Source organism: Amphibalanus amphitrite, unplaced genomic scaffold (assembly GCF_019059575.1).
Source record: "Amphibalanus amphitrite isolate SeventyFive unplaced genomic scaffold, NRLGWU_Aamphi_draft 000750F_arrow, whole genome shotgun sequence".
In the NCBI taxonomy this organism is placed as follows: domain Eukaryota; kingdom Metazoa; phylum Arthropoda; class Thecostraca; order Balanomorpha; family Balanidae; genus Amphibalanus; species Amphibalanus amphitrite.
The window spans coordinates 220,386-291,644 of NW_024882244.1; the positions used below are offsets into that span (position 1 = coordinate 220,386).

The following is a 71,259-nucleotide window of genomic DNA, read 5'->3' on the forward strand; positions in this document are numbered from 1 at the left end:
AGAGAGAGAGAGAGAGAGAGAGAGAGAGAGAGAGAGAGAGAGAGAGAGAGAGAGAGAGAGAGAGAGAGAGAGAGAGAGAGAGAGAGAGAGAGAGAGAGAGAGAGAGAGAGAGAGAGAGAGAGAGAGAGAGAGAGAGAGAGAGAGAGAGAGAGAGAGAGAGAGAGAGAGAGAGAGAGAGAGAGAGAGAGAGAGAGAGAGAGAGAGAGAGAGAGAGAGAGAGAGAGAGAGAGAGAGAGAGAGAGAGAGAGAGAGAGAGAGAGAGAGAGAGAGAGAGAGAGAGAGAGCTGAGCGTGTCTAACGCGGCGGGAGGTCGTGTAATTTGGTTTTGTTGGGATGAGTCCAGGGAATTCGTCATAGCGTTTGTTCAATAGGCGGATGCTACTGCAGAAATCTGTCAGAGTCAAAGTACTGGTTACCGAGAATGTAAACTTCAGTTGACATCGGTTAGTGAATTGCATCTGTAATTGTGAGGAGCCGCTGGATAATCGGCATTGAACACCCAGCCCCTTCCCGACTGTCTAGTGAGGGTGTCCATTGGATCGTCACTGTGTGTGCGCCGAATATCTGTCCAGCACGCTCTGTATCCGTCCGTATTTCCACTTCGCGGGTGTACGCGCCGTGTCGTTCCGGTTATCTACTCCGTACCATTAGCTGACCGCCGCTTTGACCGCGCAAAAGACAGAATGCAAAGGCACTCTGTCTTTTGCGCTGTGTCCGTTTCTGATCCCCTTTCCCTCCGTCCGCTGGCAGACTTTCCGCCCCTGACCCCCCCCCCCCCCTCCGTTAGCAGAGTGTCCGCTGCCAGAGTTGATGCACGGCTCTCTGGAGGTGGAACTGGACGGCGCCGTGCCGCCCACCTCCGAGCCACTGCTGCGCTGCCGCCTCCTGGCTACCGTCGGAAGGGTAAAGCTGCGCACACGCGTCAAGGAGCCGCTGGAGCTGCGCTGTCGGCCGGCCCAGACTGCCTCCGTCAACCTGCCCATGAAGAACGCAGGTGCGTAGCTGGGGCGATTGCCGAAAGGGGGGGGTGGGCTGAAATAGAGGCATGGGTGTATGAGATAAAACAAGAACAGAGATGGGGAGGGGTTGCTGTATTTTCAGCTGGACGGATTGTCGTATCGTTAGATTGCTTAGTTCTGTGTGAGCTGGCGGGGACGGATGGAAAGGTGTATCTGCCCCCGTAAATCTGTGCCATGCCGCTTAGGGTGTGTCGACCGACCAAAACGAAGAGGTGTCTGTGGGGGTTTGCGCCTCTATCTCGCCGACCAATCAGCGAGCGTGACCTTTGGGCGACCTCGCAGTACCCCGGCCCCGGCTGGCCCTCGACGGCCGGCCAGTCTCGCGCTGACCGCGCTTACGAGAGGTGTGCTCTGTACCGTGTGCGTATGAGAATATAAGATTGACACCGAGATCGCCTCTACTGCGGAGCCGGGACCCGAACAGTGTCCTTATCCTTTTTCCACCTTACTCTATTTTGTGTCGTACCGCCAGATAGCTGTGACGACTCACTTCATCCCTCCCCTCACCCTCTGTAACTTCCCCTCACCTCTTCCCGTGTCCCCAGGTAACATCCCGCTCGAGCTGCGTCTGTCGGTGACCGGCCTGCGCGACTCGGTGTGGGTGCGGCCAGACCACGTCACCGTGCCACCGCGCGGCGAGCGGGACGTGATGCTGACGTTCCAGCCGCGCGACCGACACAGCGGCGGCCGCGGCCAGCTGCTGCTCACCGTGCAGCCCGACGGAACCGTCTACGAGGTGGACATTGTCGGTAAGACGGCGGGGAGAACCATTAACAAGGACGACGGTGAAAACAGGGCGCCTGGGGCGATTTGATCAAGGTTCGTGATATTCACACGTGACGTTTACCATGTAGAAGGCAGACGGAGGGGGAGAAGTTCCAAATGTCACGTGACTAATTATATGCCCTCCGGCGCCCTGTTTTCACCGGCGTCCATTAACAAGGTGGTTCTGACTGCATGGGTTGGGTATTTGTCTTGGGTGCGCTGATTGGGGTGTCGTTGGAAAGGCCGATTCCATGGGTATCAGAGGTGGGTGACTTTGACTTAGACTTATTTCGTCGACTCCATCTAGTAGCTGATGAAGGATCATTTCTGATCGTCTTTCAATTATGTTGGCTGTCTGGGTGAGATTTCATATCTTTTTTCCCCGACCTTCGATTTCTGAAAAGATCTGCGGACGTTTTATAGTACGCTTGATGTAAATATTGCAGTAATCTGGACTGAAGTGGAGGCATGTCCTAGCGAATGTTATTATTGAGCGGTTGATCATATTCTGCCTGACTAACGCCGGTTGCGAGTTGCGACCTCCATGATCACGTCGGAAAGCTACAGAACCTCAGTCTATAGTCGCTGAAAGCTAGAAAAAATAGCAACATTTCCTTCTACACATGTCGGTGCGAGTCTCTCGTTTGACTGACCATCCTGGTCTCTTCTTCCCTCTAGGCGTGATCGGCGACTCTCGAACCGTGGACCGCCTGAGACCGAGCTCGCCGGAGATGAAGTCGGCCCGCCGACACTCGAAGACCAGGAAGCGGCGCTCCCCGTCCTGTTCACGGTCCGCCAGCAGGTCAAAGAGCAGGTGAGGAGGTCACCGAGGGGTTACAAGACGGGTGCGAGGTCAGAAAAGGTCGCAGAGTAGGTGAATGAGATGGTGCTTGACTGTTTTACTCGTGTCTGAGCGAATCGTATTGATATTGGTGGTTAATCGCCCGCGAATGCGATATTGGCTAAACGGCATCTTGGCTGAAAAAGCGCTTGTGAGTTGTGTACTTATGCTGCCGCTGAGTCCTCATGCGGTCAGTGACTCCCGTATAACTGTGTGCGTGTGTCACAACGGGAACCCCATCTTATAGCCGGAGTGGGTGGCGTTTTGAGTGTGTAGCGTCAAAGTCAAAGTATAACAACATGAATCGCAAAACGTATCGCGAAGTTTAGCTGACGATGTTTTGCGCGCTCTTGTCCGAACAGATCAGCCAGTCCGCGGCCTCCGCTGGCCAGCGGCAGGGGCGGCGGCAGGGACGGCCACTGGACTGAGGTGCGGGACACCAGCGTGCAGACCAGTGTGCTGGCCCTGGCACCGGCCGGAGACGGGCCCGCCGCCGCCGCCCCCGCCCCCGCCCAGCCGGCGCTCCGACAGCCGGCCGAGCCGCCGCCGCAGCCGCCGTGAGTGCTGATGGAGTGTAATCGCCCTGTGGTGGGCGTCCCAATGCTAAGCCTCATGTGGTGATCGGTTGTGTTGTTCAACGGGAAAGCAATTCTTAACAATGAGCCCTACGTCTTGGAACGATGAAAGCGTGTTAGAATTTACGATGATCGTAGCAAATATTTATGTGTTTCTACTTTCTTATAACATATCTGGCCGGATGTTTCATTTTACCGTGTAAGAAAAACATTGTACGACTATGAGCTGTCTAGTCTATCCCAGGTCTATCCCTAAGTCCGTCTACTTGACCCCATCATATTCTCACCACTCCTTCACTGTGCTCCCCGGCAGGAAGTCGCACCGAGTGGCGGCGCCGGCGCTCCACAGTAACAAGCGGCTCCTGCTGTGGACCGGTGTGCGCCGGGGCCGGCCCGCCGCCCGCACCCTGGTCCTGAGGAACAGCTCAGAGACGGACGGCTTGTCGCTGCGACTAGCCATCGTCAACGGGCCGCAGTTCACGGTGAGAGGGCGCCGCGGCCTCAGTCGGTTGGATGGTATCGGGTGACAGACTCAGGGTGGGCTCGGGTGACGGGTTTTACAGTAATAAGTTCACGTACAAGGAGAAGCTGCCTGTTGATTTGTCGGCCGCCGAGGAGATAGAGTGCAATTTCAGTAGTTTTGAAACTGGAGCAATATCGTCATTAAAGCATTTGTAAAATGAGTCAATATGAACTCTTTTAGACAATGCGAGTGCTCTTGCTCTTGACAATGCTCTTGACCGCCTGTAGCCACAGTCTTTGTCCACGACCACAGCTTACCTAATTCTCCTGCATAGAACCATGCTCCCTTTCTCCCTGTCTAACCCTCCCCGCGGTATCCGCTCGCTCCAGTTCCGCATGTTTGACGAGGAGGACGGCGGTGGCGGCGGCGGCGGCGGTACCACTACCGAGCTGCACCTACCGGCACGCTCCGGGCGCGAGGTCACCCTGGTCTACCAGCCCAACAAGGTCGAGGTGACGGCCGCTGCGCTGGTCATCAAGCCCGTGGTGCGGCAGCGCGGCGCCGTCGGCAGCAAATTCACAGTGAGTGACGAGATAGAATGGTGATCTAACGGTAATATTTTGGAAGGGGTGGTCGGTAGTCGGTACCTACATTGGACTGTAGCTGTTTGTTTGTTTGTTTGTTTGTTTGTTTGTTTGTTTGTTAGCTGTAGTTGTCAGTTCTTCGAGCTCGCTGCTATGTAGCCGCACGTGCTACTCGAATTTTCATCGACCCGTGCCGTCATTTCCATCCCTAGGACATTAAAACCCTTCTCCACGCTGCAATGCCTGATCCGGACCGGGCAGAAACTTAATCCCATGCGGGCGGCTCCCATTGGAGCGCACCGCAGCTCCTAAGGGAGCATACCCGTAGCCGGGTGCAGAGAGTGCTTGGGGGGGGGGGGGGGCTGGTCGGCCTGTCCATTTGGACGGGCTCAGCCCCGGTGACTCTCTAGGGTGCCTGCCCAGACCAATGTCTCCCCCTAATTCCTGTCATCCTCCCGGCTCTACAATGGTCTAAATGGACCGGAAGGGCCTAACCCAACGAAACAAACAAACAAAATCGAATTTTTATTATTTATTTTTGTGAGGCCATCCTCGGACTTTTATTTTTCATCTTTAGCGTTTCCTGCGCTCCGTCATGACTTTCCTTCGTCGTTCTCCGCAATCAACACAGAAAGATGGAGCTCTTATTCAGCTCCTCCAGTTATACATACCCGCGACGAGTCCTCTGCCGACCTCTGGCCTCTACTGACTTTCCTCTTACCTTCCCCGCGCCCCAGATCCCGCTAGTGGCCTACAGCGGCGCCTCGGACGTCCAGCTGAGCGTCTCACTGGAGAAGGGCCTCCAGCTGGGTGAGCTGTCGCCGGGAGCGACCGTGCGCGCGCCGCTCACCCTGACCAACGTGGGCGACCGACGGGCCTTCGTCACCGTTCTGGCGTATAGAGGTGAGAGAGGAGCGACCGTGAGAGGCGTGAGCAAGTGAGCGAGGTGAGAGGCTAGAGAGTTGGGAAGTGAGTGCAGTGGGAGGGAAGCACTGATCATTGTGGGTGGTGAGGGGACAGGAAGGTTAGGACGATATATGCGAGGTAGGAGATAAAGATAGACGTGGTGCGGAAGCGAGTGAGATGAGAGAAAAGCTCTGAGCGTATGGACAGAATGAGAGTGCTGCCAGCGGATTTTATCCTTGGAACTGTTGTTTCCGAACACATCTGTGTCCCCGTCTACCTGTCTACCGCAGCTGACTTCTCTCGCTCCCGGTCTCTCACGCACCCCGGCCTCCCGGCAGACTCGGAGTGCCAGCACCCGGCAACCTCGTCCGAGTTCAGCGCCACTCCGGCTCGCGTCTCCCTGTCGCCCGGCGAGGTGCGTCAGGTGGCGCTGGTGTTGCGCGTGCTGGCCGACCAGCCGCCGCCGGCCACGCTGCGGGTGCTCAGCGGTGACGAGCTGCTTCGACAGGCCATCGGACAGTGAGTACCGACTGGGTAGAGGGGGATGGATTGGACGACTGCTCCGGCAGTGACTGCCGACAGAGTACCGACATGGTAGGGGGAGGGGGTGCTTGTGGATCGGGTGGCTTCTGTCCGTTTCTAGTACTGGCGGCAGACTAGGGGCGGCCTGGCGCGCTGGCTAAGCTGTGTGGCATCCTGACGTAAGGCATTGGTCTTGGAAGTGCGATGCGATGGCGGTATCAGCTCAGACCGTCTGTGTGATAAGTATCACATTACTGGCGTGTGGCCGGATGTGTTTCGTTCAGTGAAAGAATATAAAACGATTTTCATACCGCTTACCTAATTAAGCGTTTCGTTAATTCGTAATCGCATTTTGTCGATACCCGCAAACAAATAACAACTGACCCGTTGATTCGGTCTCCCGTTGACCTCTCCCCGTCCCTCAGACTGTCGAGCGACCAGCCGCTGTCGTCCCGCCTGCCGTCGCCCGATGGCAGACTTTACCATCCCCCCCCCCCCTCCTCGTCAGGCTGTCTAGCGACCAACCGCTGTCGTCCCGCCTGCCGTCGCCCGGTCTGATGGCTGTGGATTTCACCAGCCCATTCGAGGGAGAGCAGGAGCCGGCGCCGCTGGAGATGGAGGCGCTGAGGAAGCTGCCCAGTGTGGCAGACACGTTCTTCAGCTGTATGAGGCAGACCCGGCTGCCCATCAGAGGTGAGTCGGGCGGAGACAGTTCACCCAGTGCTCAAACAGTCTCACTCAGTCTACAGTCTACACTTTTGGTATCTATAATTAATGCCATTTCGACTTTGCCTGATCTGATGTGATTTTGTATAATCTATAGTCTTACCAGATCTATGATTTAATCTGGCCTAACCTGTTTCTACGGACAAGCTTTGACCCGACATTTTCTGTCATCACCTAGTCTCTTGACCTCTGACCGTGCCACTCACACCTTCCGACCTCTGAACTGACCTCCATACTGTCCCGACCTCTGCGCTGCCCTGACCTCTGCGCTGCCCTGACCTCTGCGCTGCCCTGACCTCTGCGCTGCCCTGACCTCTGCGCTGCCCTGACCTCTGCGCTGCCCTGACCTCTGTGCTATCCTGAGCTGACCTCTGCCCTCTGTTCCAGCCACGCTGAGCTCTCGCGCGGCTCCGATCGACTGCTCGGATGTGTTCACCGTCCTACACGCTGACGATACGATGGCCAGCATTTTGAACAACACCTCCTTCGCCAACGTCACACGGTGGGTGGACGGGAGGGGACTGCGCTTCTCCGCTGGGGCTGGAACGATAGATGCGCGATTCATGCACGCTATGATGTGTGCAGGTTTTTTTTTGGAAAGTGCTGCCGTAATTTTTTATTGCCGTTTTATGGAATGTGTATTGAAAGGAATAACTGGCGATGAAATGAAGTACGAGACCCGCTCAAGGGACAGTGTGTCAAACTAATGATTTGTGAACGTTTTGTGGTGTAACGGTGACGTTTTTCCTGTAATCAGATATGCCTAATGTTTTTAATTTGATCGCTGTAGCCGATTTGCTCGCCTCTGCACACTGGCATGTTCATCCGAGTGTTGTGAACATAGCCCTTTGTGATAAGAGTTGGCACCTGTAGCTCGTACTCTCACGTCCGGTTCTCTATTCAAACCGTGCTTCGAGCGGCGCCCTGTACCTCAGTGTCTGTCTGTGCCCTCAGGGAGACCCGCCGGCCGGTGCCTACCTCAGTGGCCACGGCTGTCACCCGGGCTGCCCCGGCCCAGCGTTCCTGTCACACGGAGCCGTCACATGCCGCGGCTCAGAACCACCTGAACACGGTGAGAACAGTGGAACGGATCATGGACTTTCAAATGAACACCGGGAGTTTGATTGGGTCTCTGTGTGTGGGATGCCGTGGGAGGAAGTAATACGTAATCTGTTCCGATTGTGTCGACATAATGCCGATAAGTCACTGCCGGGCTGTGTGGAGGCCATGGAATTCAGCAAATCATCTCCCATTTGTGTCAGTGCAGTGTCTGACGTCCTATTGTGCCCTCCCGGTGTCCGTGTATCTGCTGACCGACTGACTGACCGCTCTCCGCTCCCGCACAGAGCCAGCGACCTGTACGTCTGCCCGCTCCGGCGCTGCGCGGCCCTCCCGTCTCGGAGGTCTCGGTCGAGTCGGGTCCGGTGGGCGCCGAGCAGCTGGCGCCTCCGCCACCCATCCTGTCGCCCCCGTGCGGCGGAGTGGCCGGCCGGCCGGCGCCGCTGCAGCTCGCCTCCGACCAGGTGACGTTCCCGACCACTGCTGTGGGACAGCGCTCGGCGGCCTCGCTCGGGTTCACCAACTCGAGCGGTGTGGGACTGCGCTGGACGCTGGAGGCACTCGTCAAACCCTGGATTCAGGTTAGTGGCCAGGAACAACTGGCACCACTTTGCGCTCTGGGAGTCTGTTTTTGGCCTGGCAGGACGCCAACTTTGTATAACCAGCTGCTTTTGACTGATTCTGTCGACTTAAGTATTTCATTATTTATCCGTGGGACCTATAACATATGACATACAAGCAAACCGTTTGCAGCACTCTTATGTAAACGCCAAGCATAATCATCATCATTCAGTTATTTGTGTAGTGATTTGACCGACCGCGCCCAGCCGTTATGTGATCCGACCTGACCCGCTGACCTGACCTACGGAGCTCTCCGTGCGCCTGTGACCTGACTCTCTGACCTGAGTCGCAGAGCACGCCCTTTGCCTGTGACCTGATCTGCTGGCCTGACCCTGTAACCTGTCCCACAGAGCACTCCGCGCGCCTGTGACCTGACTCAGGTGGGCGGCGACGTGTTCCGCTTCCACCCGACACAGGGCGACGCGCGGCCCGGTCAAACCGTGTCACTGGCGGCCCGGTTCAGCCCGCCGGCGGCCGGCTACTTCACACAGACCTTCTACCTGGTGACCTCGGCCGACACTGCGCCGGTGTGAGTGCTGCGTGCCTACAACGAGGGAGTCGGGAGGACTATCATGGGGACTGGGGAGCGAGGAGGATTGTGGGGAGCCAGGGTACAGGGTACGGGTTTCACCACAGGGTACGGTCGACCTCGGCCAACACGGCGCCTCTGTGAGTACCGTGAGCCGGCCGAGGACTGGTAATGGCGAGCGGGCCCGGTTAGGGACAGGATACGGTCGACCTCGGCCGATACGGCGCCGCTGTGAGTGCTGGGTGCCGGTTCCGGTCAGAGCAAGGGCGGCCTGTTTGGAGCTAGGGTTACAGGTGGCATTCAGTCAGTCTCACGCGTGTTAGGTGCGTCGAGTTGTCAGTTGTCTCACCACGTTCAGTTGCCTTACACGCTTTTGGCTACTTTATTTGGCCAATCCTTTATTTTGTCGTAATATGTGGGTGTTTTTATTTCCAATGTCATATTTTAGTGTCTCTTATCATGCGTGCCCTTATTCCGGTCCTGCCTGGTTTGTTGTTTGTCATACTAGTCGCTGTCTCTATTCAGATAACACCTGGAGTGCACTCTAGTAGCTCTCTCTCCCGCGGCTGAACTAGTCACCCCTACCCATCTACCCCACCTCCAGAGACAGCAACCAGGCGGTGCAGCCGTCCTGCCTCCTGGTGCGTGTGGCCGGCCAGGCCATCTCGCCAGCGGCGGCGGCCGAGCCCGAGAAGTTCCCTCTGAGTGTCGAGCCCGACACGATCGAGTTTCCGCCCAACGAGCGAGCCGTCAAGCTGGCCATCAGCAACCGGACGCGGCTCGACTACGAGGTATGGACGCACCAGTGGCAATAAGCTCGATTATTACGAGCGAGCGGAGCGAGCGAGTTCATACTGAATTAAGGGAAAATCCTGAGTATGAGCGGCCGGCCGGCCGGCCGGCCGTGGGGACGCTCTTCAAAAGCTAATATCTTAGGAACGGGACATCCGATTGACAAGCGGTCTTCTTTACTGAATGTCACTTGGACGTAAAAGTTCTGTGGTGTGATGGCCACCATGCGTTCTTGCCAACCACCGCACGTGGCGCGTGGTAAAGTTGGACATTTTTTAAGAACCCCCAAAATTGCAACCTCAATAACGGCACAACGACTGGGCCGATTGGGCTCAAATTTGGTACACGGTTGGGGACCAGTTAGTAGGGTGCCGTGCAAAAGTCAGTTTGGACCCCACTTGCACGTGCGCACGTGCAGAATGCCGCTTCCAGATCTCAGGAACGGCTGGGCCGATTGCGTTCAAATTTGATACACCGCTAGCGACCGGGTGCTTTGTACAAGCCCGTTGGAAGTACCCTCTCGCCCTTCCGCACGTGCAGGGCTCACTATCTCGCTCGCTCGTTCTTCGCCCAAAAGGCGTTTTACTGGTTTGGATCTGGATGCATGATTCTTTGACCGTAAATCCAGCCTTGCATCTACCGGTAATTTCAAAAATAGAACGCAGACTAGGCCGGATTAAATCTGGCGGTTGAGGGCTGTGTTCTTGGGACATGCTAGAACATTATAGCAGGGAAGCTTGATTGATAATTGACTGCCATCGACGTATATATCTGCTGATGTGCTGAGCTCTGAAGTATGTTCACCTCTGGCCGCTTGGCCGCGTCTGACCGCTGAGTTGTACCAAGCTATGACATGCCGCCCGCTGACACCCTCCTCTCCTCCCTCAGCTGGACCTACACGTGTCGGGACCGTTCTCCGTCAACCACGAGCGGATGTTGTCGCGCGCGCGGCGCTACATCCACCTGCCGGTGTTCTTCCAGCCGCCGGGAACTGGCGTGTTCACCGGCCGGCTGACCCTCAGTCTGACACAGCCGTCTGGTACGGCACCGCGCTGCTTCCATGTCACGCTGCTGGGAGAGGTTCCCTGAGAACGGCCGCCGCCGGCCGCAGAGGAGGGGTTCTGTGATAGAGCGGCGTGTGCTGGTGTGCTGGACGCAGCGGGTCGTGGTGGGGAGGTGACGTGATCGTGGCAGTGTGACGTTAGCGGCCATGGCCGTATGATGTCGCGTCAGCGGGCATAGCCGCATGATGTCGCATCAATTGGGATAGTCGCCAGCCATGTCTTCCCCTCACCACTGGTGATAAGGAGCATTTAAGTCCAGTGTTGTCGGACTCGCTATGCCGTCCATATGATTCTTCTCGCGGGTTGGAGCCAGCTTCAACGTCGCTGTCCAAGACTGTCATTAGCTGGTGGCACCGTGGGCCAGCCGCAGGATAGTCGATAAACGGAGGACATAAGTCACCGAGACTGTGACTCCCTCCGAGGTGTCCACCCCGGGCTGTGTCGCCCTCTGGTTGTTGAGATTGCGGAGGTCCGGACCGTGCGGGCTCCGGCGGCTACTGCAGATCTGTGAAGTCAGGGATGGACGTAACACTAGGGACCAAGCGATGAGACTTTCACAAGCTGTGAACCGATTACTTATAATAGCACTGCCGCGCCGATATCGGGTTTTTGTGAACTGATTAGTTGACACTCTCACACCTATGTAATTATGCCGGCTCGGAATAAGTCTATCTCTCTGTGTAGCTTGTAATAATCACGATGTCTTGACATATCTTAGCTATAACGCGGCATGGAGGGAAAATCGGGACAGTTTGAGCACGTCATTGTGAAGTTCCTGAGATTAGAGCTTTGTGATGAGTTGGTACCGATGTGTGCCCGAGACTGTCGGTTGTTCCCTTCCCTTGTGCCTTCGCTTTTTGTTTGTTTCGCGTTTTTAATGTGGCATTTAAAATAAATATATTTGTGGAAACGCTTGTTCACAAAATCTGTTCTTCAATGACTTCATTGAAATGAATGAATTTAACAAGTCACAAACATATTTGAGTCCAACGATCATTGTTACCACGGTTATAACTCTTTACATAGATAGGTTCGAAATACGAGATTTTAGTTCGAATGGCCGCGTCTTACGATTTGTTCGATATGCGCGATGTTTCACGCCAAACGTAAGCTATCGCGGGGTGTTGAACACATGGTATGTATGTATGCGTGTGTCTTTTTTAATAGCTGTTCTTGGCGACCTAGTATGTTGGAAAGCCTTTCTTACGACCTAACCCTAACAAACAAAAGAAGAGACGGTATTTCGGGTGGAATGTTGCCGATGCATTTCACCACGGCCTATACCGAACAGGTGTCGCCTCTCTCAGTTTCATGCTTTCACTCTAATTAATGTTGATTTTTACATTTCTCCTATCGCTCTGCATTCTGCACAGCGCTCTCCAGTCCCGTCAGCATTCGAGCGAACCCGAGAGTGACAGCCAGCTACCACCGTAGCGGCACGGCGCGCGGCGGCCGACCAACAGCTGACTGGCTGCCGCGGCCGCCGGGCCGGAGGCGGCCGCCGGCGAGCTGTTATTGTACACCGCCTTGTTATTGTCGTTTTTGTTCCGCCGACCTGTTTGGTAGTTGTAAATAGAGTAAACAGCATCATTACATCTTGGCTTCGCCCGGCGTTATGGTCGTCTACTGAGGCGCACAGAGTTATGCGTAAACACTGGTCTGCAACGAGCGTGGCGAGCGCCGGCGGCCGTGCGCGCACGGAGGGGTCGCCGACTTGCGCGGTGCGCCGCCGCGCGCGGCCGGGGCGGGCCGGCGCCGCCCGGAGAAACGTCCGTCCCCGCCCGGGCGGCGGCGGCGGCGGGGGCGGCCGGTCAATGCCCGGTCGCCGGAGGCGGCACCTGTTTTCGTCCGCCGCCCCGCCCGCCGCTCGCTCCCCTGTTTGTCAGCCCGAGTCGTCTCGGCGGCTGCGTAACGGCGCTGCTCGCCGGTATGTGCGTCTGCTGAAAGTGCGTGGATTGTGCGTGGTTTTTCTAGGTGCGCCGCTTGGGAACAGGGGAGGGGAGAAAGAGGGAGGGATGGAAATTCGAACTGGGGATAATGAGAAGGACTGATTACAAGAGCCGAGGAATGAGGAAGGAAGAGATGAGAGATGAAGGAAGTAGACGATCGAATATAGAAGTAACGAGAGTCAAAGGGGAAATCGGTAAAGGAGCTAGAGGGAAAGGAACAGTACAACTGGGAGATGGAGGGGAAAGGCGATCGAGAGAGAGGGCGGAGGGAGAGAGGGAAGCGCCGACTGCCGAGTTGTTTGCGTCGCGCCGGCCGTTGCAGCCGCTGCAGCGCAGCCGACTGCATTCCATCGATCCGCTCGCGGCGGACCGGGCAGATTTCACAGTCGTAGTGAGCTGCGACGGCGAGCTGGAAACAACCGGCATCGGGGCTTACAAGAACATAATTGGGCTTACCTACCAACTACGGAAGCATTGTTTATTGTGACTTACAGGGTGTCCGGAAAGTTCTGGCGCTTTTCAACATTTTCTAAAACAAATGTCATTGGTTCATAGATACTCATTAATGGATCAAAACAGTGACCAGGGACAGCAAGCCACATGCTTCCGCTACGTGCTCATTGAATGTAACCACCGTCGGCGCCGACGACGGCCTCGACGTAGGGGAGGAAGCGCCTGCGGGTTTTGACGATGTGGGGCGTTGCCATTTCCTCCCATGCTGTCATGATGCGAGTCTTCAACGACTCCAGGCTGGGGTGAGAAATGGCCTAGATCCTGTTCTACAAAACGCGTAGCACGCCTTAGTCGAGCGGGTCAGGTTAGGAGAATAAGGCGGCCTAATCTCATTTCGCCACGGTGATCTGGCCCGGCAAGCTCCTCTGTCAAGTCGTCTTGACCCTCGGGTTGATGTGGCTGTCCAGGAACCCCTCGTGGACCAGCCTGTTATTCATTTATTCGACATTGACGAAGATGATGGGACATTTTCGTCAATCAGACCCCCGCAGTTTCTTCGATTGCCGCGCTGAAATGCTGCTCTGTTCTCTGCAGTTTTGACATACCGCGGTCGTACCGGTCTGAGGATATTTTCTAAGGAATTCCCGAGTCGGAATAAGCCTCTACCTGCTAAACCATTCATCGAAAAACACCGCATCGCCCTGCAACTCGCGCCTCGTTCAAGGCGCACCCGGCCGCCGCGCGCAGGCATTCAGCGACAAGGCGCATCTTCGCCCATCTACCCATCACTGAAAACGATTTCAAAGTCATATTTATACGACCCCTAGCTTAGCGGTCAACGAGGGGTCATGTCTGTGGTGATTGGCTGAATGTCCAATAATCACAGCGCGCGTTAGACGGCGTCCAAAAGAAGCGCCAGGACTTTCCGGACACCCTGTATTGTTCGCTCCCATGGCTAACAGCAGAAGCACGCAGATGAGATAGCACGCAAGAGCCTCTGCCGATGTTTTGTTTTGAGCACTTCAGTTAGGTTTGACGTAATGACATGATGTGGAGATGGAATTAAATTGATGAAATACTAGGACTTACTCCACAAGGAGATCGAATGGGTCGGAGCGCTTTCAATATGTATTATACATATCGTCGTCAGCGAATCAATAACGGGTCGAATCGAGTCGGGTATCGAAGAGGTTCGGGAGCTGCGCGGCAGAGCGATCACATACTATTCGAATTATGCATTAAAGAGAATAAAAAACACGTGAGAACAATCATGATACACTAGCTGCTAAAATGAATTAAAATGGGGTGCTAAAATGCATAAATGGCACGTATAAAAGTACAATAAGGGGGGGGGGGGAAACAGGATACCTATGGTGATAAAGACTGAGTAGAAAAGGGAACAAAGACTATACAAAACTGAGTGCAAAAACTGTAAAAGGACGAGTACAAATATAAATACATACAAAGGCCGAACTAGACGTAAACACTACTGACAAAAACGGCGGATTATCGGCAGCCAGCGGTCATGCAGCAGGGCACCCGAGTTCCTGTTCACGTTTGCGTCATTCGGCGACACCAGGACGGCTTCACGCCGACCAACAGTCCGAATATAGGCCGATTCCAGGAGAAGTCGCATCTGGTGATGACTGGCTCGATTCAAGATCTTGATGGCATCGAAAGCAGGTGAGCAGTCTCTATGGGTACTGAAGGCCGATGTATTGGCTCTCGAGCGGACTGCTCCAGTCCAGCTCTCCCGGTGTTCTCGGAGTCTCGTGCCCAGCTCACGATCTGTCTCGCCGATATAGACCATTGGGTCACCGTCCACTTGGCAGGAGCACTCGATCCGATAGATGACGTTGCTCTGTTGTAGCTTAGGCAGATGGTGCTTAGCCTTGCTGCAGAGCAGCGAGCCGATGGTGACTGAAGGCTTGGAGACGAGCTGGATCCCGATCTTGCTGGCCTCCCGTTTGAGTTGGTAGAACAGGGGGCCGGCAAACGGAACAGAGACTCGGACAGGCGCCGGGTGTGAGTTCGCGCTAGGTGGCGCTGGTAGGGCCCTTGCCTTCAGTCTGAGATCGGTCCGAGTCTTCTGAATGGCCGAGTCGATGAATGATCGTGGGTAGCCATGATGATGAAACTTCTGGCGGATGAAGTCGGACCGATCTCAGACTGAAGGCAAGGGCCCTACCAGCGCCACCTAGCGCGAACTCACACCCGGCGCCTGTCCGAGTCTCTGTTCCGTTTGCCGGCCCCCTGTTCTACCAACTCAAACGGGAGGCCAGCAAGATCGGGATCCAGCTCGTCTCCAAGCCTTCAGTCACCATCGGCTCGCTGCTCTGCAGCAAGGCTAAGCACCATCTGCCTAAGCTACAACAGAGCAACGTCATCTATCGGATCGAGTGCTCCTGCCAAGTGGACGGTGACCCAATGGTCTATATCGGCGAGACAGATCGTGAGCTGGGCACGAGACTCCGAGAACACCGGGAGAGCTGGACTGGAGCAGTCCGCTCGAGAGCCAATACATCGGCCTTCAGTACCCATAGAGACTGCTCACCTGCTTTCGATGCCATCAAGATCTTGAATCGAGCCAGTCATCACCAGATGCGACTTCTCCTGGAATCGGCCTATATTCGGACTGTTGGTCGGCGTGAAGCCGTCCTGGTGTCGCCGAATGACGCAAACGTGAACAGGAACTCGGGTGCCCTGCTGCATGACCGCTGGCTGCCGATAATCCGCCGTTTTTGTCAGTAGTGTTTACGTCTAGTTCGGCCTTTGTATGTATTTATATTTGTACTCGTCCTTTTACAGTTTTTGCACTCAGTTTTGTATAGTCTTTGTTCCCTTTTCTACTCAGTCTTTATCACCATAGGTATCCTGTTTCCCCCCCCCCCCTTATTGTACTTTTATACGTGCCATTTATGCATTTTAGCACCCCATTTTAATTCATTTTAGCAGCTAGTGTATCATGATTGTTCTCACGTGTTTTTTATTCTCTTTAATGCATAATTCGAATAGTATGTGATCGCTCTGCCGCGCAGCTCCCGAACCTCTTCGATACCCGACTCGATTCGACCCGTTATTGATTCGCTGACGACGATATGTATAATACATATTGAAAGCGCTCCGACCCATTCGATCTCCTTGTGGAGTAAGTCCTAGTATTTCATCAATTCAGTTAGGTTTATTACACTTTATCTCAAGGCAATGATAAAAAAGTATAAGCATTAACAAATTCAAGCATCATATTCATCAATGTAGTAAAAGGTGCGCTTAAAATATTGCATTCCAAATTGAACGTTTTAGACGCGACATTTGACTGATAAGACGTGAGGACTGAGGGTAATGTGGTAGGTAATGCATCGTCAATAAATTTTCTGTTTCCGCGTACCTACAACGCCGCCAATGGGCAGCAAAGGCAAACTGAAGTCCAATTGATCAAGTGCATCAGTGGTCACTGGTCATGCCGTCATCGTAGGCGTGGGTATTATCAGGAATCAAAAGCCAGGACGTACAGCACAACGCTAAAGTAATGTGTGGAGTTTTACCAATCTCAACGGATGACTTTGACCGACGATTTTTAAATGCGAACTGATTGAACAGAAGACGTCAATAGATAAAGTTGTAGCTGCAAGGGTGAAGACTGAAGATACATGTAAGCTACATTTAAAGTCTCGTTGCAGTCTGGCTAATCGTTCCTAGGCTTCAGAAGCAGAACATACCCATGACTGAAACCACACATTACTTCTGCTGTGGACTGTACGGTGCGACCCACGAACTCCATTCAAGTTAGTGGTCGTCCAACTCCCGTGTAGTGTGCGTGTTATGTCGAGATGTACGGAAATGTGCGTGCAAAACGGCGTCCAAATAAAAAAACAAAATAAATTTAAAAAAGTAAAAGCCCGTTCAAATACATTATGCAGATGTTTGACCCTGGTCATAATCTTCAGCGGACTCATTTCACGAACTTAATTTCGATTCCAGGTTAGATCCGTGAGGTTCCAGAGGCTGTTCCAATAGCGCAATGCTCATAAAAGTGGCATCACTGATCACATTCATACTGCTAGCCGATATTATGGGATGCGAAGGGTACGACAGTGGCTAGTGGGTTCACGGCGCCCCGCATTTCTCGGCTAGGTCGTCACTATTGCGGCCAGGTACCAAAGTACCCGTACCTGTACGTTAGCAGAGCTTCCTAACCACACAGACCGTCAGGTTCAGCACAAACGCCCGGCCACGGTCCTATGTACAATTGTATATTACAGCGGGGGGCGACATTGGGCCACCAGCGGGCGGCACCACGGCCACTCACACGCCACACCGGCCCCGGTGTGCCCGGCGCAGCGGACGTTCGGCACCCGTCCGCGTCCACCAGCACGCTTAAAGCCATTCGTTTCCAGGATGAGCCCTCGAAATGGCGGCTTTCGAACCCGCGGAGCGGTCACGTGATAGCATCCGTCAACAATTCACATCCCAAAACAAATCATACATCAGCGTCGTTGTTGTCATATGGGTAAAAGTACTCTCGACTTCGTCTATAATACGTTTGCAACATTGATAATGAGCGTATATATGGCATCGTAAGCACACACCACCAGTCGATCGTTCTTCGGGAGGAAACGCACTTCTCTATTGAGATCAATGTGGGCCGGGGCAGGCCCGCGGGCTCCTGGCAGCGCCGGCCGCTGGCTCCGGCCGCCGCGACGGCGCCCCGCCAGCCGGTCGGTTGGACGGACAGACGGACAGCCCAAGGTTCCGGTGACCTCTGTGTCCGCCCCTGCCCGGCCCGGTCCGCCCTGACCTGACCTGACCCCGCCCATCCCCAGCCCAGTTCAGCCCAGCCCGGCCGCGCCACCGCTGATTACAGCTAATAGAAATATTCACGGGATTTGTCAACAATCTATCACAGTATTGTTCGTAGTGCGTGGCACTCATCGCGAGCCGCCGAACAGCGACGGCCCGGCGGCGGCGGCGGCAGCGGCAGCGGGGGCGGGGGCGGGGGCGACCCTAGGGCGCGCCGCCCGGCTCCGTCAGCGAACACGTCTGCCGATACGGCTTGGGCGGCAGCTGCGGCCCGGCGCCGGCGGCCGGCAGCGGCGGCGCCATGGCGAAGTTGAAGTTGAAGTGGTTGCGGTGCGGGTGCGGGTCGCGCGCGCTCCGACTGCCCGACGACGGACTGGCCGAGCGGACGGCGCCTGTGCAGACACGGGGTGGAAGACGGGGGTCAGATACGGGACCGACGGCCGCGGAGACGGCTGACACGGGACAAGTCACCATCACCGCGGCCGAAGCTGAGCCATCGGCGGCGACAGGCCCACATAATGGTTGGAAACTAACTATACAGCAAGTTGCCTGGCCATCATGGGGTCAAACATGATGCATGCACGGAATCAGTGGGGTAAAGCCACGGCTACGCCGATTTCACAAGGCGAGCTTATTAATTATTCGATAAAATGCCATAAACGTTTAAATACTTTGCATATCATATCACCCATGTTTCATATTTCCTCATTATTTTGATGCTCCCATGTATTCTTACCCATTTCCTCCTTTTATTTATATCACATATTGTCGCGGGCCTCTCTTATATCCCGCCTTCTTAATCCCTGCTACGCTCTCTCCCTCTCTGCTCCCCTTTCCCTCACCTCTGTCCATTCCCATCCGTGAGAACGGATCGGTCGCCGGGTCACCGGTGACGGGCAGCCGGCGCGGCAGGGTGGCTGGCGGCGGCGGCGGCAGCGGCGGGGAATCCACCGACGAGTTACGCCGCGGCGGTGGCACGTCGGGTGGAAAGTGCGCGTGTAGCAGGCTGGCCGAGTGCATCCGCGGCAGGGTCTGGTCGCGCCGCGGCGGCCGCGGCGGCGGAGAGCTGTTGCGCGGCGGCAGCTCGGGCGCGTCGGGCGCCTGCTGGACGCGAGCAGACACGTCCGCCAGGGAGAGCTCGCGTTTTCGGCGAGGTGGCAGCGGCGGCGGTAGAGGCGGCGGTAGAGATGTCAGTGTCCCGTAACCTGCCGACGCGCGGAATAGGTCGTCAGAGCTTTAAATATTAGGGAGGGGGAACCAAGTAACTGAGACTGGACACGATGCCAGCTGCATATAACCGTGGAAGGCATGGGCAGAATACTTACAAACTTATCCAAACGAACAATGCACCACCCTCGAACTAAAACTGAGGTAGATAGGTATCATATTGGATAATGGATAACCTTCATCGCGATGAAATTTCCAGGACTATCCCAACACACCGTACTGCAAACTGCAAACGTCTTATTCGAACTCCAACTTCAGCCCTCCGCACCAAACCATGCGTCCCCATCCATTCCAGGCCCCCTGCCTTCGCCCTCTCAACCATCCAATGTCCCGTCTCGGCGAACAGCCTAACCCTACCTAGGACACTCGCCCTTCCCAAACCGTTCTCTCCCATCGCCTCCCCTCCCAACCCTTCCCCACCCATCCCCTCTTCCCACCTGAGCTGCAGTTGCTGCTGGCGGTGCCCAGCACCACCGGCGCGAACACGCTGTTGTCACTGTTGGCCGTGTGCGGCGGAGAGCACGGAGTCGACGGTGTGGGCGGCGTGAGCACGCGCGGCGTCTCCGGGTTGTTGTTGTTGGCCTCCTCGGCGATACGGGACGGCGTGTGGCGCATCGAAGGCAGCGGGTGCGGCACGTTCGATCGGCGCGCCTTGATGCCCGGCGAGCGGAGAGAGATGCCGTCCCATTGCCGCGGCTGGAGGAGACAGAGAGGGGGTCAGAGGGGAGAGGGAGGGAGAGGAAGGGTCAGCGAAATGCCGTCCCACTGCACTGGCACGGCGGGAGCAGGTGGAGGGGAAAGGGGGGGTAGAACTGAAGAGAACGGTCAGACGGGTGAGACGAGATAGAGGGAAAAGGATAAAAATAAAATGGAATATTAGGCGAGCTATGTCCCAAATTAAAATGGCACAACTGGAGGGAAGAGGAATAGGGTGAGACGAGATTGATAAGCCATGTTGGGACCACCAAAAAGGCTGTGATGCCTCCATATTTAGAAGACGTGTCCTTATCGGACACGACATGTGTTGCTGGGAGATCAGTGCAGTGTGCACCATATGTCATAATGTGATGACGTGATGTCAATGTTTGAAGCAGTCCGTGGAAAATACACGACGCTGAGTAATCCTCAGGGAATACACAGGGCCATGTTGACGCTGACACTGCCGAGGAGCTTTCACGATAAACAGGTCACTAAGAAGAGACCGGACTGATCACGTCGCGGGTTCTCAGCAATAATTACAGCCTTAATGTCAAATTTATCGAAACTGAGATTTTTTATCAGTCGATTCAGCTCGACGAGCCGCGCAGGAGCCAAGAACATCCGCATGGTTAGCTGCCTCCTGTACTGAGATACCGTGTGCAAGAATTCGTTCAAGCCATATTGATGTGTCACAGTCGCTTCAGAAGCTGTTCGCTTCTTCTGTAAAATTCTAAAAACCGTACATAGGATGATCTTTCTGGGAACCGTCGACCTGTCCGCTTACGCGATATTACTGGGAATTAGCGGTTCAGTAGGCACCAGCTAACATCAACATATGAACCGGATGAACTCATAGCAAGTTGAACATGAATACACACTTATACAGCACAAAGCTGACAGCGCGTTTCCCATGTTAAGCTATTCGTCAACGGCCCAGATTGTTCTGAAGTCAACCTACCATGGGAGATGCTAGATAGTTCGGTTTTCATGAGGGCTTCCTCGCTACAGAAACAAAGCTGAGCAAAGGTTGCGCCTAATGAAGCAATGTAACTGCTTGCAAAGCAGAATCAAAACACATAAAAGATACCCAACGGCAGGAACACGAAATCAACATTTAATATTCACCAACAAAAGAAATGCTACTCCGTAAACTATGTTCGGTCTAGTATGTAAAAGCTGACAAAATCTAGCTGTATCACAGCTGGATGTAGCTGCTCTCATCTAACCGCGACAATTTCCTTCCCCTCAGATACCCGGGCGATTTCTCTGCCGCTAATCCACTCACGAATTTGGGCGGCACGCGGCAGCCGCGCGGCTCGATGGTCAGTGACCGGGTGTACAGGTAGTTGTTGATCTCCTCCGTCTCCTTGCCCTCCTCGAACGGCCGCAACGACTCCAGGAAGCTCTGCCGACGACGACACCGAGACGGTCAGATGGAGACAGAGGCAGAGACACAGGAGGAGGATTGCGGAATACAGAAATGTAGGAGGCGCTGACGATATGGTCGTGGCCAAAGCATTTCACAAAGCCGTACATAAATCAATCATGGCACCAGCAACCTGCCCAGTAGCTACCTTCACTGTCACAAAATGCAAGCTTCAGAACCAAGTACCAACTATACCGACGAGGAGACGAACGAAAAAACATTGAAGAGTGAAGACGTTCACGGAAGATACTGTCAACTACGCCACTCCACACACCCAGCACACCACATTATCACATACACACCCGTACCCGGTCCTCCCCACGTCCAGTCCCCTCCGTCTACTGACCCTGATTTTGGGTACGGGTTTGAGGCAGTATGGCTGGTTCTGGTACTGCTGAATCTCGCCCGTGATCTCCGCCACCTTCCGCCGTTTGCTGAAGTTGATCAGACGATCCGACTTGGGGAGGAAGTCCGGGTTACCCTCGTCGATGTGCAGGATGTTGGTCAGGTACATGCCTGGGGTGAGTGAAAACATACACGTCACCTTCGGGCTTCGACAGTGGTGCATTTTCAATGTGTAGTCGACAAGGTCGTAGAAAGTAAAACACATTCAATCCATGAGTCCCAATAACCAAAGTTGCGATGAATTACCCATTCTACCTTCATCGGCCCAGTTCCTTAAAACGACCGTTCATAGTCTCTGCTGTCACGACGATCCAGCAAGGCCGATGATGCACCGTGAATGTCATCATCCTAACTAACACGCTAAACGCAACTGTCAAAGCTATAAACTATAGAAAGTGCCCACCACTCACCGAAGAACGGCACACAGGGCGGGTTGATGGAGCGCAGCTTCTCCTGGTACTTCTTGTAGTGGTCGTGGCAGAGCTCGCGGGCCTCTTCCAGCGCCCGGTCCAGCTTCGGAACGATCTCCTGCGGAAGCGCAGGGTGGTTACGAAGATGACACGTAGTCAATTGGTAACCATGAATATCCCCGCGGGCTGAATGCAGCCGATGTGTCATGGTTGCCGATATGGACAAAGGTTGTAGGAGTGAATTATCACGCAGACGGCTGATACGCCCGACAATCGATCGGTTGATGACTCACCAATTAACGTAAAAAGCTTGGCTCGGAAAACATTCCATTCTAAGACATCGTGCTCCCAACAGGTTCCGTCGACATCTCCTTTTCACCTCCCTCTCTCCCTTCTTTTCCTTCCCCATTACTGGATTCCTCTTGCTTCCACCTCCTGCAGTCATCTCACTCTCCCTTCCTTTCCCTCCCTCTCTCACCTCGAATGTGAGCGTGAGCCGGTGTACGGCGGCGCTGTCGAGCGCCGCCACCACCTCCAGCACGCCGCTGAAGTTGTTGAGCTCCTGCAGCACCACCATGATCTCTATGATGCGCGACACCACGGCGCGACGCTCGTCGATGTTGTCCGTGTCGACCACGCACTTCTCCAGCCACCGAGTCACCTGACGGAGAGGTGGGAACGTTAGAGAAGTCGGCTAGGGTGGGCACCCGCCTCGAGGGGCAGTTAAGGGTGTTTGGGAGATATAGAACGAAGGAAGCGCATGAACCTCGTTCCTAGACTAGAGCGTTATTATGTCAGCTTGCGCCAATATTTCTGTCACCATTCTTCCAACATTTGTGGGGTACGCGCCCGGAATACAGAACAAGAAGTAAAATGACAAATACAATGAAACGTATAAGCATTTTAAATAGGTGAGCCGGTCCATCTTCATTACCTATCGAGCACGCTTCTTCGAACGACCCCTCACTACCCCTTCCTTCATCCGCCCCCAATCCCATCCCGAAACTAACCCAGTTCCCCCATGTCTTTGCCCAAACATCCACGTCCTTACATTGGTATTGTGGTGTATCATTCGGAGCAGGTTGGGCGACGCCTGCTGCTTGTTCTCCTTGGTCCACACTGAGCCGACCAGCTCGGCAGGTTTGACGGCCCGGTACAGGTCGAACTCGAGTAGAGTGAGCTGGCGCGCCACCTCGATCGGGTGCAGCAGCAGCAGCAGCATCACGCCAGAGTCGTCCTGTGGGGGAAAGGGAGGAAGTTTTATCATGCTCAAATTCTGGTAAAAAGATAACCTATCAAAGCTACATCGAAGGAAAACTGACAGTGGACAGTAGTTGTGTTAGCCCTCGCACGTAGCAAACAATCACTTCGCCTTAAATTTCAAGCCCCGAGTGAGAAAGCAATATAAGCAGTGGCTTTGCCATTTCTATGCAGTACCGCTCTTAATCATCCCAAAACACCATCTAGGCAGCAAACCCAAGAAACCACACATGGTGACAACGCCCATAGGCTCCAACAGCATATTTTCACCACCCTCATCATCCAAACCCCCTCATCCCATCCATACCCACCCCCACCGTTCGGAATGCCAAAATATAAGTCTATGTCTATGTCTACCACCCCGGAGTCCCATGCCCGATCCGTACCGGCGGGTGGGTGTTTCCACACCATCACCCCATCCATACCCACCCACCCCCACCCCGGAGTCCCATGCCCCGTCCATACCGGCGGGTGTTTCCAGTCGTCCTCATCCCATCCATACCCTCCCACCACTCCTCTTCCCATGCCCGGTCCGTACCGGCGGGTGTTTCCAGTCGTCCTCACTCTTGTAGACGTGCCACTCAGTAGGCGGCGGCGACCGGTCCACTCCAAACACAACCTCCGGCTTCAGCTCGTCACGCTTCTTCTGCGGGACGACGGGGGGGGGGGGGGGACGGTGGTGGTACTCAGTGACGGTGCACGTACAGAGAGGGAAATGCTCCGGTGTGGTCAGTGGTGTGGGGCGAATAGGTAACGGTCAGGGTAAGCAATTAGTAAGATGGTCAGTGGGCATGATGAGAAGAGAAGATGCTTATTTATTATTACTCCCCATCAAAGTCAAATACTTTTTTACATAGAGAAATGACGAGAGTGTGACATTAATACAAAAGAAAACTTTAAAAGGAACATACGACGAATCGGCCCATTTTGAACCCGTTCAACGTCCGACCTGCTTAACATCATGGTGCAGTTTGGAAAAAATCAGCCTTATCTATGCGAGTTCACGAACTTCTAGAGCAAGCATATCTCCACAAAAACGTCTTGCCAGCCACGGCGGCACCAATCGGCGACTAAAACTCCCCTCACAACCCATCGGTTCCCACCTCTCTGGTCCCGTCTCTCACCTTCCTCTGGATGATCTTGGTGATGCTCTCTGCCCACTTGCGCATCACCTTGCCCCGGATCTCCGTGAGGAAGCTCTCCAGCCGCAGCAGCAGCTTCTGATCGCGCTCAAAGTCGTAAAAGTGGTGGTCCACCCAGTGTCTCAACACGTTTAACACCCTGAACGGAGTCGGCCAACGGTTAGAGACTGATGATCGATACAAGGGCGGAAGGCAGTTTAGGGCTCGCGATCGAAAATACATCTTGAGGGTTGGTTGTACTTTGATGTGTTAAGTGTTCACACAACTTCAGCACAAGCATAATTAACCTTATAAACGTTATGTGAATGAGCTTCAGCAATCCTACAAACCAACCGATGGCCTCATATCGAATAGAAGCCATAGCGATATTTACCACAAGAGACCTGACAAATTTGTATGTCACTGCACAGCCACCTGAACGTCGCCTGTACGAGTCCAGATTGTCGCCGTCGCTCACCTGAACTTGACGGGCTGGCTGTACTCCTTTCGGAAGCGTTTGTTGTCGTCGCGCAGTGTGGCCTTGACGGCCTTGGTGTCGAGTCCGGTCGGTGTGGGCGACTGGTCGGCCAGCGCCGCCGGCTCCGGGATGTTGTAGCGCTTCAGCAGCAGCGTCAGCAGCTCCTGTGGCAGGACGAGCACAGGGTTAGCAGCTCGAGCAGCGGGACAGTTAACGGTCGACAAAGTTATCGCATGCATATATTGGTAGACAACGCTTGGTAGCACGACACAACGTATTCAAAGCGTTCAAAGCCTTTTCAAAGGGACAAAGATACCTTGAAATGTGGTCCAAATAAATACATAGACAAACGTATAGCAAACAATGTAAATGCCGAACTGAAAACAAAGCTAAACTACCAGTTAATAAACCCTAATTCCCCTTCACCCCCCACCAGATGATCGTTTGACCCACCTGTGCGGTGCAGAAGCTGCGGAATGTGGTAAGGAAGGTGCGCACGAACATCGGGTCGGCGTACATGTGGTACGTCAGACGCTCCGTCAGCTTCGTCAGCGTGGCGCCCTGCAAAGGATACGGAGAGGCGGGTCAGCATGGGGACCGTGATACAGCGACCACTCACTACACGTCTCAGGGCCCATACACGCCTAGCAGGGGTACCGAAACGGGCCAGCATGTGGCCCGTGCTGCAGCAGCCAACTCACCGCACTTGAGACCCCACATACGCCACAGCACTTATCACTTTGTCGACAAATAGGGTCATGTATAACCATCGTGCATCAGACGTGCAAGCCACTAACCATTCAAGCCGGCGCCGCCGTTCAAACATTGGATATTACAATTTGGAATCACATCGTTTGAATTCTTATGTGTAAGCGCGCCCATCAGGCTGTTGGTGATCTTCTTGAGGGGGAAAAATCCAGCCATATGCACGACCAATGACCATCAAAACCACCGGCGGTGCCCACATACGCCGTCTCCTCCCTCTTTATTCTCCAATTCCACCGTTTCCCTTCTATACCAGTACAACGAATTACCAGCGCGTTTATGTCTCGTCAACCACCCCCGTCCCGTCCATCTGTCAGAGCATCCCCGGTCCCATCTCATCCCCTCCCTCCCTAACTCTCCCTTTCCCTCAGCCCCAACCCACCTTGATGAGCGGCACTCCGCCCGACTCTGGTTGCTCGAGGACGATGTTCTCGGGGCTGTCGGGCTCGGCGAACGGGTACAGCTCCGGATCGGGCAGGCGCAGCGGGTTCTTCTTCTCCTCGTCCAGCAGGATCATGTCCAGCGAGCGGTCCAGCATGCTGTACGGCACACACGGGGAGGTTGGGAGGTTAGGTAGACGGAGAACTGTCGTGGAAGCGCATATCTTAAATTTATACGTCCCGCATCTTGGCTACATAAGTAGTAAGACAACAATATGCCCTGAGTGCAAGTTAGGCCCCAGTGTCATTGCACATTTATGGTAACACTACCGTAATATAAAATTGCATCAATATATGACGTGAGAAACAAACAGCAGCATTGACAGTACATTATTGCTCAATTATAGCACACGTATATTTCAGCAGGGTAGCATTTAGCGACCGGGCGTACCTTTTTGTGTTGAGCATGATGAGACTGGCCATCCACTCGTTCTTGTCTTGCGCCGTTTTGGCGAAGAGAATCACACTGCTCTGTTCCCGCGGCGCGATCTCAAACGTAAACCGCAGATCTGCCGGAAAACACGCGAGCACGGGTTACACCACGCGGAAGGAGTCAGGCGACAGTAACGCAGGACCAGGATACTGAATATGCGGGATGAATATGATGATGAGTATGAATATGGAGAGTACGCGCTGGCGAGCTGACCTGTGTCCGCCTCACAAGCAGCAACGATGCCAAAAGTTGGGCGACTGCTCGCAAAAGTTAACCTTAGGCTTGTATAATGCGTAAGCAGGTAACATCATCCACCTTTATGCATCGGGAAGTGGCACGTTTATGAAAATTGACAGGGGAGCCTGCCGTGTGCGAGGATTCAGGCAACTCCCCACGTAAAAGGTAATGGTGAGTCTTCTCCCTGAACACGTCCGATTCAGTGACAATCAAGCACAAACGTCACTGGCATTTGACGATTGGACAACAGTGTTTTAACATATCTGAAGTTACTGTCTTTGAGAATAACATTAGAAATAATTATCACCAACGCTTGGGGCTGACGTCACGCATGACCCTATCCCCCATACCATGATATCATGATGCCATATCATGATACCTACCCCTCGTCTGCTTAGACGTACGTCCCCTAGCCCCTGCCCGTCTCTCCGTCCCCCAACACTTACCATCGCTATCCTCGCGGTCCTTGATTTCCACCTTCCTGATCTGGAACTTCTCCTTGAGCCGGAACTCTGCCACGGGGCCGGTGACTGACGAGCGTCGACTGTTGGGCTTGCAGAGCACGATCAGACCGTCGAACAGAAAGACATGCCGCTCCGTCAGCTTACGGCCGCTGCCTACCTTACCCAGAACACCCTCTGTGGGCAGAGAAGGGCCGCAGGGTCAGGTCATAGGCAGTTCGAGCGGGAAGACACAGTGAGTACGTCAGAATCAGGTCATACGCTGGGGTATCTGCCTGGTAGTGTGGTTGGCGGAGAGGCCAGTTAGCGCAGCTCTGCGTTTTGTGTGTGTGCGTGTGTGTGTGTGTAAGTAATAAAAATTAAAAATAAGTGAGCCAAAATTGAAAAGACCACAACAACATCAGATGGTGCGTAGTGCTTTACGTATATGTCAGACTCAACAGCGAAACATAAGACACCTGAAGCGAGAGTCCTCTTCTAACGGCTCCCACCATACCATTCACCACCCAGTCCCACCATTACCGCCCCACAATCACCACCACAGCTCGATGAACCCATTCATTCGCCCGTTCCGCACCTTTGACGAACTCGCTGCAGCCGCACTGGCTGATGTCCTTGCCCTCCCAGCCGTCAATGGAGCGCTGCACCTCGTTCATCTTCTGCAGGCTCGCCTGGCGCAGGGAGCGGTTGTTGCGCGCCGGGGGGTCGCCGGCCTTGCGGCGCGGCAGCACCGTGACCCCGCTGTTGGAGACGATCCGCTCCAGCTGGGTCTGTAGCGGTTTCAGCATGCCCTGCGCCTGCTCCAGCACCTCGCGGTCGTCCTCCGTCTGCGCCAGGTGGCACAGCATCTGCAGGGGGGGGGGGAGGGATGCGGGTTAAGAAGGTCCCAGATATGGGACCCGTAAGCACAGCATTCTGGGCCATGGGGGGGGGGGGGGCAACAAAGCATGTAAGACGGGCATGACAATGGACCAAGTGGGGGAGCAACATCTAAGGAAGGGGTTCGCTGATCAAAATGTGTGCTAGAAGTGAGACGAAGCTGGTCAATAGGGTGCAAGTAAGCTAGGGCGTTCGTTTGCTGCGATTCGGCGAGCCAGATGGTTTCCTTCAGGAGAGGGTTATTGTAGGAGGTATGCGCAATCACTTGGTGTTTGTGGTTTCCACCAAGAGCACAAATACTGAAGCTGAGCAGATTTCGTCGCCAGATACACTTCAAAATCCGATCAACCTTCAGCTGCTACCTACTAGTTCCATCTCTCTCCAGTCTCCCATCAGCTCACACACCCCACACTCCGTTCTTACCTTGATATTATCGAAGTACTTGAGCACGTGCGCGACGGGCAGCAGCAGCAGCTTGGGTAGCACGTACTTGACGGCCTCGCGGAACCCGTGTCCGGCCGTGCCGAGCCGGTTGTAGATCTCCGTCTGCTCCAGTAGCGAGGACAGGTGCTCTCGACACTGCGGCTCCAGCACGTCTGTCGTGTACTTCTCGTACACGTCAAACTCCGAGTCCTGAGGCAGGCAGGGAACGGGGAGGGTAGTGGTTATAACACACCAGCGCACACTCCTCTCGTACACGTCAAACTCCGATTCTTGTACCGGTACAGGACAGGCAAAGAACCGGGATGGCGAGGTTATGAAAAACGGTTGTGCATTCTTTTATCGTTATACACGTCACATTCCGAGTCGTGCAACGGCAGGGGACGAGCAGCTGAGGTTGAAAATACATTTGTGCGCTTCCTCCTTATACACGTCGGAGTCTTACCGAGGCGCGGATAGCCGAGTGGGTAGGATATGGAGACATGTGAACGTCCCCGTTGTGGTAATGAGCTGAACGATATTGCAGCTCATGTAAATCGAAATGGGCCTAGAGAAAATGTCACAGAGCGGGGGCTAACAAGATCCCATGTCATACTGCGGCTAGACCCTCAAAAAATAAAAACTTATGAACTCTAAATAGCCTACCGACCACCTTTCTCCACTCACCTCCGCCAGCTCCTCGAAGCAGCTGCCGACGCTCAGGTGCCAGCCGTCATCGGTCATCTCCAGCGTGTCCTCCAGCTGACCCAGCACGGTGGCAGTGCACTCGTACACATCAGACAGGTTGCTGAAGATGAGCTCCATGTCGCGCGGGGTGGTCTGGTTGGTCCGCTCGATCTGCACCTTGAACACCTTCAGGATTAGGTTCAGGTCGCGCATGTACTGCTTCTCCTCGAGGATGATCTCTTTGACGGCCTCGTCGTAGTTGATAGCCGTGACCGGCTCGTCCTCGATGGCGGAGAAGGCGGATACGTCGTCGTCTTGCTCGAACATGTCCATGAGCACCTGACGGACGGCGGCGGGGAGCGGGGTGTCAGGCGTGGGAGGGTGTGGCAGATGGGGCGTGACTGACGGGCATAACAGATGGGGTGTGACAGACTGCATGGGTCAGACACAACCATGACAGACAGACACCTGACGGAAGGGTAGGGGATAGATACAAAGGCGAGGCATGACGCATGGTACACGGTCAGACACCATGTCAGGTTAGGTGGGGCAGTGACAGGCACCACGGCACGACAGCGGGGGCATGACTAACGCGAGTATGACAAATTGAAGGCGTGGCAGACGTAGGAAGGCAGACGTGAGGGCGTGGCCGACACGGGTATGACAGACGTGGGGAAGGCAGACATGGGGGCGCGACAGACGGCTATGTCAAACTGGGCTACGGCGAGTTTCTCCGAAGTGCTGCCGGTAGGTGGATCAGTGGGTCGGGGTGACACAGCAAAAAAGACGGAGACGACCCGGGGCAAGTCAGAAGAATGGAAAAATCTGGAGAGCGCATACCCAGCTACGTCCTATGAAAAATCATGTCGCAAGATGTATCGACGGACGCTTAGCTGGCCATGTTATTTTACAATATTTTGTAGGAACATTTCCTACCGAAAGAGGTGCGCTGAGATCCATAGGTACTTAACGGGAATTGGTGAGATTGCGTTACATTCGCTACCTATCGATTACTGATGAGCTGGTCTTGAACTAGACAAGACGGTACATAATCATGCATTCTGGATCGTAATATTTTTGAAAAGTAGCTATAGAAGCACTGCTTTCCAAGGAAATACAAATATCTAAAAAAAAAAAAATAACAGATCAGACATTTTTTGCCACACTTGCAGTCGCACTGTACCATGTCTCTAAGTTACCATCCAGCACGAATCCATAAAACTGTCTGTCCAGACGCCACTTCCCGCCTATTTCGGACACTGTGGCAACAAAGGCCGCCCCAATACCAGCCGAGTGCCGCCCCCGCCAAAGATGGCTCTCCGATATCCCATGTTAACCGCGGTCAGCACAAAGGACTCCAGCAGTGACTCAGGAAGACGGGACGGGTGGTTCCTCATGCCGTGCAATGCATCGCCCCGATACGGCCTAATAGACCGATATGGGGTGACTGTGAGCGATAGGTCATGCAAGAGGGGACTGGGGCGGAGCTGACGAGAAGCACAAGGCTCTCCGACAGCGCTACTGTTTTGCCACGCGACTTCTGAGGCTTCAGACCACACTAACAATATTCAACAGTCTGACCAGCGTCAGGTACTCTATATCCTCTTGGCTGATCACTGCCCTCAGACGGGGAATGTCCTTCAGACAAACAGATGTTCCAAGTACGGGTACACAAGACATAAGATGGTACATTGAGTGGGTTCCTAAATGCGGAGGAATCTACGTAGTACAGAGGGAATATGCACGAGGCAGCAGTAAATTGTGCGGCGTGCACCACAGTGCAGTGTGGGAGGAAGGCGGAGCAGCAAGCAGCAGTGGCGCCAGCTGGGGCAGCGGTGCCGTCAGGGGCAGTGTAGCAGCCATGCGGCACTCAGCACGTTACCTTGGTCAGCACTATCCAGTTCTGCGAGCGCGTGCGGCGGTGACGGACAGACAGACAGACACACAGACGCGCACTGTCAGCCGCGGCGACTATCCACGCCAGTCGCTACCGCAGCCACGCACGCCTACACATGTACATATGTGCACACACATTGCGGACGACGCCCTGTCGTTACACCTGGCAAAAGCACCCTCAGAGTTGTTCTAGAAAACAACGTACTCTTATTAAGAAAATACAATTCATCCATTTTTATCGCTGAAGAATACGACGTAGGGTAGGAATACAAAGATTTGGATAGAAACGACACATTCTTGCATTCGTAAGCACCCTATAACAACCCAAATTTTGCCCGATTGCTTTGTCTTCGATACAGCAAAAAGGTCGTCTCTTTTGACAAAAACTGGGTGATTTTACCAGCTATCTCACACAACCCTGGGCCTCGTTTCATAAAGCGAGTCCGTAACTTACGCCGGTTTTTGGTCTTGTATTGCAATTGCATGTGAAGCGATGACGATAGTTTGAACATGCACTTGCAATACAAGACCAAAAACCGGCATAAGTTAAGTACTCACTTCATGAAAAGAGGCCCTGGTCACACCAGACACAATCAAATAACACGGTAGCCCCTGCCACCCAACCCCACACCCAGCCAGCCACAGCTTCTCGCCTCTACCAGTGCGACAGTGCACAGCGGTCCTGACGGCGGCGGAGCAGCCAAGCAGCGTCCCATCCATCCCCAGCGCTGAGCCCTACCAGGGTCAGCTGCTCGTCCCTGGCACGTTTCTGGGCTCTGCCCGACCGGGGCGAGCATCCGCACTACATCCGCACAGTGCATACAGTGACAGCCCGGCAGAAGCAACGCTGGTCGTGTGACAGCGGAGGATCTGAGGAGAGTGTCCAAGGTGGGAAGGGACGGGAAACGGAATGAAAGCGTTGTTTTGGTTTGAGGGCTTGCACTCATGGTTGCCAGATTCACCGATTCACGCTCGCCATCGGCGTACACAAGTGGCAAAAGAAATCAGGAGGGAGTGAAAGGATGAGCTTATCGAAAAAAAAAAACGGATGAATAGGAACCCGAATAGGAGAGGGAGAGGAACATCATAACGACAACGACCGACCGGGAGCAGGAGCGGAAGCAGAAGAGGTGGACCCGCACAAGTCAGGAGAGGAACTTGTGTTGGGGAAGAACCCTCGGGGGAGGAACTCTTGGGGGAGGAACTCCTCCCTCCGCGGCGGTCAGCACGCCGACCCACCTGATCGGCCGATATCGCCGTCTTGATGTCCTGCGTGGTGATGGCGTGGTGCTCCACATGGTGGATGTTCTTCTTGTATTTGCCCGCCAGCTGAAACGGACGCGCACAGGCGCAAGGTTAGATCAAACGGCCCACGAGCATAGGCAGACATACCGACTGGTCAGCGTGCTATGGGATGCACCAGTGCATTGTGCTCAGCTAGTAGGAAGACTGCTCACGAGACTGCATTCCCGAATTCTGATCACGTACGCTCCTAAAGGGTAGCATACTAAGATGCTTTTAACATTTATTGTGAAGCTGATCACAATAAAAATAGCAATATTTCACCCCTTGTGAATACAGAACACATATTGAAAAGGCTGGAGAAAAATAATCAAAAATGAAAAGGAAAATGTTTAATTGATTTGCATCAAAGTTAAAATGCTTTAAAACGTCTCTTAGAAATGAAAACAATCACATTTTAAGAAGATCTCTCATGTACTGATAATGAAGAAGACTACTATATGTATCTTTGACAGTAACTAAACCCCATAACAATCACCTTATCCTATTTCTCACCAGGATTAGTACTTCAAGTAAGGGAATAAGGAGTATGACGTCCAAATTATCACAGGACGGTGTGATCGCTATCTCGAGAATCTCTGGGGATAGGATTAGAAGGAACTCAGCCTGGATTTCATAAGGAGTGTAAAAAATCACACAAAATAAGGAGGTGGACGATTGCAGACTATGTGGAATTCAGAATGGTTGCTACATTGATTACAAGTTAACTAACCAGAAGCTACTGGCAACTTACATTCATGCAAGAATTTACCTGAGATTGTATATCATCTTATTCTATCTACCATAACACATCTGGAACACCCTTCATCCTAGCAACTACCCAAATTACAGACAATGGAATTACCTACTTCATGCAAATAATTATGCTTTCAAGAATTAACAAGTAAAAATGAAAAAAGGTTTTATTAGAGAAAGTTGGGCACTTTGAATATCAGACTATCAACAGCCACGAAAATCAGTGTGCCCTTCAATATAAATAATAAAAGGGAGTTGATATGTCATCAGCAGCTGGTCTAGTTTAGCTCGTGAATGAGCATGGGACATTTGACAGTAATAAAACAAATAAAATGAAAACACTAACTACAACTTACATTGAGGATATCAGCAGCAATATACTCCAGAACAGCCACAATGTACAATGACACTTGAAAATCGATTTTATGCTGAAACACCTCCTGAAACACAAACACAAAATATGTCAAACCAGAACATGACAAATCAGGATGTAATAAAAGTCTAGTCTAAAAATTTATAGATAATGAAAACTATCATGACTCATGAGAATACTTTGTCAGGTTTAGGACAATCACCTTTACTTTCATTCAGCAATGAAGAGAATATTTGGAATATGATTGTTCTAACAAGTCTGAATGTCAACCTTACCTAATTGAGACACCATCTAAAGCAGTGAACTACAAATACAATGCACATTCAGATTAAAGAGCTCAAAGCACTTGGGTCTTTTTATTTACCTTAACTAGGAGGTTGTGAACTTTTTCCACTGGCAATTCAACTGATTTCTTCTTCCCCTTCTCCAGTACACCACGGGCCTCTTTTATTGCCCACTTGTTGATTGGGTTTGGGAATGTTTTCTCAACTTTGTCTTCCACATCCTAGAGGGAGATCAGCATGTTGAAATACACATTTAACACTCAAATAAGTTGGGTCTATCATTCCTAGATAGTGTGTCTAGCAGTGTGCTCACATTATGAGGCTCTCATGATTTAGGATTAGAGACTATTAACATTGCATATAAGACCTACATGAAATATTGTATATTATACTTAGTTTTCTATTACAGGTGTTGCCTTAGGTGTCTGAAACACGTATCAAATATATGTCCTCACTTTTTATATTGATAGTTTCATTATGGAAGAAAATGCTGCAGCTAGAGAATGCATTCAAATGTAAGCATACCTGCACAGTGTGTGGCATTGGCTTTCCAGCCAGAACCATGAGCAACTGCAGAATCAGGGATTCAACATGCTCCAGAGCCTCCTCACGGGCAGTCAGGTTTATATGCAACTGGCTCAAAACCTGAAAAAAGGTGCAACTTGATCAGCCAGCTGACAATGTATAGGCAGGCACACTGGTGGTATCACTGATAAATCATTTAGGATAACTAGGTTTGATTTAACTAGGTAGGTTTGATCAGATAGGTATAGACAACATGTCTATTGCATACCTATATCACTTGTATGGCATTACTATACTGATTACAACAATGAGGATAAAGTTAGGTATTGAGGAAACAAGATACGGTCGTAGGTCATTTGAACAATAAACTATGAGGCTAATTACTTAAAACAAAGAATCTATACACAAGTAAAATCTAGGCTTCAGTGATGGGAAACTTTCAAAACTAAGAAATGTAACTGTTAGAAGTTTAATTATGTTGCGATAATGGCTAATAATGGAAGAAGTCTGAATCAGCAACATATAGAACTTATGCCATTAAATTCCTTGCATATAAAAAATGTGGCTGATATTCAAAAAACCTCTTTACAATGCGGTTCATTGGTATGTTACGTATCAATTACTTTCATCTTACCTTTCTATAATTTCCTTATCATTCTTGGAAGAAGTCGTTAATCATAAGATAGCATTTAACCAGATGGAAAAACAAATGAAGTATAAAGCTATTAACATTTAATACATTAAATTAACAATGAACCATGAAAGCTTAACAGAGCATCATTAGCCCAATTAAATCACAGTTATCTTACCTTTCCAAGTGATTCTTTGAAGAGTCCTTGCCATTTTAATGCATTTTCTTCACTCTTAAAATCATATACTTGTGACTGGGTATCCAAGGAGATGCTGCTTGTTGCCGAAAACATTTCAAAGTGTAGCTTCAGGGCTCGTTAAACATCACCGTTAAATATGAAAGGCAAGAAAAATTAAGTGTCCTATTTGTATTCTTGAAGAACTACACCTTGCTCGCTCCGGATAAGTGGGCTTGTCAGCTCTCAGTTGTGCATGTACGGTAAACATTCAAGTTCCCCATGATCTCGCTTATTTTTCACTTGACACACTTTATTTATCAAGCAGGATTAGCCTCCTCTTTTTATTAGAATACAGAGGAAACCACAGCGCAATATTCACTCACATTCGCCTATTCTTTATCGGATTTGTCGTTAAACAATGACTGCGCATGCGCCAATCCGTCATAGAAACGCTAAAAATAAATAGACATGAATGTGAAACGTAATATTTATGTTTGGCTGATATTTTGTCATTGTTGTTATAAATTAAAAAAAAATTGATATTAGTATTTTAAAATATACAAAAAACGAATAATATTGGCTATTAAGAGTCATTATTTACAATAAAAGGCAAAGCAAATATTTTGACGTCATATGTTTTTCAGCAACGGTAAGGTGAAATTCGCATGAACATAAGCAGTTACTGCTATCAAATTATATGCAGTGTCATTTAATGTGATGTACAAATGTCAAAAAGTACAAATTAGATAAATTAGCCTGTAATAAATTAAGCCTGTCCCGTAGCTCAGTTGGTAGAGCACCGGACTCCCGGTAGTGAGAGCCCGGGTTCGAGTCGCTCCGGCGCTCGATATTTGAGACTCCTGAGGGGGATGGTCTTCGGTTGGTAGGAGCATCCGCAGGCACCGTTCCGTGCTTCTATCCTCAGGATACTGAAATCCTTCTCCTCCACGCCGCAACCCCTCTCCGGGCTGGACAGGCAACTTTATCTCATGCGGGCTGCTCCCTTAGAGCGGCACCGCTGCTCCCGAGGGAGCGCACCCCGTAGCCGGGTGCAGTGAGTGCCTTGGGGCTGGGTGGCCTGTCCTCTGGACGGGCTCAGCCCCGGCGACTCACTAGGGTGCCTGCCCTGCCCATGTCTCCCCCTATATCCTATCATCCTCCCGGCTCTGAAATGGTCTCATTGGACCGAAAGGGCCTAACCCAACAAAACAAAAAACAAAAAATCGGCAGCCAGTTGAAGTCGGTTGAGTGGGACCGGTCGTGTTCGGCTTTGAAGGGCACGTTAAACTTTGGCATCTAAATTCTCCATTACCCGAAATTGCGCGATCGGACGGTAGGAGTCGGGGTCTACGCAACAAGCTCTGCTTAGCGTGGGCCTCGGCGGGCTCTGTCAATCCGTCCATTCAAACATTCGAACTAAATGTATTTTTTTAAAAAATGCGCAAAATAAAACTTATTTGGGAGATTCTGAGAAACTTGTCAGAAATTCAGTGGCGGATCCAGGGGGGCAAAATGGGCATTTGCCCCCCCCCCCAAACGGCATAATTTTAACATTACGCCTATGGACGATGCATGGAAAGAATCGATAAATTGTTATGGTTTGCCCCCCCCCCCCAAAAAAAAAACTCTGAGCTGGATCCGCCTCTGAAAAAATTAAGCATTATTTTTTATTTTATTACACGAATTTGCGGCTCGCGAGAAAAACGGTACGTTCCTCCGTTCTCCCGTTCCAGAAGGCCGATGCAATCGGTTCAGAAACGTTGGAATGGTTCGTTCCCTCGTCCGTATACGCGGGGGTCGAACGGACATCCATCCTTTCGGTTTTTCGCAAATAGCTCGCGTAAAAAGCGGCCGATCGCGACAAAACTTTCAGTACCCTCGCCAGTAGCGGCGGAACACCTTCAATTAATGGGGGGGGCATTGGCGGATCCAGCTCACAGTTTTTTTGGGGGGAAACCATAACAATTTATTGATTCTTTCCATGCCTCGTCCATAGGCGTTATGTTAAAATTACGCCGTTTGGGAGGGGCAAATGCCCATTTTGCCCCCCCCCCCCCTGGATCCGCCACTGGGGGGGGGGGGGGGCACTGCCGACTTTTGGTCCCATTCTTTCCATGCAACGCCCATAGCGCTAATGTTAAAATGCCAGAATCAAAGGGGGGCACGGTGCCCCGGTGCCCTCCCCGTTCCGCGGCCTATGACCCTCGCGTTGATCAATTTCACACCTACCCTGAAAATGTCATGACCTTGACCTAAATGAACTTTGACCTGTGACTTATTTTCGGAGACCATGTTAGGCCGGAATCGCGATTCGGCGTATGTCGGCTCGCATTAACCGCGCGTTTGCAACGTCTTTTCGTGGTTTCAACGGAGTTCTATAGCCTTGGTTTCAACTTTCAAGCGTTCAAATATGCGACTTGATGTTGCTCCCATGCATTAGGAAGGATGTCAAGGTCACCTGAAGGTCAGGTCAGGTCATTAACCTTGAATTACCTCGATTTACTTTTTCGAGGTTTACATGTTTCTAGGCTAGTTTTTGGAGCTGAATTCGAATTATTAAGTATTTGAACATTTACGAAGAATGTTTGGTACCTTGATAACATCTTACGAAGCTGGGGCATTCCACGATAGATCGTACCACTTTTTTCCAATTTGACACCCTCATCTCTCGGATTTTAATGATAATTGGTCTAAGGGGTAATCAGGGGCTCTGAATCCTCCTGTGACAATTTCAGGCTAATCCGATGAGTAGTTTTTGAGTTATAATGTATAACATGTTTTTGATCTTGCGTTGCAGCGCCAAGTTTGGCGGGCTGTACCTCTAAAACGGATAATCCAAATGCCAAATGCTATACGGCATTGAACTTGCATTGAAACAAAGAATAATATGCATTTTTAAAATTTTGAAATATAAACTATTTTTGATATATAACACATCGAGTTTCCTTTCATTTGTATTTTTATGCCTTTGGGACCAAATTTTTTTGAATTTTTATTTGCTTAAAAACATTTTTGGATCATTATTAAGTAGTATGCAAAAAATTAGGAAGGTGTTCTTTCTATAAATGTACTTATTTTGCGTCACCGTAATGGTCCCGAATTGTGATTTCGGGAAGAGAGCCTACAAATGGCGTGGTAAAGCTGCCTGGTGACATCACTGGTTACTGAAAGTCCAATTTAAGGCATTTTTGCCTCACGTTTGCATTGTTGACCTTGCGTGACGTCACTCGTACGTCACTAGGGTCATAAGAGTTTTTCGTCAATAACTCTCGATTAAATTGAGCTAGAGAGACGGGAAAGCTACCAATGGACTCGGGAAGACCTTGCGAATCGAATGATGTGCAATATGATCTCATTCACCCAGCTTCGTGGCCTGATCCGATTGTTCACCATCTCTGTAGCGGCGCTGTTTGTCCAGCGCCGCGCTGGTTGGCTTTGCCGCGGACTCGGGGCGGTCACGTGATGCCCGGGGGCTGGCTGCCGGCTGGGCCGCCCGGTCGGAGAGCGGAGCCAAATACACGGCAGTGTGCTGACCCGAGATCAGCGACTTAAGCTGACCTCACCAGAACAAACAGTATACCATTCGACGCGCCGGAGCCAGGCAGACACAAAGATGCTAAAATCGGAGCTCTGCGACCATTTGTTGCGAAGTTATCTACCAAAAACCGGACCCGTAATTTGGGTCACTTGAAATGACCTCAGGGGTCACCAATGAACCCGAGACCTTAAAATGTGGTATCATTCGATGCATCTTGTAACGGCGCACATGCTCGTTTTTTCCGCAAGGTTCTAGCTCCATTAGAGGCGAAACGGCGAGCTGGGGTCGTACCGACCCCCCGGAAACCCATTTTGTATGCATTAAAATGAGGAACTTATAGAAAGAACACCTTTCCAATTTTTTGCATGTCGATTTTAAATGACCTGAACTTTATTTTGAAGAAATAAAAACGGCAAAAATTTTGGTCCCAAGGGCCGTTATAGACAATTCAAAAAAATATTACGATTTTTTTCAATATGTTAAGCTTTTCTTTCCAATTTTAAAAAAGTTGTATTAATCTTTGATTCATCGTTAGTTCAAAGCTGTTTACCGTTTGTTGCTTGCTTAGCTCGTTTTTGAGTTATAGCTCATCAAACTCACCCTTACAATCTGAAGTTAAGAAACTATTATGCAATGTAGCTCAAAAAGTTTTCATCTGAGAAGTCTGAAATTTTGACAGGTGTTTTTGGAGCCTATGATTACCCCTAGTACCAATTTTCATTCAAATCTGAGAGATGAGGGTGACGGGCCTGGTACGATCTATCGTGGAATGCCCCAGCTGTCAGAGGCTGTTGCGATTCCAATTTAAAGAACGGTATAAATACACCAGGCGGCGGATGTATTTTTGATCGCTAGCAAAATGAACAATCATGGCCGGGCAGGGCTCAGACTCGGCCCAGTACAAAAGCGGCACCTAAACCAAGAGAAACCTACTTTATGAAATGAGAGCCTCGTTCATGGCTCCCCAACCCGTGAATATCCTCCCCGAATAGGCGCGTTGCCGTATGAAATAGCGACCTTGCAAGGCACGCTCAAATGATCCGAACAGCTCCGTGAATATGCTCGCCGAACAGGCCGCTCAGACTAGTAAGGCTAACATATTCACGGCGCTGTGCTATCGGTGGTTGGGGCCAAAAAGCGAATGAGGAACGAGCCGGACAGACTCAGTCCCAGATTTAGACCCTCGAATGTATATGCGTCGCCGAGTAAGCCGACAGCAAGCCTCTCAGACGAGTCTGCCGACGTCCCCAGCAAACGCACATAACATTCGAGGTCCCAACGCACCAGCCGCGACAACAGACATTGCCCGACTGCCCTCCGCCGGCGCGCCCTCACCCGACCTCACCTCACAATCACGTGGTCAGCAGCCGACCAATCACTGCACGAGTCCGCGCCGCACAGCCCCGCTCCAGCGAGAGATGCTGTGCCGCAATACAGCGGCCGCGCGTCGGCCGAGGAGAAATACGGGCGGCCGAGCCGACACAAGCGGGCGAAAAGACGATAACTAAATTAAAGGTAGTGTGCCACCTTTGAAAGATTTCCCATTTTATTTTTCCTAGGATAAGAAGCTTCTGTTTTTACCTAATATCAAAAATGGGCCTGGAATAGTGCCTTTTTCGCCTAAAAGTTTTTCGGTTTTTAGATATGTATAACAACTGTAGTGGGCTCACCTGCAAACAGGCGTCGAGCAACAATCGCGAATGCGGCGCACTTGTGACAATAAGCAAAGGTCATTATAGTGTTACGACCATACGACGTACGGGAATGAGTTATCAGCTGTCTAATCGTAGACAACACAATGTCGAGCCTTAAACTGTAAGCCCGTATTGGTATTGTTTCTTTTATTTGGCTGTCGAACATTATTTATGGTTTGAAATATGATTTAATGTAAAATAATTGATATGAAAAAGCCGTCTTATAAGTTATGACCCCATTTCACCACACGCAAGTGGCAGAAATGACAATGATCAGCTGACGCATTTTTCTTGGCCGAAGTCAGAGCGCGCGGCCCGACGCACCACGCGTATTTGGAAATTCCGACCTCGACGAGCATCAGAAGCCACCTAACAGGCGTGTTCGAAACCGCAGGAGATGATGATGAACGGGTTTATCGAAACTTGATTGGATGAGCATATCGGTAATAGCGATTTCAGTGTGTGCATTTATTGTTCATAGTGGTGTGAAATGTGGTTGGGGTACGACCGACAACCCGTCGGGGCGAATTTCGCACTGGGGTACTCAAAATTTGAAGAATTTAAGACGTTTCCATGAGTTTTGAAGGTATGGATAAGTTCTAAAAATCCGGTTCTCCTTATCTGGGCCATTAACTCCATACGGTCCAAGAAAGCTGGCACACTACCTTTAACTGAGTTCTAACAGAGGCGGTTGTATATACAACGAATACCCGGCAGGACCACTGGTTGAACTGACCTGACCTGACCCGACCTGGCCTAAATGCATAAAGACATCATCTGCGATCAAAACTAACATGATATTTGTGATCAGCACCCCGAAAAAACTCATAGCAGCCACACTTTACGACATTTTAACAGGTCCTGATTTTCCCGAATTTTGGGTCATTGACCTGACTTGGATGGTCCACCAATGACCTGGGACCTTAGCCCTCGCCGGCACAGGCCATTTTGCGTCCTTTGACGGCACAAGGGGGGGGGGGGGTTACGACCCCCCTCGCACTTGGCCCCTGATCGAGCTACAGCTGCGCGGAAAAAAACGAGCGTGTTGCCAGTCACGAGAGGAAGTCGATGTTACCCAATTTTAAGGTCCTAGGTCATCGGTTGACCTTCCAGGTCAGGTCAATGACCCAAAAGTCGGGAAATTCGGGACCTGTTAGGACGTCGTAAAGGGTGGGTGCTATGGGCTATTTTCGGGGTGCTGATCACGAATACCTACCTATCGATTTAGTTTTTATCACAGATGATGTATGTATACATTTAGGTCAGGTCGGGTCAGGTCAGGTCAGGTCAACCAGTAGGGGTCGTGACGAGTATTCGTAGTACGTGTCAACCGCCTCTGACAGCCAGTAGCGGCGGGACACCTTCAATTAACCCGCGCCCCGCTGGGGGGGGGGGGCAGAATCTGCCCCCCACTACCGTTTTTCGCCAATAACTTCTAAGCGCGTTAGGCCAGCGACGTCAAACTTTCAGTACCTTATCATACATCAATTTAAGATTTTTTCTGAAAAATTGAGCGAAATTCGTCGGAATTTTTTGAGAAAAATGACGTTTTGGTGACGTCATGTTCGCCATTTTCGCCTCAAAAACGGCAAAATTTCAAACGCCGCTAACATCTTCATTTTTAAAGGAATCAAGACGTAACAAAGAAGGTTATACGTGATTCTACTTTGTCTATCATATGGCTATCTCGGTTTTTTGAAAATGTTGGATTTTGGCTCAAATGTTTTAAAAAACTGACTTTTTTGGGAAAATAATTATAAAATCCAAAATTTGGGTGTATCGAAAAACCGGAATATATGTCAGAGAATTGGCCTATGTGCACCTACATACCAATTTTTAGAAGAATCGGTTCAATAATGTGGGAGTTATTCAAAAATTTTATAACGTCACGACACACAACTTTTTGAAAAATGATTATTTTGGAAGTTCTAGACATAGTAGGTAAGGAAACAAAAATAGTACTATTCGATTCGCCGTGAAAAACGGCATCAGATAGACACCTTTTTAGGCCTTAACAACCAGCTTCAAAATTTGGCCTCACTTGACCTGACCTTGACCTGACCTAGACCTGAAATGCATCCAGAGGTGGTCCATATCACTTATTGTGTGTGCCTATTGAATTCTATGAATAAAATGACCCATAAAACATGTGTCGCACAAGTCCTTTTCTATATTTTATTTTTTGGTGACCTGACCTGACCTGACTTTGACCTCGACTTTTGAATGATATTGTACTCTACATACTCGTTTTCTACATACGCCCCGGCCGAGGGGGGCGAATACGACCCCCCTCGCCGTTTCGCCCCTGTTGAAGCTACAGCGTCGCAGAAAAACGAGTGTGTGCGCCGTTACGAGAAGCAGCGACTGGTACCCGATTTTAAGGTCTCATGTCAACTGGTGACCTCTAAGGTCAGGTCAAGTGACCCAACACACGGGTTCAGTTTTTCATAAACAACTTTGCAAAAAAAAAAAACGAATACAGAGCCGCGATTTCAGCATCATCGTGTTCACCTCGCTCAGTCGCGTCGAATGGTAGGTATACCTATTTGTTTGTTCGGGTGAGGTCAACTTGAGGTGTTAACCGCGGGTCAAGGTCAGGTCAGCGCCCCAGGTCACGACCCAGCCAGCAATTCGCTTGGGCTGAACTGTGGCAAGCGACGGGCAGCTTGGGCTTAGCTTGGGTTTGCCCACTTTGATCAAAACCAATGTTTTTTTACTAGGGCTGAGCTGGGGCATGCCGCAGCTATGCCCACGTGCGGATAGCAGTAGCTCAGCCCGACATCTGCCCGCGCATCCAAAACAGGCTTAACTTGGGCGGAGCGCGGGCTGTCAAGCTGGCTGTGTCCTTCGGCTAACTGGAGTAAAGCCGGAGCTTAGCCATACTTGTTCGGCTGTTCGCGCATGCGCAGTTCTGCGCCAATCATGTGCAGCGTTTGTGACAGTCTGTGCGCTGTGCGACGAAACGACACACCGGTGTTGGGGCATTTGGTGGTTGATGTTTGGGCGCGTGTGACAGCGCGAAGAAGGGATAGTGCTCACTGCTCTTATCAAGTGGACTGGCATGGAGTTCTGTTTTACGGTAGGTAAGTGTATTAAATGGTGCGCTTGATCGTATGTAAACGTCATGATTTTGACTGAGTTTGACGCCATCAAACATGAAGCTGAATAGCTGTTCAGCCTGGCGACTTATACCCTCGCTCAGAAAAGCTGCATTCCGTGCCTTTATATCTTTGTGAAATACCAGCACTTCTGACCCAGGAAAATGAAATACAAAACACAAATATTTATCTACTTATCACCGAGCACGCTCATTCTCTGTCCGCATTTAAAATCAAATGAACATTTTATACGGATCAATGAGAAGTGTTTTTACAGTAGTAATGCATCAATAAGTTATTTTTCAAGCAAACATGCAATGTTACTTAAAGGGACCCTCCCACCTTAACATTAGATTTGAGTTGAGATAGCCAAAATGGGGTCCCTGGCTCACAATTACCGGTTTCGGCACTCACAACATCGAGAAATGCCTTAAATCGGAAATATTGAATTTCAAAATTGCAGCATTTTGATTCAGAGGGGCTAATGCTTAGGAATACCCCTCTGAATGTGTGACGTCAGCGCAAATATCTAACGATTTTTAAATGTTTGACTAAAACGTTTTGTAGCACGCGGTGGTATATGCTATTTGCGCGCAACATCTGCCGCAAACGCCGCACTTCTAAAATAAATTCGCTAGAAACAGCGGAGATCCCAAAAAAAGTAAACAAAAGTGAAAGTCTAATATCTTGAAAACCGGTGAATATTTTTCGGTGAAATTTGGTAGATATTCGTTTTCGCTCTTTCTGAACCGAGCAACATCACTTTCATGCCAATTCATAAACTTTTTTGAAGGTGGGAGGGTCCCTTTAAACCAGAGTGGATATTGATATTACTGTTCATTGCTCTGGTAAAGATTAACAAAAAGACGTATATTGAGGCACAGAGCAGCATATTTTAATAAATCCAACCGGTTTCAAAGACCTCTCGTCTTGGTCATCAGGGATTGAAATATACAGAAAGGAGAAAGATTACATGAATCTTTCTCCTTTCTGTATATTTCAATCCCTGATGACGAAGACGAGAGGTCTTTGAAACCGGTTGGATTTATTAAAATATGCTGCTCTATGCCTCAATATACGTCTTTTTGTTAAATTAAACCAATTAATCTCTTTTTCAGGTACGTACCATTAGAGCAAATGGTTTCAAAAAATGGAATAGTTATACACAGGACCGGGTGGACACCGCAGTCGCCCTCGCCAAGTGGTTTAGCGGAAACTGCCTGCTTATAATTAAGTAGGTATACCTACATATACGGAAACTGCGCCGAAAGCTGGCCGACCACCTACTGCAGATGTGTGTGTGTGGAGGAGCCAGACGCCTCCAAAGCTCCCATTCACCAGAGTGAAGTTCCTTATAAACGATTGTTTGCTTATTGCTTTATGTCTTATGAGCGATTGCTTGCTGTCCTTACTTTATGCTTTCAGTTGAGTGTTTAACCAAGTATTATGAACGGGGAGGGAGGCTAGCGGGCCTTGTGATTGTTTTATAGTTTTGATGGCGTTTTTTTTTTTTTTTTTGACTCATGCCATATTACTGCTGCAGTTTGCAGTCCACTGTTTCATGTATTTGTTTTGTGTTTGATTTGACGTGTCTGTAGTCGTTTGAAATATACATTCAATCAAAGTCAACCACTGCTTTCCTTTTGCAATGCTCGAGCCTCGATGACCGGTTAACAGAGCATACGACTGACCGTAACAATTTTAAATATGCATTGAAACCGCACAACCTGCTGAAAGTGCATTGGCTGCTCCTTGCTACTTGATCCAGTGTGAAGCAAAAGCAAGATGAAGTCAAGTCGAGACTTGAGAAAACAGGAGCCATCACTCGAGCCGAACCCGAGCAAAGCCACAGCAGTTTGCAATGTATAAACCCCATTCACTTCTATGGCTTAAGTCGGGATAGACAGGGCACACAGAGTGGGCTTGCCGGAGTTCAGCCCGCTCGGGCCCAGAGTAATCTCCATTATATAAACCGATTCACTGTTTGGGCTTAAATCGGGCTAACGCCAATCGTCGCTCAACTAGGGCTAAACTACGGCTGTCCTGAGCTCGCAGAGCGGGCATACCTCCGGCAGAGCATGGGCTTTAGTCGGCGTATTTGTGTCATACGCCGACTTTAGCCCAAGCCCTAGCCGACTTTAGCCCCACTAAAAATCTCGGGCAATCCGCACTTGAGCCTGCTTGGGCCCGGAGCAAAATTGCTGGCTGGGGAAGCTGGTCAAAGGAGGTCATGTCGCACATCATTCGATTCAGCAGGTCTTTCTGAGTCCATTGGCGGCTCTCCCGACTCGCTAGCTCAATTTCATCGGGAGTTATTGACGAAAAACTTTTATGACCTTAGTGACGTCATGGATGACGTCATACAGGGTCACAAATGTAAAAGTGAAGCATCGGGCCTTGCAAGTCAGGATTTCCTGTGCTTGGAATAGATTGAGACCGTTTCCGGCGCTAAAATAGCAGTTTTAATTTTTCCCCATTGTCTTATACCTAATGGTGAGGTCACGTGACCGACCTGACCTTATGTGACCTTAGGAAAATCAGAGATATACAAGTTCTGAGACCTCTGGAGGATACTACATCCTGTAAGTTTTATCTCCCTGTGAAAGTTTTCCTGGCACCATGAGGGCTTTGCGAAGTTGCGACATCTGAGGGCCGTGCAGAGGTTCACCTATGGCGTCATAGGTCAGTGACCTGACCTGAAAATTCGGTTCGTGTCGCAAGGTGTGGCTTGGATCAAAGAGATCAGGTATGCCCAGTTTCAGCTCTCTATCGCTGGCGTGCTCGAAGCTATCGCGAAAAAAAAAAACTATGGGGGGCGGCACCCGCTCCCCCTCGGACGGCGAGGGTTAATGTATGCAATGCATCTTGTCTTGGTGGCCTAAGAACATGTTTAGGGAGCAATTTCAGTCCCTTCTTCACCAACTGGGCTCCAAGGCTAGTAATGTAGAAGCATGCAGTTTTTACCCTTGACCTGACCTTGAACTGACCTCTGACCTGCTTTAAGCAAACAAAAAAATTACGTTCTAAAGATCCGCTGTGATGAGCGCTTTCGATAGCCCTTCTCTCCGTCTTTCTACGATCATCGGTTCCGAAGTGAGACGGAGGGGGCAGACTCTGCCCCATCCCCCCTCAGTGGGGCACGAATGGCTGAATAGCCCAGCGGGGCGCGGGCGAAATTGCGAGGGGAAAAGACAAATATGTTAAATATTTAGTCATTAGCCGGAAATACTTATCATTTTGATATAGGTAGCTACGAGCCACAGACAAATAACTTTAGCCCGTACCGCCATACCTTCCCGGCTGGAAGTGGAAACGAATATTATATTCTTATCTACGTATGTACTTATCAAAGTATAGCTGTTCTTTCGGTATATTTTTCATTTCGGTATATTTTTGTAAAGATGGAATTAAGTGTCTTTTTATTAGAATAGCCCGCGCCCTGCTAGGGGTTGAACACTGAACAGCCCCTGCGGTTTTTCGCGAATAGCTCAATAACGGTGGCGCCGAGCCGAGTACCGCCAATTTGGTTCACCTTATCATGCATTTTTCTGCATATGTTGTGAAAAATTTCAGACCAAGGTCACTCAAGGTCAGGTCGCCAGGTCACGTCAAGTGACCTCATCTCATAAAAGATTTAAATGCCTGTCCTAGCTACACCGAGTGACCGATCGCTTTGAAACTTTCAGCGATTGACATAAAGAGCAACAGTATGTAAAAAAATACTTGGTTTGATATCGTTGACCTAAGGTCAGGTCAATTTTGCAGCGGCTCCATTGCTAAGTCAATAAGAGAAAATTAAAAGGCTCCGCTTTTGGACGAATATCATTCTGAACACTTCTAACACCGAAGCACTAGTATAAAAATGACGCACCGAACTGGACTATGGCATCAGTGACCCTTTTTGAAAGTCCCTAGGGTCATTTCAGTTCACGGATGGTAGGCATCTAACAGTTTTTCGCGAAAAAAAAACTTTTGATTGATTGATAGAAACGCCGATATGTTCAGCTCGACGATAAGGATTGACTAAAATGTAGCAAAACCTTTTCCGGTCAGGTCACGACCTTGACTTGAGGTCAACTTTTCAAGTTAACCTTTCAAGGACTAATTATATTTCAATCGAAGCGTCTTGACGAGAGAAATACGATGCCGGTAAAAGCAAGCTCGTGGAGGTTTGAGTCAAACGTTATTGCAGAAAACCCGTTTCCGCACAAATCGACTACCTACCTATTTGGCAGTTTTTGCCCCTGCAGACAAAACCGTTGACTTTAGATCAAATCCGAGGAAACAATTCAGAAAGAGTATTAATTAAATGCGGCTATTAAAACTGACAACCAAAAACTGGCAATTAAAGGGCTATTAGATTATTAGTAAAGTAATCTTGTATTAAATGCGCTTTCTCGGGGCGCTGCAGCATTTTCGGTTTCCGAGTTATGCGTCAGTTTGTTGAAAATTGTCGACATACGATCTGAAAATCTGCGAAATTTTGCCTTAAATGACCTTTGGTGACCTTGCCTTTGACATGACCAAATGCTTTTTATTTTACAATGCTTTAGTAGAAAAAAAGTGAAATTCGGTAAACTCCGTGTGACATCGATGACGTCACACTGCATTTATTTGAAATTTCGTCATTATTTTTTGACGTTCTCTGTCTACTGTCTAAATAAATAAAACGACTTAGCCTTTAGCAAAAAAAAAAAGAGAAGAAGTAGGGTATCTGATTATAGGTAACGCGACCTGGTGGGAGGGGGCTATTTTTACCCCCCCCCCCCTCTCCCTCCGTACCTCCCGAACTACTGGAAGGATTTACAAAAATCAAACGGCGTTCGATATCCCTTTAAAAAACTGTGACAACTGAAGTAGTTTCATTGAGCTCGGGTTCATCGATGACGTCACAGGTCAGGTCAAAGCTCGTTTTTTTTTTACTGTTTACGTGTTTCCTAGGAAATGCGTTATAACATCGAGTAAAAGGCATGTTATCGAAAATCATCGATAGAGCGTCGGTTGCCTAATACATATGTTGCTTAAAGAGGTCTCTGATACCAGGTCAGGTCACACGTCAGGTCAGGTCACACTAAGGGTCAAAATATGAGCCCAAACTAGGACCGTGTAATACATGTTTTATGGCAAGTTTTACATTTCCAATCCAATGGTGTTGGCTAGACGACCATTGGGGCTGGTTTAGGTTACGTTGAGGGGGGAGGTCAGGTCAAGGTCAGGTAAAAAAGTCAAACTTCAGGTTGATATTTTTGCGTAAAAGGGGTATCTATTCGATGCAGCTTATCATGGGAAAGCCAATGGTGGTCTAAGTTTTACTGTCCGTGGTCTATAACGGCTAAAAAAATTGAGTTCAAAATTGGACGTCATCCATTTTGAGCAGTTTTGTCGCCATAACTTTGCCGAAAATGGAGCTATTGAGCTCAAATTTGGCCTATCGATAGCAGACCAATAGTACTGTACATAACATAAGTTCCGATTTTAGTTTTTTTTTATCTTACTTTTAGGTATCGTTATTAAGGCATTATGTAAAAAATTACTGTTGTTAAAATTTGGGGGTCTAAGTACATAAATTCACAAATCAAAGAGAAAAGTTTTGCAGCTCTGCTAATTCTACATCTTTTTTGCCTCAATTATTGCTCTCTATCCTCAAAACTGTAGGCGTGACAGCTCTTCCCGTAATACCTTTTTTCGAAAATAGCAGAACATGACGTCACTCTGATATCACTTGTCGCTAATCCATCATAGGCTCTGGAAAAAAAAAAAATTGGTCACAAGTTGTAAAATTGATGTACAAGAGCGTACTGAAAGTTTCACGACGATCAGCGCATCAGTTTTAGAGATGATGCGAAAAGACGGGAGGGGGAATAGCCCCCCACACTATAAGAGCGCGGTTTAACAACAGTTAGCCTAAGTAACCGTTTAATACATCACTTACTCGTCACGCGACAATTAAAATGCTTATTGCACTAGTGGTCAATACAGATAAATCTGCATGTTTCGGTGCGTGATAGATAAGTTTTTCTTTTTTAACGATTAACAATTTATCAGTAGCAAAGCACGTACACTGCGCCGAATATTGTGTTAGTCGATTAAGTGTTCATATATGAATATGTGTGTAATTGTATGCATGTGTGCGTCTGTTTGTGCTATGCCCACGGCTATGCCACCGTAATGCCCACTGTTCTGTGGTTGGTGGATGTTTGACATAGGGGAGAGTGGGGAAAGATGCCCAGGGTTTTGCTATGTCATATATTATTCGAAAATGACGATGGGAAAGCAAAAACTTGGAGTTTCAACGGAAGCCGACATCATTTTTCTCCAAAAATATCACACTTTCGTGCCTGAAATATTATAACCTTTTTTGCTATTAAGCATTTTCCTGAAGAAGTGAAAGGGGGCATCTTACCCCACAGGCTGGGAAAGACGCCCCCTGACGTTGGGAAAGATGCCCCCTGCACTATAAGTGACATAAATGGGCACGTGAATCGCCTGAACGAATCAGTAGTCCCTTCGAGCCTGCAGTAGACACCAAGCGTCATCATAAGGGCCCTCAAAAGTAGTCGTAAGGGGCATCAGAGGTCATCGTTAGGGCCATCATAGTCCAGCACGGCCAAACAAGCCTCTGTGGTGGCGTTCGGAGACCACTGTGGGGCTCTTATAGGTCTTCATGATGCTTGAGGGCCCTCGAGCCCATCCTGGGGACCTCCGATGCCAGCGCGGCCCGTGGGCCCAACGTGGGAGCCCTCAAAGGATGTCGTGAGGGGCCCTGGAGCCAATAATGGGGCCCACAGAGGCCATCGTGAGGGCTCTCAGAGTCAGATGCCGCCCAAAAAGTCGCTATGTGGGCCGAGAGACCGGCATGGGGAGCACCCGACCGTACTGGACTCTCAATAGTCCAAGATCGGCTTTTGTCTACATCACAAGTATGTAATAAATGATTTGACGGGCTGTTTGAAGGACAGCCTACGGATTTAGGGGGGGGGGGCGTCTTTCCCCATCAGGACAGGGGGCATCTTACCCCAAGGTACCGAAGTAACAGTAAATCAGTACAATTTGTTAGCCATAAAACTACACCCTGAAACAAACTTTTTGGGACACAGTACACGCATGCTAATGTATCACGACTATAGTAAGGGACGCAAAAATTATTTACCTTCTTTGATATTTACAATGTTCTGACACCAAAATATTTTTTGAAAGCAGCAAATAAAAAACATGCAATCATCAGCCAGCCGTTGCCCAACTGAGCTTCGCAATTTTTTTGTGCAGTTAACAAGGCAGGCTTCCGCTTTACGCTAAGAACATTAATTTCCAGGTCCGGTTCTTTGTTTCGCTGCTAGAGGGGGTGGGGCGTCTTTCCCACCCTGGGCATCTTACCCCACTCTCCCCTAATGATAATAATAATAATAATAATGTACGTACGGCCCTTCATACATAGGAACAGTGAACAGCATGAACTTTTTTTTGTTGGGTTAGGGTCTTTCGGTCTGAGGAGACCATTTCAGGGCTGGAAGGTTGATAGGAATTAGGGGCGACGCCGACATTGGTCTGGGCGAGCACCCTGGTGAGTGAGTCGCCGGGGGGCCCTGAGCCCGTCCGGCGTCCAGAGGACAGGCCGACCAGCCCCCGTGCGCTCACCGCACCGGGCTACGGACGTGCTCATCTTACGGGTAACCCCGCGTGGGATAAAGTTACCCGTCCAGCCCGGAGCAGGGGGTTGAGGTGTGGAGGAGAATGATTTGTAGGACGGAATGTCCTGAGGACGGAAAAGAGGGAACTTAAATATAAACTAAATAGTTACATTTCAGACACTGAGGAAAGACAGTGTTCGAAATAATTCAATTTGTCTTAGAATTTTGAAACCTGTTGCAATCATTGAACATACGCAGGGGCGTCGTTTTGTATAGGCCTGGGAGTGCCCGAGCACTACCAATGTTCAGCTGAGCACTACCAATGTGTTGTTGAGCACTACCAACATTTTTCTTCACTTATTGAGAAAATTGCATTCAAACATGTCATACAAATAAAATGAATGAGGTTCTTATGTATAAAATCAACATGATAGCAAGTAACTTCAATGGTAAGTGGTAACTATTGATGAAAATCTATAGACTTACTCCACAAGTAGATTGAATTTGAATTGGTTGACCAATTCAATCTTCTTGTAGCGTACCTAAGTCCATAAATTTCCATCAATACCTAGGTATCATTTTCACTTTCCACATCATGTCATTACGTCAACTCATACGATTATCCTAGAGAATGGTTTCGGAGTCGTGATAGGACTGCTCCGACTCCGACTCTGACTCAGGGTGTTTGATCGGCTCCGACTTCGACTCGGACTCCGATTCTAAGTTAATGCACTGCCAAGACTATGGGCGCAATCTTAACCTACGCCGGTAAAGAGGGGAAGTTGGTGAAGCGGTGACCGTGAAAAGGCTTCTCAACGTTTTGCTAGCAGAATGCCGTACGATTTGTCGCAGCCTGCAGACACTTTATTCCTTCTTTTAGCAATTCATTGCTGTGAAAATTCACCGGGTGGTGTGAGGACTGAGGTCAATGATAAATGAACTTAAAAAGGTCGACATTCCAGCAGTTATATTTTCACCTGCCATATTTAGACCAATTAGGTACCAAATATTGGTTAAAGGTGAAAACTTGTGCCGATCTGAGATGTCTCAGCTGGAGCAATTTGGTGTTTTTTTTTTCTTTATTGCTACGCCATTTTGGTTGAAAGCACCAAGCACGGCGTCCTGCTTAAGCTGAGCCGAGACTGCCGATCGAAAGCCAGGCCCCATTCATCCAACCTTTTTAAATTGATTTATATCAGATGTGTGCTACAGCTTATGACCAACCTCATGGGTAGGCCACAAGTCACAACTCATTCTAATCACACATTCCCCGAGTCGGAGTCAAAGCAACATGGACGACCCGACTCCGACTTTAACTGGTTGCCACGACTCGGAGCGACTCCGACTCCGACTTCGAAACCCTGTCCAAGAGTGTTGATTAACCATAAGCAATTAGCAACATTTGGCTCCAATTAACGCTCGGAACGTGTCACTTCACCGACTAAATTATTTATTGTTTATGTAGTGTTTGCGTGCGTGCGTGGCCGTGTGTGTGTTCGTTTGCTTGCGAAGTGCGAACTTTGGACCGCATGTGTAGCCGTATGTGGGCTTGGCCAAGATTCTTACAGATAACAGATAGGCTTGGACTGTATGTAGTTGTTATCGAAAGGCTAAGCAAGATAACAATCCGAGCCTTCACTGTGCACAAAGTCCGAGCCCTATATGATCAGTGCTCCCGAAATAGGCACATCTATGTACATATATGTTTCTCTGTACATTTATATTATAAAATACATTCATTGACGTTAACAAATAACACTAAATGAGGCCATAACACTCGTGTCGGGCGCCGGGCAGTCCATTGTAGGTACTAATCGTTGCTCGTGGTGCAGGGAACCTGCAAATACATAGGCGCGGGAACTACTTTCAGACTTGGGGGGGGGGGGGGGCACACCATAATGGAGATGAACCTAGGGTACCCCCAAATCTAGTTTTCTCACCGGTTTAGGCCACTTATTTTTCATCCCTTGGCTTTTTCAACAAAAAAGAAAAACATTTGCAAAAAAGTGCAGTATTTCTTCGTCTCAAAGTTGTGGGGGCACCGCCCCCACGGCCCTAGAGTTGGGGGGGGGGGGGGGGCAAGCTGCCCCCACTGCCCCCCCGGCTCCCGCGCCTATGTGCAAATATCTTCATCGGTTTATCATGACCGGTCAGTTAAACAGATGATAAAGTGCAAAAGACTAGAGAATTGTGCAATGCGGAAAGGTCCGATTGGCGATTGCCGTCCAATCTAACGCGTCCAACCACGGTATATCATATGATATGGAGAACTCATCCAACGCTTGAAGCGCTTGAAGTGAGGCGAAGTGAGGGAGGTGTCCCCAAGGCCATATAAGTTGTGGCCATATAAGTTTATTATTTTATTGAACGGGTGTCCCGTTCAATAAAATAATCGTTCCAGTGTTGACGCTCGGGATTCTGTTGTTTCCAAAGTCTTTCGCCTGTCATATTTATTTATACATACAACAACATCCACAAGCATCGTGGCTTTTCAGTTGAGGTGATTATGAGGTGATGCGTTAAATACTATGGCAAGGATACGGATAGGATACGGGACGTTGTGATAGGATTGTGCAGGACTGCGAGTGCAGCTGCTGCCCAGTTGGCGCTGCGCACATCTGCAGCCTGGCAAGAAGGATAAGTATGAGGATATCACCGGGGCCCTAAGAAATGAAAACTTGACAAAAGAAAAGCTGATGAGTGCATGACTTCATGGATCGTGGTCGTAGTCGAGTTTCATAGAAGTTCACCGATTTGTAAATCTTGCTTCCGTTCCCAATGTTCTCCCATTTCTCGATAGCGTCCTGGACACTGGTCTTGATCACATGTCGCTATCTATTTATCATAGCAGGATAAATCACCAAACGTGTCTTGATACTGCATTATGCATCATCATATCTGTTGGCACACCCGATACGCTTTTTGCCCGTTAAAATGCACTTTCTAAACTGGTTCGGTTCATTCATTTTGCAGAAGTGTCAAAAACAATCACGCGACTTAGAGGCTCGAGACTTGAAAAATCGAACAATAAATTGTGATGTTCTTGCCGGGCCAAATTGAAATTGTTCCTTATTAGACACAGGTATATCGTGTAGTGCTTTTGCAAGGAGCATTGATAATAGTTTTCATCCCAGCATTTTATGGCAAACACGTTTGGGTACACGCTAGTGTGCGCCGTATACCCCTCAGAATTTCGTAACGTGCCTTTGCACGAGGTCAAAGTTGAACTTTTTTCGCTCCCCATGTTAAGTCAATGGGCGTTTTTGCAGAGACATTTTCATTCGTTCATTGTACAAAATTATATGATACGATTTTGTTTAAACTTTCAGAACTTGTTGAGTAAAGACCATAGAACTTGTTGTTATGCTTCGTTAAGCTGTCAGAATTCCTTTGTTCTTTTTAAGCTCGTTTAAAAAAGACTTTTTTTAACATGCAAAGTCAATGAGAGCGTCTTTGATGCTTAATAACTTTTTACGTTAAAGATATATTTAAGTGAAAAGTTGATAGGTTATACAACTTTTGATGCTTTTTCCAGTGATATATAGAACGTCATTGCACGTTGTGCCGTTTTCGAGAAATTTAGTAAAAAAGCACGTCATTACCGAGATTTGAGCTCACACCTATTATGGCCTTGGCTCAGACAGTATACGAACAGGTGACGGGGATACCTCCCATAGAAGGATGCGATTAAATGCGAAATATTAGCGGCCGGCCGCTGTGGGGACGCTTTTGTACGACTTCTATCTCCGCAACTAGTGGACCGATACACTTGCAGTTTTGTGTGTGGGGTAGCTTATACCCTTCTTACAAGTATTTTACTATGCACGACGCTTGCGGGTGACCCCTACTGCACGTGACACGGGTAAAACGGAGAGGTGTCACTTTTGTTGTGATGACAACACCACGGTAATTCTTGGGGAGATTCTGCTGAAACTACACAAGGCTGTAGGCACCCGCTGGGACATGCCTTTTCATGTGTCACGGTTGGGGTGCAACCGCACGTGCGCACGTGCAGGGTGACGCTTCCAGATCTCGAGAACGGCCGGGCCGATTGAGCTCAAATTTGGTACACCGCTAGAGACCGGTTAGTAGGGTGCCGTGCACAAGTCAGATGGGACCCGTTATGCACGTGCGCACGTGCAGGCTGACGCTTCCAGATCTCAAGAACGGCTGGGCCGACTGTGCTCAAATTTGGCATACCGCTAGAGACTGGTTAGTAGGGTGCCGTGCACAAGTCAGTTAGTACATATGTATTTTCATGTGCCGCGGTTGGGGTGCAGCTGCACGTGCGCACGTGTAGGGGTCGCTTCCAGATCTTGGAAACGGCTGGGCCGATTCAGATTAAATTCGGTACATCGTTAGAAACCGGTGAATAGAGTGCCGTGCACAAGTCAGTTGGGACCCAGGCTGCACGTGCGCACGTGCAGGGTGTCGCTTGGAGATCTCGAAAACGGCCGGGTCGATTGCACTCAAATTTGGCACACCGCTATAGACCGGCGAATAGGGTGCCGTGCACGTCAGTCCGTAGCACACCGATTCCGGTCTGCACGTGCAAGGCTCATCCTCTCGTTTGGCGGCGGGCGTTTTTGCTTCGGTTGCAAAGGTGCTTGCTCAAACAACCTGCGGTCCCGTAATGGCCTGTGGTACCCGATCTTATCGAGCTCCTGGGATTGTGGCTTTACGAGATCAATCAGGATCAGGTACGGAGTAACCGCAGGTTGTTTGAAAAGACAAACACTATTCGTTAGAATTGTGTTTTTCTATTGAAAAACAACCTCGTGGCGTATCATGTGAGAACAAGTTTATCGTATGTATGTGCCCCAAAATTGTGCTTGTGTGTGTGTTTATAGGTGTGTTTTATATAGATAGGTACCATACTGCGCGAAGGATACTGATGTGTACTGACGATACGAAGGATACTGATGTGTCATTTTCACGAGCTGAATTTGAAATGTCGATTCTTGTTTTTGTGACGATGTATATGCTGTCTTTTCAAATATACATCTGATGATGGGCTGTGCCCGAATGCACATGTAAATAATTCTTTCATTTTTGACATAATATCAAGGAGAAGGTCGCTTCAAAGTTAATTTATAATATGAAATTGTTCCATCTGAATGCCAATAAAATGCAAAATAAAATGCAAGATAGCATCAAATTTGAAATATGTCACTGAAAGATATGAGGTGCACCAGAAGCACCATTTTCTTCTCAGTCTTGTAATATATAATAGATCCATCAAAAAGCTTACAATGCGCCTTAATTTTGCAATGATTCAGAGCAACGTAAAACACGTCTGCCTCGTTCAGCTGCTACTGAAAAAAAAGTATAAAAAGTATAAAAGTAAAAAGTAAAAAAAATATTTGTAATTTGTTTGGTAAATAAGTCATTTATCATTGTCTGTGTCAAGTGGCTGTATTTTCTAATGCATCAGCTGACGAGATGGGAAGAGTCTACCAACGGCAGATAAAAACACTCGCTAGTTTCTGTCCCAGTAAAAACTCCCCAAGTTCAAGGACAAATGATTACATCTGCGAAGTGGAGCATACCTGAGAAATAGATATCTTGAAGTCGACGTCAAGTCGACATCACCAAACCACACTAGTAATCGCTGAACATCGATGTTACAAAATTTTGTAAAGAAAATCCAGTGAATATATTGATATTAAATTATAAAATAGTCCTATTTCATTTTCTTTCAAATAACAGCTTTCAGTTAACATTGGTGTTATGAAAAAGAATCTGGCTGATAAGTGGAAGTATGGCTTTGAAGTTTATGATCAGATGGATATATAAAAATTATACTTATCATAATATGCAAAAATATTTGGTAAGTCGTCTCCAACTCGCAGCATCTACACTTTGATGTAGCGTACGGCACTTCACCTTTGAATCAATGATCTATCTCAGAACCTTGAACCTACCAGCGTTGCTAATGCCATCTCGCGAACGAAATCGAAAATAGCATCAGAAGCCGGGCGATACACTGGAAGGTGTGCTGGTGTTTGTGGATTTTAGTGTTATTTTTAGTGCTGATCGTGATAACTATGGTCTAAGTGCATAACATATTCGCGGAAGGGCACGGAACTACCTGCCTTCAAATGGAGGAAGACTTCGGACTGGTAGGTGCAAAGAAGGTGTGGGTTTCGGTCGACATTGACCATCAAAACGTGGAGGAGTCCATTCGCGTGCGGGGGGAGGTTTCTTTTGTTTACCACGTGACTGCAGTGCTCGGGTAATGCCGGGCAGCTAACTGCTAAGTGTAATTATTTAGTTAAACAGAAGCCGAAACCCGAAACAATGTTTTCAGCATCCGCCCACAATGAATGGATGCCTGCGCCAGTTTTCGCCACTGGAACATGTCAAATACACCCTTACCATTCGCCTCAAAAGCTGCCCCATATTGCCCCCACATCTGACATCATCCGCCCCTCGCCCTTACCCTGGGGTTGTTGCTAGGCAACTTCATATTTATTCACTAGTTTGAATGCTTCGATGCTTGTTTTTAATTATTCATTGTTGACAAATCACTAGCCTGCTGCCTGCTTCAGTCATAAGGCATTTACCTACCCCTTGCCATAGCAAATATTAGCAAGTGCTGCGCTGCGGGCGCATTTTGATAGTGATGGTGCCGGTGGCATCAATTGGATAATGGTGTGAATGGCTTTCCGGAGTAACCCATCATCCTAGCTACATGTCAGTTGTTGGCAGTATGGTATTAATATCATTTGTGATGTGACATTTGATACACTTTACAACCAAACTCCAAAGTGGAAAAAGTTGATGGACATATTGCATAAGAAATATAATTCTAAATATAAGAAGTCAAAGTGACCCACCAGTGTTCAGTGTTAAATCAATGTGCTGCATCTCAATCGAACCAACATAACTGTGGAGGATCAACATTTTCCTATGGAGGCCAAAGTAAAGGTAAGGTTTTCATTAGAACAAAGATAATTTTTCAAGCCTTCTACTGTTCATATTGCATGGGGTGGGTATTTACCATCTATTGAATGGTATTCATCAAGCCTTCAGCTCCCAGCCTTTGCCTCAAACTATAAAGATAGTTTTTCAGCCTTAATGAAATGTTTTTCTTCAACATTGATGCTACTTGCTGCAACCACACTGAGTATTATCACCTGTGAATTAGTAGGGCTCACCAAGCCTGACAGCTGGAAGGATGGGCATGCGACAAGGGAACCCAGGGCCAAAGGTTGCGCCAGTTAGAATTAGGGTGTGTGGGTATGAGGAGGCTATGTAGGCAACTAGGATGCAACCTATAACCATACATCTTGAACACTTATTTAATTCTGCTGAATGAATAATGTCCTATTAGGTTGACCAACTTCCTTTCCAGCAAGAGTTTGCTGTGTTAAGTACTGCCTAAATTACAAATCATTTATTTTTCAACTTGTACAATCTCCAGAGAATGTTCTTGTCTCCTAGGCATTTTATGCAAGGTAATTATTTTAAGCTCAGTAATGTCTGACAGCTCATTCATATAGTGTTTTCCTAGTTCATTCATACAGTCTCATTCAAGGGGAGGACATTTTGTTGCAACAACTTTTTGATGTTTCCTTAGTTATAGGAACAATGGTCAATGACAGCATATTTTTGTTTGTTTTTGTTTGGGGAAACCTAAGGTTTGATTCTGCTTGATAGGGTTGTAGCACTAGTCTACAGGGTGTCTCATAAGTTCGTTCTCACATTATATTTGCATGTGAAACAGAGTACATTGCGTCTTGATATATTTGTGACTCCTCAATGTGCTCCCCATTTAATAGGCAAACACATGAACACATGCTGCGGCATGCCAACCGGCATGTTTGGCTGCATAGCAGGCTTAAAGTTAATCCAGACTGACTTGACATGCGTCGTGAGCTCCTCGAGGCTGGAACAGCGCTACGCTTTGACGAGCTTAATTTTCAGCATAACCAACAAATTTTTGTAAAATTTTGATCCGATGAGGTGTCTGGCATGTGATCTTGCCACAAACGCCTGTCACAGTCTCCTTGCACCGCTTTTAAGCTTTGCTTGACCTGTGCACTGATGCACTGTCTTGCTTGAAGATGGGCCTACGACCTCTCGGATGCCATTTTCTCCTCTATAAATGTGTTCATACTCGCGGTTCGAATTCAGCTTGAGGGTTGAAACTCCTCCTAGATGTTCTTGGAAAAGCATTATGCTTCTCAAAGTTGTTTCTGGGACACCAATCGCAACCTGGTCAGCGTCTGGACGCCTATAACCCCACAATACCGTGACCTTGGCCTTTCGCATAGGAACATAACGGGACGAAACGGAGGCCTCCTCCTTCGCCCTTATGGGGTTGTTTTCGGGTTTGGACGGGTGTTTCATCTCGAACGTGGACTAGTTAGTCCAGATGACCTGGTTGATATCCTCAGCCCTTTAGTTTTTTTTAGCCTCAGGCATAACGAAACTCATGTTTGGCCATTTTAAGACGTTTTTGACTGTTTTGAGCCTTCCGGTAAGCAAAGCTTAAGTCACCTTGAGTTAAATGTACCCCGAAAGAACACTGGTAGACAGCTGGTAATCCATCCTGAAAAGTCTGTTTACCAACTTTCTAACACTTTGACCTTTTTGATGGCCACTTTGGCGCCACACAGTTTTGGCCACATGGCTCACTCCTGAGAGTTGACAAAAAAGAGGATAAACTTGCAATGATTGACTCCCGACAAATCAACGGTGTCACTTGCTGACTGTGCGTCCAGTTAGCGATGGACATTGTCTACAGACTGGTAGGCCTCAATCACCCTCAATCGTCGCGAATGGTCACGTGCTGACTAAATACCGAGACGTACCCGTATTGGAGACCTCTATGTTGCGGCGTTAGCCGTCTGTGTAGGAAACGGGCTCTCTAGCAAAACCTATTTTGTCTACAGAAATTAGTTACTGTGGAGCATATTTCTACCAGCCATGGCAACCACGTAAGCCCAGTAACGAACCGATTTCAGCGTGCCTTTAAGCAAGAGAGCCTAAAAACGTAAAATTTAGGTGAGAACGAACTTATGGGACACCCTGTATAGTACAACTTTTGAAAAATGAAAACTGCTGGCAGTCTTCATTCCTGTTTTGAGCCAGTCTGCATAGCAGCTGAATGGGTTCTACTTCTGACCTACTGGATGGCAGTCATTCAGCAGCTGCTGGTCATTGGGCTAGCACCTAACACCACATTAATTAAATCACTCATTCTGAGATTCTCCTAACTTACCTGGCATACTGTGTAGCTATTCCACTTACCTGAAAAGCAAAGTCTATCGCCATTCATGCTATGTTAATCCATCCAAATGTGCAGCCTGCCCAGGTGATTGCCTACCTACTTATTGTTAAATCACTACCCAGGCTGAAATCGCCTGCTGAAGGGATTGCATTTCCTCTGTTTGGGAGGTACTGTGGAAGTGTGTGTGTGTGTGGGGGGGGGGGGGGGGGGGAAGGAGTTTGACCATTGTCCCCAAATACATTGAAGATATTACTAATTGAGGTGCTCAAGGTGCTTCTCTCAGGCTCAACCATAGGCTAAGTAGCCTATGGTGCTAAGTAGTCTAGCACAGTACTGTAGCATTGCTAATTGACATGGTTTGACCCTGTTATTAAAAAAACTGCATAGCCTCCCAATTCCCATTGTCAGTGCCATATGACAGCTGATCGTCATTCCACAACATTTCTCTGCCTCTGCATAGTTTGACTGTTGCATTGGTGAACTTCTGGTGCCTAGCGGCGTCGTGTTGTGAGGGCGACATTTCAGACATTCAAAGCTGTATCAGCGCCCTAATGGATTGTGTGACAAGTTTCCTGGACACTCTCATCAGTCTTGGATGTAAGTTAGATGCCCACTACCATTCCATGTCAGTAGGTGACTCTGGGATGAAAATGGCCTCTGAGCAGTATTTTATTCCCCTACTTTTAGGTTCATTCTTTCGAGCATTTAACGGTGACCGCTTCTTATGATTGTTCGTTGGGACTGTGTCATTCCGGCCGTTTATTCCTACCTCGCCCACATCTTTGGGCTGACCGCTAGCTGGAGCCGGCCGCGCTCCATTACCCCGCTCTGAGCTGCTCCAACCCATCAGCCCTGCTCCACTACCTCAGTCCGCATCTCAGCCCTCGCCGCAGCACGCCCCCATCCCCAGCTCCATCCCTCATCCCGGCTGGCCGGCCCGCAGCCGCGCCTCTCCACCCCTCCCCTCCTCTCCCAGCCCAGTCGGAGCGCAGAGCCGCAGCTCCAGCACGCCGGCGCGGCGGTGTAGGCGCCGTCGAACGCTGCGGGCGCTCACGCGTCGCGAGACACGCGGCGTAGCGGCGGCCGGGCCGCGTCGGTGGCGCGAGGGGCGGGCCGCCGCGCCGAGCGCTGTCGGGAGGCACCAGAGCGCCGGTGCCGCGGCTTTGGTCATGGCTCCACTCTGGCACATGTCCAAGCGCGCTCAGCGCGGACCGACTGCCGGCCGATCGGTGCATATTGAGGCGATGCGACCGGCCAGTGCCGGGCCCTGTGCCGCGCTCCACTGTCCAGCTGCGGCCTTCGTAGGCCGGGAGGCGGACGGAATTCGGATAAGGTTCGGGAATATCTGAGAGTTTGAGGCGGATGAGTGGGCTGCAGAAGGTTGTTAGGAGGATAGGAACTTTGGGAGACTTACGAGAGATGAGGTGACGCAATGAGATGCATTCGTTCCTTGCATCTCGGATTTGGAAAGGTGGCTCACAATGCCGTGCCCAGGGCCTATTTCAAAGGGACAGCAAATTGAATCTGCATACCTGTATTGTCTGACAACCCAAGGACGAATGCAGCAGCCACCGAAGTCGTCTGCCGGAATATTGGCGTTTCGTGACGGTGATGTAAACATCCGTGCCTGCCCCCGTCCCGTGCGCATCATTCACGTCACCCAATTTCGCCGTAACTGCGGTCTCGTGGAGTGGAAGCGCGGTGTGGAGCGCCGGCGCTGCCACATAATCCTAAGGCAGCTGACGTGTCGCCGCCGCCTGTAGGCTGGAAACAGGATTGGAGTTTGGCGGCGGCGGCGTTTATCTATTGCCAGTCGCCGGCGCCTGTTTTCAGCGGCGGACGCTGCATAAGACAATCGGCGCCGGCTGGAACCCCGCTGGACCGGTTGTCGGCTTCAGACGGGCTGTGCGGGGATCATTTAGCATTTCTGCATCCTACAAGTGCATCCTACAGGGAAAGGAAGGGGTTAACAGCTTGAAATTGTAGCTAAAATGGAGGCTATTGTACTTGACTTGGCGCTATGTCATGTATTGTTAAAGTTGAGAAGCTTAAAGTGCGAGGTTTGCATGCGAATAGAAGGCTCGTTTGTAGTCTGTGATTCAAACGCATTCCTGGCGAATACCTTCCTACATAATGAATGTGTTTGCTCAGCTTTTGGTCACTGTATCGCAACTGGGAACATGTGAGCCGTACGTGGTCTGAAACGTTGCACGCTGGCCAGTGCCCACACACCCGACATTCACGATTCCTTTCAATCCGCTCCTCGGGTGAACCTTTCCCAGATAAAGTAGTCACTCAACGGTCTTCGATGTTTACAGCTTTTATCTTTACGTTACGGGGAGGGGCTTGGATTGGTATCCTGAGAATTGATTGGCTTCAAACATCTTTTTTTTTCTATCTTAAAGCCGGCATTCTTACTGCGGATATGCATTCGAGACTGTGGGTACACAGATAGATTGCCACAGTGGCGGATCCAGGAGGGACTTCGGGCATTTACCACTCCCGCAGCGTCCAAAATTCACGAAATTTGATAGCTTTCCTCGTTTGGAAAGAGGACTGACCTTGGATACTGACCTTGGATACTGATTGGAGGACTGACCTTGAGTCCCAAAGCCAGAGAGCTAATCCACCATTAGCTCTCTGGCTTGGGGACTCAAAGTGGGCTTATCAGGTCTTTGGCCAAGATGATGATCGGGCGGGGCTATTTTCTTTGCTTTTTAAAACATTTTTGCTGCCGATGGAAGTTGTCGTGCTTTGATTTTCGAGACGTTCTGCAGCTCGATTTATTCTTACCTTACCTTATCCGCCCCACTGGGATTATGATTGCTGGCTGCATTTGAGCTTACCCGCTTCACTTGGATTATCACAGGCTATATTTGATGACTTCCCTATCCCACTGTCCAAAGATCCGAAGCCCTCCTTGAAGATACATCAGCTTTGATTTTGGTGAGAGTGGTCAGTGAGAAAACTACTTTTGGTACTTTTTGGTTCGTTTTTTCCTCGGGAATTTATGCCAATCTTTGGTCAGGCTGTTTACATCAGTTTCAAACATCACTTTCGCTCAGAGCTCTCAAAGGCTAAAAATGGATGGGGTTCGTGCAAAGCCACATTTGCTATCCGTTTTGCACTGGGGCCGTCGCCGTTTCGCTGCTACATGCCATTGCAAGGGCCAGGTGGTGGCAGTTGTGTGGGCCCGATCAAAGCTGCCGCTCGGTCACAGCCACTGCCGGACTGGAAGCTAAGGGCCCTGCAGACTTTACCGGCCCCACAATGGACGAGTTTCAGGCAGCGACGCGGTATCCGTCGCACTGCCGGCCTGCAGAATTGGCACACGGGACGGGCGAGACAAAATTTCTTGTGTCCCGTGTGTTTGTTTGGATCGTTGACACATATGTCAATCGCGCTACAGATGCACAATCCTTGCTACTCCTTTCCGTGACTCGCATTGAGAATGTTGCTATACTTCGTCGGCATCATGAAATGTAGCTACGCATTCCAGAAGAAGTAATAATCCACGAAATCTTGATATGATATGGGTGTCGCACCTTTTCTGTAGGACGCAGGGTGTATCCGCCCAGCCCGTCGCCCCCTTTTGAGGCGGCCCGTCGTTTCACCTTGTGTGCCGCCGCGGGCCGGCTGATAGCCGTTTCCTGGCCTCATGGTCGTCCCACCCGCGTGTTTGTATGCGTGTGTGTGTCTGTGTGTTGACACGAGACAGGTAAACGGACAAGGTCGAGGTCGGCGACGGCGGGGGGGGGGGGAGGGGGCTAACGTGACCTCCGGGATGTTCAATCTGTGGAGGGTGGTATCCGGTATCCATGACTCTGTTTTGACGTGTCAAAACTTTCCTGGCCGAGATAAGCGCAACATGTCATGCATTCAGCCGTAGCATGAATGCTTGAATATGCGTGGCTTGTATATTGTTATGCCTATCATGCGATCGTGCAATTACCGTAACAAACTTTTCCTTTACACAAATTCGAAAGAAACGGAGAGGCATGTTTTCAATGATGGCAATTTTGAGCGATGCCATTTCGGTTGTTTGGTGCCCCTGATCAATCATTGACTACTATGTGTTCATTGACATGCGTGGATCGGATTTGGTGGCCCATTACTGCTCGTCTTTGGACCAAATATCTGTCGTTTGTGTTGCCGGCTGTGCATTACTGGTTTTCCAAAAAAGGACTTACTTTTCAATAGTTAATTAGAACTTTGCTTTCATGGAAAAGGCTGGTGGAAGCTGGCGAGGCTACTAAATGCTATTTGATCAAGTTTATTTAAGGGCGTTATTTGCTGTTTTTTTTTACGTTTTGATGTATTACAAAATGCAGTCAGACATTCGTTTGTGTGTGAAGTCATGCAAGGGATTGGTTCAATAAGCTGTGGTTGTTTGCTGGTGTGATTTTGCTCAACTGTTGCACATCTGAAGTTCATTGTAGAGACTAGAGAGGGAGGGGTCAGCTTAGGCCTCAAATGGTCGTCACCTTCCTTAGTCTGTTTAGAACTTGACTAGGGTAAAATTAGGTTTGGTCTCGCGCAGTATATCAGACTTTCAAAACTCTCGCCCTTCTGAACGCCTACTGAAAGTAAATCGGTCGACGCATTGGCAACCGGGGGGTGGCCGTGCCAACAAAATGAGCTGACTGACAGCGAGTTGGCTGCAATTTGGCACCACTTTCCTCGGCCCACTGCGCGGTGGCGGACACTATTTTTTTTTATGTATTGAAGGCACAGCTTGTTTGCTTGAGGCGCGTGTCGCACCCACCCGGGCGATAGGCTGGGCGCTTCTGGCAATCGCATTGCGGGTGTGGGTTCCTGTCATTTCCGGCAGGGCGACTGAATGGTGCCATTATCGACCAATGTCGGCACTCGTGGGCATTAGTCACTCATTTGTTAATTACCGTCAGAATTGGGTGCCGTTGCGACGGCCTGTCAGTCCAGTAGGAAAGACGCGTTGCAAGCTCGGGATGATTTTTAGGTGTTGGCTTGTTTTATCACTGGGGGTGGAATGTTTTTATGTAAGGATGAGCGGACCGGTTTCTGCCGACACGTGTTGATAGTTTCAGCGAAAATGATGTGTTGGGTGTCAGTTGATGGCTCATTTGAATTGGATTGGTTTCACCAGCCGTGTCGTACGGCAGCGGTGTGTTTCCCAACCGTCTTTGGACTTCATACTCGGCCTTACCGAGCCTAATGTTATCTGGCCGGCCTGACCCGAACTGACACGTCCCGATTAGAAGCACCATACCAAATCCACTTAACCCGACTTTACACGACCTGACCTGACCTGACCTGACCCGTCCTGGTCCAACCAGAACTGATCGGAGTCGACCCAACCTGACCAGACCCAACCCGACCCGACCCGACCCGACCCGACTTGTCCTGACCCGACGGCCGACGCGAACGGACCCAATGGAACCGACCCGGACTTGAACAAAATAAAGTAAATTCAATGCATCAGCGATTGGCTTCATAGCACAGCCTGCAGCCACACCCTCTAATACCGTTTTGGCATTTGTCCTATCTCCACTGTTTGTCAATCATCTGAACAAGACAAATGCGTCGTGAGTTGACGGAATGTTTTGGTGGTGCCCCCTCATTTTTTAGGTTGGAATGAAATGACTGAAGACTTTACTCTTACGTAAGTGACCATGCCGTTTTGCGGTTTAACTAGCGAAATCCTACAGTCATCTTATTGTGCATCGCAATGACAAAAATCCTATAGGTAGGTTTGATGGAGAAGTAATCGGTAGGAGGTTGTCCTTCGCTCCGTGAAATCACGCTTATTTCGGCGATTGTAAAAATGTGACAGGAAGACATCGGTAATGCGTGGTGCGGTTATTCTGCAAATGCATACCTTTTCGGTTCATATCTAGACGTTAAATTTGGGTAGCGACTAAAAGCGGTCTATCCCTACAAATGTCTTTAATAATTGTATAGGATAACGTTTTGATATAAACCTGGCTATAACTGATAAAAGTATCTGCGCTAGCATAACCGTTAGGAGCCCTAGTACCCTCAGAAGATAGGATTACCATGCATGACATAACATTGAAGCATACTTATCATGAGAAGGTCTCGTAGTTACGTAAACGCAGTAGAGACTTATTCCACGTAGTTTCCGTGAATCGAAGGGAAGGTTATTCCATAAGTGGAAAGCATTTACACTCTTATGCAAGACATCTGGTAATCTCTTACCTTATGTAACGTAAATCTAACTTTCCGCGTTAAAGTCGACACCTCTGCGGTTATCTGCTGCAGAGCTCAGTACTCTGTCGCTATTCATGGGCCAAGTCCCGAATTAATCTGATGCCGCCAAAATATTTCCTTCGACTTGACGCATAACCTACAACTTTTGCATACTTACGGACGACAAACATGAGTACTCGGCAGCATTAAGCGTAGTTACAATTTGGTGACTGCTTCTAGCTAAGACGGAAGTTTTCTCAATATGGGCATGCTATATACCTGTTGGAGCTTCTCTGTTGTAATGGTTTCAAATACTCCTGGTAGCACACTAAGTCCCGAAATATATTGTGGTGTTCGTGTTTCATCGCTTGCTATGCCACGATATGAAATGCATCCATTTATTTTCCTCCGATCTTCAGCGAGTCATGTTAACAATTAAACCAACGCGTGACACACTTGTCATTCTTATCCTTACGCATAACTCTGTATCTTTGTTTGATTTTGTAGTTGACTTTACCAAACTAATCGGTATATTTGCTTCTCAATAAGGACACCTAAATGGCCCATAGTAAATGGAAACAACAAGTTCCTTTGCCATTCTGTAAATCTCAGTATTTTGAACTATGCTGAGTTATGAGGAGGTATTTGCTCAACACAAGATCTTCGTCCCATCTGAGTTCTGCGCATACATGGCTGTCAAATGGAAATAGCGATCGTAGGTTCGCTTATAAGGCAAAACAGAGCTGCGGAGCTGGAGCCGGAGCTGGCATCTTTTCCCCGGAGCCGGAGCCGGAGCCGTGAAACAATATAGCCCTATATAACAATATAGTCAAAAAAGGTGGCGACTCCGACTCCTTTTTTGAAGAGGAAAATATTATTGACCTAGTTCGGTTTGGCAGTACATACAAGGCAGCAAACATGTGGTAATCAAAATAGCCTTGTTTTGCAAATACAGAAGCAACGTGTACCAATCCCTTTGTCTTTTTTCTTCCACCCGTATTTAATTGTATAGAGGATGTACTGAGTATTGGAGCCGGAGCCGGACCATTTTACTCGGAGCCGGAGCCGTTTTTTTCTCCGGAGCCGGAGCCGGAGCTGGAGCCGTCCGAAATTTCCACGGCTCCGCACCCCTGAGGCAAGAGATACCCAAGTTCGTCATATTTAAGCGGATGTGCCTGGACATTTGGGTAAAGTTAAACTGGCTTAGCCCTACCCTTGTCCAGTGTCTGGCAGCCTATAAGTGCATACTCGGAGCCAACTCTAGCTCATTATTCGGGCGCCTACCCGCCCGTGTCATTAGTGCATGTTATTCAACAGTTGAGCTTGTTCGATAGGTGCACTTTATCCGTTTATTCTCATTCCATCCGCTTTCGTCAATGTGGGAAAGCCTGGGCGATGTAATTTGATAGGTGCCTCCTAATGATCAGTCAGTGCTTGTACAATTTTTTGTTCCTCCACTGTTTCACTGCAGTCCTAGGAACATTACCGATGCCGTTCTTGGTAGTGACGTAGATGGCGTTATAAATCGGACATCGAGCTGTGCAGTACCGTTTTTATGTTTCGTGCTTTCCTGATCGTTCGGTGGCTACACGTGTACGGCTGAAAAATTGTTTCTTCTGAGTCCGATAGCAGAGCCAAGGCTAGTTTGTGATTTTGTCGAAGCTGTGCTTGCTATTTTAAGCTCGTTCGGAAAGCAGGCTGAAATTGATAAATGTAGATTGTTTTATAGAATATTTCTTTTTTATAGAATATAGAATATTTCTAAATATGAATACCGCTTATCATTTTGTGCCTCTTGCCATTCACACCAATCGCCCAGGGTGTCTTGGGTTTGTCTTCGATTCTGTTCAATCTCCAGAGTCCGTTTCGATCAGAACCGATAACGATGATTCAGCGGCCGTGAAAGTTTTCTCTGGAGAAAGGAGTGTCACCTTAACTCCCTGATGACTGCATCATTGCGCTGGTAGGTATGTGCTTATGCTCGAAGCAAGCCCGTGTATGAGTTTATTTGCTCGTCCTTGAAATCCTTGAAAAATTGCTCGTCTTCGTCCTTTTTGCTGGCATATTTAGGGGCATGACAATAATAGCTACCCTGTATGTGTTTCTTATGGGAGTTTATATTTCAAAAAGAAAGAAATCAAGGACGGAGAGATACCGTCTTCCCCATTTTGCATCCGATATTTGCCTTTTGTTTTCCGTGACAGCGTATTGCAAACAGTAGGCTTTCCATTCCTGCTTGCCAAGAATTGAGACATATGAATGGATATATCAATATATGCAGCAGTCATTTGACTCAATGTTGACCAAATGTTGGCTCAATTTTCCTATGTAAGCAACCCCACAGCTAAAATTGAGCCGAATAACTAGGTTATACGTAGGTCACTTATGGCCACTAATGGTCAATGAAGGTCCGGCCAGTGGCCAATTTTGTACGTAGACCAAACTAATGCTACCATGTGCACTGCACAATGCGTGGTGCGTGAAGCATAACCCAATAAAAACGATTGACCTAGAAGCTGCATGTCGACAAAAATGCATGCAGTTTCATGACCTATAGTTGTCAGTATTTTATGCGTTCCTTCGTCGTTGATAGCTTGCTGTCTATTCCGAGTCCTGCTTCGTTGAACACAAGGCAGTGGACACTGTGACCGGGGCAGTGGAAACGAAAGGCCATGTCTCCCCTCAAGGGCTTCAGACGCACTGGTGGACCCACGGGACTCACGTGAGAAGCGACTTTCCAGACCTGACCTGGGCCCATATGCCGTGAATGGGCATTCACGGCATTTGGTAGCTTTCATAATCATTCAACATGTATTCCCTCACTCATTCATTCATTCATTCATTCATTCATTCATTCATTCATTCGTTCATTCATTCATTCATTCATTCATTCATTCATTCATTCATTCATTCATTCATTCATTCATTCATTCATTCATTCATTCATTCATTCATTCATTCATTCATTCATTCATTTATGTTCATTCATACATTCATTCATTCATTCAGGTAACATTGATAATCATTCATTTACATCATTAAACACATCGGGCGAGATTAGGTGGATGTAAATAGAAACATTTCATATTACTGCCTGTGTACTCCGGCCTACTCCGGCCAGTGCTGCCAAATCCTGTTCACGGTATTGGTAAGATTGGGCCCAGGACAAGCACAAAAGTTTGTAGTAAGACCATGTCTGAGCTCATTAAGTTGGAGCTCATTTGTCTGGTAAGGGTCATTAAGCCAGCGCAGGCCTTCAGGTGCCGGAATAGGCCCCCTGAGGACAACTCGGGCCTTCAAAAGTCATAACTGTCATGGGCTCTCCGATGCTGGCGTATTACCCTGTGTGGTCGGCGTAGGGCCCACTGAGCCGGCGTGGGGTCCCGTGAGGCCGATGTAGGGTCATGAGGCTGGCGTAGGGCCCTCTGAGGTCTTACGTCTGGCTGGTCCAACTCTGTTGGACTAGCAGTGTTACTTATGCTGGAGTTGGGCCCGGAGCGGCAGGCTCGCCTGTCACCGTGCAGTGCGTCAGGTGGCGCCATCTGTCTGAAACGAGACCGTGCTGCCACCTATATAGCTGTGCTGGACGGCATTGCAAGTGCTGCAACACGCCGCTTGGTAGCTGTGGCTCTTCGATCGCTAACGACCAGTGCACGCTGCACGGGCCCTCGCTCCCACCATTACGGCAGTTTCACCGGCTGCACCGGCAAAACGAATGGGCGGAAGCGGCGCGGCAAACAATCACCAACGCCAGGTGGCTGCAAAAGAGACGCTCTACGAACTCGCCAAGAGTCCTATTACATAAGTTGATGGACGTGGTTGTTGCCGGGTGCTCAGCACCCGGCAAGAGTCTGCTTACGGCTCTCATATTTGTCAGAGCATACTTTAGCGGTGACTCGATGTTTGTTTATCCCAATGCAGACGTACAGCGCTGCTCGTTTAGTGCCGCTCGGCCGCTGTGTCGGGCTCACACTGCTTTGAGGGTCCCTCCAGCGCCGGGTGCCCCGGTGCCAGCGAGCGGGGCCGACCGGTGCCCGGGGCGACGCTTCTGTACCACGGCGACTGATAAATGGTTCGCTCCGGACCGGCGACGGTCGACAGGCGCGCTCCCCGGCCCCCACTCCGGCTCCGGTCGGGCCGTGTAACCGGCGTCCAGTGGCCGTCAGGCCGGGTCGGGTCGGTCACTGGCTACTGACGTGTGGTATGCATTGATTGCCAGCCGCCACTGGAGGTCATGTAGTTTGTGACCAGTGAAATGTCGGTGACATTGACGGTGCATACCCCGGCGGTGACGCATTCAGGTTATTGTTGTTAGGTACTAATTCGGTGGCTATGGCCGGGGTGACGCCCATTGTGTGTTTTTGTTCGCCATGGTGAATGTCGGAATGTTTTTTATCTGGTCGGTAGGGACTCCGCAGTAAGCAAAGGGTAATTAATGAAACTAAGCTCTAGGAAAACATAATTGACACACATTGCCTCTGTCATATCTCACGATTGGCAGATAGCGCGGTGGATGAGATCGGTGAGATAGTAATTGAGTTTTCCCTTTCATAGGAGGAGCGTTCCCAAATCCCAGCACAGCATGGCCTCATCTTCAGAGACAAAACGTGTAATAACATGTTTTTTCTCCTATGCATTCAGTAAAGGTCTCCTTACTTTATCGAATCACCGTCATCCTTTTCATTGCCTCTAACTCCTTCACTTTTGCCGGCATTTCTACCTTCGCCGCGCTGCTCTCCATGACTGCCAGTTCAGACTCACGGACGGTGCCTCCGCTGACTGGTGTATGACTCCGTGACGGTCATTGACTCAAACTCACGGACTATAACTCGGTTAACCGGTGTATGACTCCGTGACTGTCATATGACTCAGACTCACGGACTGTGACTCCGCTGCCCGGCTTATGTATGTATCCGTGACTGTCATTGACTCAG

The 71,259-nt window shown here is 49.4% G+C and overlaps 2 protein-coding genes across 3 annotated transcripts; one reads left to right on the forward strand and one right to left on the reverse strand.

Moving 5' to 3' along the window:
- Positions 1-791: 791 nt before the first annotated feature.
- On the forward strand, positions 792-11,376 carry LOC122365596. The gene is made up of 15 exons (XM_043336943.1): positions 792-994; positions 1,565-1,768; positions 2,463-2,598; positions 2,988-3,182; positions 3,514-3,682; positions 4,053-4,244; positions 4,985-5,150; positions 5,492-5,672; positions 6,184-6,368; positions 6,789-6,903; positions 7,356-7,473; positions 7,748-8,041; positions 8,432-8,610; positions 9,215-9,401; positions 10,291-11,376. The coding sequence occupies exons 1-15, from the start codon at positions 811-813 to the stop codon at positions 10,489-10,491; spliced, it is 2,706 nt and encodes a 901-aa protein (XP_043192878.1). The 5' UTR covers positions 792-810; the 3' UTR covers positions 10,492-11,376.
- Positions 11,377-17,100: 5,724 nt separating this feature from the next.
- Positions 17,101-35,369, reverse strand: LOC122365599 (son of sevenless homolog 2-like). Of its 2 annotated transcripts, XM_043336948.1 has the most exons (23): positions 34,941-35,369; positions 34,132-34,251; positions 33,687-33,827; positions 33,306-33,389; positions 32,152-32,241; positions 29,017-29,355; positions 28,333-28,542; positions 27,608-27,878; positions 27,016-27,207; positions 26,291-26,408; positions 25,842-25,998; positions 25,148-25,255; positions 24,695-24,858; positions 24,220-24,376; positions 23,634-23,741; positions 22,887-23,072; positions 22,314-22,496; positions 21,836-21,953; positions 21,367-21,536; positions 20,880-20,999; positions 19,333-19,591; positions 18,511-18,873; positions 17,101-18,060 (listed from the first exon to the last, which is right to left on the reverse strand). In XM_043336948.1, exons 1-23 carry the CDS (start codon positions 35,052-35,054, stop codon positions 17,873-17,875), a joined length of 3,960 nt encoding a protein of 1,319 aa, XP_043192883.1. In that variant the 5' UTR covers positions 35,055-35,369; the 3' UTR covers positions 17,101-17,872. The 2 variants fall into 2 exon arrangements, with proteins under 2 accessions (XP_043192883.1, XP_043192881.1); XM_043336946.1 differs by lacking the exon at positions 25,148-25,255 and having other exon boundaries at positions 34,941-35,367.
- Between the last annotated feature and the right edge of the window lie 35,890 nt (positions 35,370-71,259).

Bases quoted from the DNA above. Each gene is read 5' to 3' on its own strand.
- LOC122365596 (XM_043336943.1), top strand. From the start codon at position 811: ATGCACGGCTCTCTGGAGGTGGAACTGGACGGCGCCGTGCCGCCCACC. The intron at 2,599-2,987 runs GTGAGGAGGTCA...TTGTCCGAACAG, and splicing joins GCCAGCAGGTCAAAGAGCAG to ATCAGCCAGTCCGCGGCCTC. The intron at 7,474-7,747 runs GTGAGAACAGTG...GCTCCCGCACAG, and splicing joins CTCAGAACCACCTGAACACG to AGCCAGCGACCTGTACGTCT.
- LOC122365599 (XM_043336948.1), bottom strand. From the start codon at position 35,054: ATGTTTTCGGCAACAAGCAGCATCTCCTTGGATACCCAGTCACAAGTA. The intron at 24,377-24,694 runs GTGAGCGACGGC...GACTCCGTTCAG, and splicing joins AGCCAGCCCGTCAAGTTCAG to GGTGTTAAACGTGTTGAGAC. The intron at 18,874-19,332 runs GTGGGAAGAGGG...GCGCGTCGGCAG, and splicing joins CAGCAGCAACTGCAGCTCAG to GTTACGGGACACTGACATCT.